Source organism: Miscanthus floridulus, chromosome 18 (genome assembly GCF_019320115.1).
Source record: "Miscanthus floridulus cultivar M001 chromosome 18, ASM1932011v1, whole genome shotgun sequence".
Classification (NCBI taxonomy): Eukaryota; Viridiplantae; Streptophyta; class Magnoliopsida; order Poales; family Poaceae; genus Miscanthus; species Miscanthus floridulus.
The window spans coordinates 99,611,252-99,682,767 of record NC_089597.1 but is presented as its reverse complement, the minus strand read 5'-3'; the positions used below and the strand labels follow the sequence as shown (position 1 = coordinate 99,682,767).

Sequence of the window (71,516 nt, the reverse complement as noted above, 5' to 3'; positions counted from 1 at the left end):
GTGCCTGATACTTTCCCCCATGGTGACAGCTAGGAATTAAGGTTATGTATGCCTTCACATTTTTTTAGTGCATCCAGGTCACAAAGCAGAACGAATACTTTCAAAACTGTAATTAGATTAATTACGAGGCAAAAATATTTTCCTGTGTCCTCAGAACTTGCAAGACTGAACAGACCAGGAGAGTCGGTGGGAGCTAACATTCTTCAACTTCATCTTATTTTGTTCTCATTTTTAGCTTAGATTTTCATGCCCTTTCTCATTAATTTCGCATGGTTCCTATTGCAGCAGGTATGAAACTGAGATTTCCAGCTCATCGCCCTCCAGCTGAATGATCTCACTTCATAAAAACCTCCCCGGACACGACGGAGTTCAAATCACGAGCTACCGCCCCTAGGCAATCGCCAATTCACCATCGGAGCAGACTCAGAGGGAAATTGGGGGAGAGGAGTAACATAACATTCTAGGGCGAGGGCAGTCTGAACCTTACCGAGGTGGGTGTGGGAGGAGGCGGAGAGCCAGAGGAGGAGGGCGCAGGGGAGAAGCACCACGGGGATGCAGTGCACGGCGCGCCCCAGCGCCCGCGTCCGCGCCGCCTCCCGCCTCCCCGCCGCCGACAGCGGGTCGTATGTCGGCAGAGCCGCCTCGCTCCCGCTGACGACGACGACGCCGCTGTCCGACACGCGCGCCCCGCTCGACGATCGCCTCATCCCCGCGCCCGGCGAGACGGACGGTGGCCTCGGCGAGGAGAGAGGTGGTGCGCTAGGCAAAGGGGTGGGTGGGTTGCGGGTGCCGTGGTGGGGGAAGGGGAACGCGCGCGCTTCGCCGCTTTGACGACCCGACGCGGTGCTTTTGGTGCCGCGTCAGCGTTTGGCAGGCGCGCAGCTTCGCGTTGGCTCGACTACTACACGCTCGGGTCCCATTCATTCACTCCGCGTCGCGGCCACGGACCGTGTTTCTTTCAAAATCTTTTACACGTCCATGAACTACATTGACGTGGCATACTTTTTTCCTTTCAAACTTTTTTTTTTCGAACAAAACTTCTCAAACTTTAAAATCAGACGTCTTACAGTTTAACTAAAGCCATTTAAATTACCTTACTATCCGTTTAAAAATGGGTTTCAATCTTTTCTTTTTACTCTAAAAAATTAGGTGAAATACTTGATACCATTTTTAAACCCATAAAACAGTTTTCTAAGATAACCAAAAAAAAATCCTAGATACTAGGACATGATGAACCCAAATATTTAGAGCTAGTGAAAATATCTCTAAAAGCTTAAAAATAGATTCAACTCTAGGAAAATAGAAAAAATCTGAAAAATCACTAAACATTATAATTGATGTCAAAATGCACTTTTAAAACAAAAATATGAGATTCAACCGACAAGAATGCAAGATGCACTCTTGCTAGTTGCATCTTTGTGTGTTTTATTGTCGAAAGTTTCCAAAACAAGTTTAAATATCGATTAGAAATCGCGCCGGCCATGGATGTAAGGTTCAAAATGTAGTCGGTAACAAAACACTAACACCGGGAGCGGCACCCTTGTAATTTGAAACTCTTTTCCTTCTAATATAATGATACGCACACTTGTGCGTATTCGAGAAGAAAAAAAATATCGATTAGAAATGTTTCGAGAATTTTTTATATTTTTATGCATACTTTTCTTATTTTTCTAGACCTAAATGTAATTTTGGGAACTTTTAGATATATTTTCAAGAGTACAAAATGTTTTATTAAGAATTAGCGGTTTTTGATCCCTCTGGATCCAACGTGGAGACAAGGTATGTTTGTCACCCCCTTCATGACTCGCTTAGGAATAACGAATTCGTTGTGTGGTTCAAAATGTTTTATTTGGGTTTGTCTTGTCCTAGTTATGCTAAGATTTTCTCAGAATTTTTATAAGATTAGAGATATTTTTCGTGGTTTAAAAAACTTATCAGATACTTACTATATTTTTTAACTATAAAATGATGAAAAATCGAACCACAACAATTGTTAAGGGGGTAATTTTTTTTCATTTATTATAAAAGGATGAGCCAAAAGTGCTTTCCTTTGCGAAATCATCTGATTGGAGACTTGGAGTTTGACTAGAGGTATTCTTCACAAAGACCAGCTGCACAATGCTCCCACGAGCAAACAAGTAGTCAAGTAGGTTGAAAATGGACGGGAATCCCTTTCTACTTTCTATATTAATCCCGACTATATTTTTATATTTGTAGAAAAATAAAAAAATGGGGCAGAAGGCGAGATGAGGTATATATTGTCCGTTATTGCGTGATCTTGATCTTGTTTTTAGGCTAGGGGCCCGTATTCATCCTTATTCTAGCAACGTTTCCAAAAGAAACAAATAAGTTTTTAGGACAAATATTTGTTTAAGGGCTTTAATTTCCACCCGTTCAAGGCGATTCTACAGATAGGTTCATTCCGAGAAGACGAACAGCCTATTCGCTTGTTGGTTTCAGCCAGCCTAAACCAGCCAGCCTAAACCAACAGTGTTTTTTTTCTTCACAATAAACCAACATTAGCCAGTCCAAACCAGTACAAAAACCAACCAGCGAATAGGCCGGAAGCCATCCTAGTTGCACGGTGGATCAGCTCGAACCAACATGGGCACCTGGCCATGTTGTTTAGTCTACTTGCGTGGACTAGACAAAAGGATGCACTGAACTGAACAAAGATCAATAAGTATCGCCCTGTTCGTTTGGCTTATAAGCTGTACTTTTTCTACCAACGAACAATATTTTTCTCTCACAACAAATCAGCCAACGGTAATTTCAGCCATAACTTATCAGGTGACAGGGCGTATCTCCCTCGCTAAAATATGCGCGGGGATGGCTGGTCCATCGGGTGCACAGCAGTCCAGACTCCCCCATCCGAGGCCTCCACATGCTCCACATGATTTCCTTGCGTGCTAAATCGAGTGTGAAAATATATACGGAGTACATTTCGAAAGTTTGTCACCGTTAGGAATGCAGAAGCGGGGTGGGTATTCCAGAGCATTTGTAGCGCAGGATGGAGGTCATTTCTGTGATCAAGGCGGGTCCACCAAACGCTATATATATATATATATATATATATATATATATATATATATATATATATATATATATATATATATATATATATATATATAAACATGTGTATAATATCTCTAGGATTCTCTACCATCATTCTGAACATGTGGATCTGTACGGTGTACATCTTCCGATACCTCCCAGCAGGAACTTTGACAGCTCTTCCCCCAACAACCGCTACACAGTGGAATGAATTGTTTAGTGACAGAAGAGAGTCTACAAGCAACCTTGTACTGATGACGGTGACCGTACAACACCTAGAAGGGCAAGATCCTGGAGATTGGCTGTCCACAATCATCATCATATTCATATGATCTTGATCTCTCAGTAGATGGTGGCAGATGAGCTACCAAGCTATTGCTGTAGATACTCAGCTTGTTCGCTTGGTCATAAACGATCGTAAATTTTCAGTCAGAATAATATTTTTCTCTCACACCAAACCAGCCAGCAATAATAATCCACAATCGTATACGATCGTTTCAGCCTCAGCCGAACAGGCTGATTGAAACTCTAGCCTTGATGAGGTAATCAGCAGCGCCGCATGAGATACTTCAGCTACGGCTCCCACCTGCACAATTCCAATTAGTGGTTAACAACGGATATTATGGCATCAGATAGTTGACCAGATGGTAGAGCTGGGCACTAAGTAGCAGAAATTAGTTACTCGTGAATCAATTCGCAAGAACTTGCTCGTGATGAAAAGATGCCACATGCTCTGAAATAAGTTGCATACCTTGTATTGCTCACAAAATTAAGTTTTCATTTCCAAAGGAAAATATAAAGGTTCAGTTCTTCGTGTTGAAGTACAAAATATGACTCTTTTCAACAGTTACAGAATACGACTACTCTGACACAGTTTAATGAAGCATATCTCATTTAAGCCTTTTTTTTTTTTGAGGTCAAGCTTCGGGGGGGGGGGGGGGGGGGGGGGGGGGGGGGGGGGGGATCAAAAGCAATCCTCACCTGACCGGTGGGTGGATTGGGCAGAGCCCTCCAGTTTACAGATTACAGCCAATAGTAACAAAGAGGGGATGAGATTACATGTCAACTATGCTACTCCAATTCCTTTTCAAGGCTTCATTCTTGTTTGGTATCCTGCAACTCCATGACCTGGCTGCCTCTTTGCAGGCAGCCACCAGGCGGTCTATGCTCGGCGCCAGATGTCTGAATACGACATCGTTCCGGTGTCTCCAAATTTCCCAACAGTAGAGGAGGATCAGGGGATGCGCCACGCTCTTGTGGACGCGGGGCGGGGTTTGTGAGTTCCATAGCTCAGTGACCGGCGGTATTCCTCCAGGAGCCCAGCCAATTCGGCTCCAGAATGTTTGCACGAAGGTACAGCCCGAGAAGACGTGGTCTGCAGTTTCGTCTTCAGCCCCACATACCTCGCATCGTGCATCATCGAGGATGTTCTTCCGGACGAGCGACGTTCTTGAGTGGATTCTGTTCTGGGTCAGGAGCCACCCAAAGAACTTGACTCGGGGAGGGGCAAAGTTCCGCCACACGAACTCGAAGGAGGGGCTTGCGTGGTCACCACGCGTCGACGATTTGCAGATGAGGCCAGACCTGAGACGGTGGTCGATTCCTTTGAAGAAGCTGGAGCGCTGGTCAGGGTCCTCGCTTAGATTAACTCCGAGAAGAAGGTTTTCCAGCTGCGCAAGCTCCTCGGACGCCTGGGTGGTGAGGCGTCGCTGAAGGAGAGCACGCAGACCTGTGCTCACGACGTCGTGCACCGACACCACACCGCCTGTGTAGTGGCTGTACAGCGCTGGCATCAGCTCTGCTACAGGGCCATCGAGCAGCCAGTTGTCGTGCCAGAATGCCGTCTCCCGGCCATCCCCAACCGACACCGTGGTGATTCGCTGGTAGGCCGGTAGCAGGCTGCGCAGGGCCGTCCAGTGAGCTCCGGCCATGTCACCGCTGAGGTCCGACAGGTCGGCGCACCTGATTATCCAGCCGGCCCAGGCGGATCCTTCTGCGTGGTGGAGGTGGTGTAGAAGTTTCAGAAGCAGGCAGGCATCCTGAACGTCCAAACGCTTGATCCCGAGCCCTCCATCTTCCTTTGCCTGGCAAACGTTCTCCCACGCTACCAGGCACTTCGCCCCGGAGACGCTGTCAGTTCCGGTCCAAAGGAACGCTCGACGCCGCGCATCGATTGCCTCCTTCACACCAGGCGGCAACATCATGGCGCCCATAGCATATGTAGGGAGTCCAGATAGCACTGCGTTGATGAGGACTACCCTGCCGGCAGTGCTGAGCAGCAGTGCTTTCCACCTGGCCAAGTAGCGATCAACCTCTGCTATTAGGGGGGTGAAAGCTGACAAGGGACCTCCAGTCATAATTAGATGACTTTTGGGACAGCAAATCATGAATAATTGTTTTTTGCTGACCAAAAAGTCATCTAATTATAACCAGAGGGAATAATTAGTTTACCTAGGTGATTCTCGTCCTCTGGATGAGCTTCTATACCGTCTGTGATTATGGGAGCTTTGATACTTCGTGTATCTGCAAAATGAAACTTCAATACCTATTCAAAAGTGAAGAAAGAGCACAGAGTATAGATCCACCTGATTACCTGTCACGATTGCTTCTCTCACCATAATGGTCTGACGTAATGGACAAATGATCAGCAGTGGGTGATCTGTATCTTCTTACAAAGTACTCATTCCATTCCAAATTATAAGTAATTCGAACTTTCTTGGAGTGTCAAAGCATTCAAAGTTGACCAAATTATAGAGAGAATTACAAAGATTTGTGACATCAAATAGGTATACTACGAAAACATAATTAATAAAGAATCTAATGATACTTATTTGGTATCATAAATGTTATTATTTATTATATAAATTTGGTCAAACTTGAGATGCTTTCTAAGAAAATAGGAATGCCTTACAATTTGGGACAAAGGGAGTAACAATGTGTAAAACCACGACCCTTTCATATACGCTTTGGAGCTCCATCAGAAGAACCACTCTTCTACCACGATCAGATGAGAGTGATCTTACCCTGCGACTGCAAGTTTGACTACCACCCCTGTTGCTGCTCCTATCAGGTCGATGAAGCGATGTGGGGCTACGGACAGAACTTCTTCCAGATGATCTCCCATGGCTTCGGTTTCGCCTCCTGTTCAAGCACCTTGCAGGGCTCCTGCTAACAGTTCTAGTTAGGCTAGTGCTTCTTCTGCTCACAGGTGGGCTTCTGCTCATTCTTCTCTGCACAGGAGATACTTCTGGGTTTGCATTTTGACTCCTACTGTCCTACATGGCAAGTGACTTCGTGATGTCCGTCTGAAACTTCTTGTTTCAGCATCAGAGAGACTAGTATATTTCCTTCTGCTTCTAGAAAGTGGTGTATCCAGACTTCTGCTATCTCTTCTAGATGAGTTCTTGCTGGGTTTTATCCACGAGGGCCTATGCTCATGCTTTGACTAGTGCTTCTACTGCTTTCTACAGGGTGGATAGATGACCTTTTGATCGGGCCTCTCCTTGGACTAATGCTACTATCTCTACCTTTTGAAGACCTCTTACAATGACTCCTTAGCTTCTGCTCGCTATTTTCTCCGCCAGAAGCTATATAATTGGAGAGATTTGAAATACCAGCTTTCACTTTATCTGTGAAATTACAATCATGCAATAGGAAGTGTTAAATAACTTGAAGCAAGATATTTCTCATCTGTAATCTATATACAGAAATTGTTTAAGAAAAATATATACAGAAATTAAAGTCCAAAATCCTTAATTCTGAAATCTACGATAGCGTATCTATAGTTGTACCACATTGCTAAAGAGTCCTACCATTTTTTCTTGCCACAGATCCATGGTCATTGATCTCCATATGCATACCACAATTCACTATTTTCACACGAACAGGAGGAACAAGAGGTGATGAACCATCAACATTAACACATTCAATCTTCTTCAGGACATCATCTCCAAGAATAAGCTTGCCAAACACAACATTCTTCCTGGAAAATGCGTCATGAGTATCTTATGAAACTGGACACTACTTGAGATATCTTGAGATCTACACTAAAGAAATAGTCTTGACGATTCTCAAGCAAACCTTCACATTTTCTATACTAGCTATAAGTATGTTAAGCTGGTTGCAGTAGCCCTCGTACAAAAGCCAAACTAAATCACACAATGCTCAGGACTAAAGTTAAATGTATTATCCACCATAGACATGTAGAAAAACTAAAACCAAATTGTGGGGGTACGACCCCGGATACCCACGGCAGACTACATGGGTTGCGCCCCCAGGGGCGATCCAGCCCACGAGATGAAGCCTTGCGGGGCACGACTCTGCTCGGCGTCTCCCACAAGATACTGGGAAGATATCCTGAAGATGCTATGGGATCTGTTAGGATACGTATGATCCCATGATTCTTGTAATATGTTATTACTTTCCGGTTATCTCTCAGATCTAACCGATTTGTAACCCTGCCCCCGGACTATATAAGGCGGGCAAGGACTCCTCCAAAATCAGGCAATATCATACGATAGCCAATACAAACCAACAGACCACATAAGTAGGGTATTACGTCATACTTGGTCGGCCAGCTCTGGCCAAGTTCATGGCTGTACCGCACTACGCTTATCTGGTGCTGAAGATGCCTTCGCCTGCAGGCGTCCTGACCCTACGGGCCAACCTCTCCATCGCCTACGCCTGCGAGACAGAGAGTCTCGCCCTCGCCGAAGCCACCGACCTCTCCATCCAGATGGCCAGTATGGTCACCGATGCCAAGACGATGCCCGCCGACGACCTAGAGATCCCATCACTGGAGCATCCTCACGCCTCCGCCAAGTCCAAGGAAACCAAGGAGGTCGGCCTCGGCCTCGACGACCCCTCCAAGACCGTGAAGATTGGGGCTCACCTCGACCACAAATAGGAAAGCGCGCTTGTCTCCTTTCTACGTGGCAACGCCGACGTGTTTGCTTGAAAACCTACAGACATGTCGGGGGTACCACGGGAGAAGATCGAGCACTCCTTGAATGTCTCGCCGACCACCAAACCGACCAAGCAGAAACTCCGTCGATTCGCGCCAGACAAGAAGGAGGCTATTAGGGTAGAAATAAAACGACTCCTAGCTGCCGGATTCATAAAAGAAGTGTATCACCCTGAGTGGTTAGCAAACCCTGTTCTCGTTCAAAAAGGAATAAAGAATGGAGAATGTGCGTTGATTACACTGATCTTAACAAACACTGCCCTAAAGACCCATTCGATTTACCTCGGATAGACGAGGTTGTAGACTCCACCGCCGGCTGCGAACTGCTCTCCTTCCTCGACTGTTACTCTGGCTATCACCAGATCTCCCTCAAGGAAGAAGACCAGATCAAGACGTCGTTTATCACGCCCTTCGGCGCGTACTGCTACACCACCATGTCCTTCGGGCTCAAGAACGCCGGGGCGACCTATCAAAGGGCCTCCAAATGTGCCTCGATCAACAGATCGGCCACAACGTCGAAGCTTACATCGACGATGTGGTCGTCAAGTCTAAGACCGCCGATAATCTTATCATCGACCTCGAAGAAACGTTCGCCAACCTGAAAAGGTACCGATAGAAACTGAACCCTTCAAAGTGCATCTTTGGAGTTCCATCCGGTATACTCCTGGGCTACATCATGAGCACACGCGGCATTGAACCCAACCTCGACAAGCTCTCCGCCATCACTAACATGAAACGACCAACATGCGTCAAGGATATACAGAAGCTTACAGGCTGGATGGCTGCTTTAAGCCGCTTCATATCGCCTCGACGAAAAGGGACTACCGTTCTTCAAACTCCTCAAGGCCTCCGAGCGCTTTTCCTGGTCGGAGGAGGCAGACAGAGCTTTCGAGCAGCTCAAGTTGTTCCTAACAAAGCCTCTGATCATGATGGCGCCATGACCAGACGAAACTCTCCTGATCTACATCGCCGCCACTTCTCCCGTCGTTAGCACAGCTATCGTCGTCGAACGCGAGGTGGCCAGGCACGCCTATAAGGTGCAACGTCTGGTATACTTCATCAGCGAGGTCCTTAACGAGCCCAAGACTCGGTATCCTCAAGTCCAAAAGCTGCTATACGCCATTCTGATTACGTCGCGCAAGCTCTGCCACTACTTCGAGTATTATAAGATCGTCGTGGTCACCGAGTTCCCTCTAGGGGACATTCTCCGCAACAAAGAGGCGAACGGTCACATCATCAAGTGGGCTGTCGAGCTCAACACCTACTCCATCGAATTTCGAAGCAAGCCTACCATCAAGTCTCAGGCGCTCGCTGATTTCGTCGCTGAGTGGATCGAGATTCAAGAGCCCATCGCCGCTACTTGCCCCGAGCACTGGGTGATGTACTTCGACGGTGTCCTTAGCATCAATGGTGCTGGTGTGGGCATTCTGTTCATAACGCCGACCAAGGATAAGGTCTGATACGTTCTCCGGATACATTTTTCGGCCTCCAACAACGCTGTCGAATTTGAAGCATGTCTCCACGGACTCCGTATAGCCATCGAGCTCAGCGTCAAACGCCTCATGGTATATGGGGACTCCGCGCTGGTCATCAACCAGCTCAACAAAGACTGGGCCTGCTTCAGCGAAAAGATGGATGCATATTGCGCTGAAATCAGGAAGCTTGAAGGGAAGTTCTACGGTATCGAGTACCACCACGTGGTACGCGATCAAAATCAGCTCACCGACCACCTATCTAAGTTAGGCTCCTCTCGCGTCGCGATTCCGTCGGGGGTCTTCGTTCAAGATCTTTTGGCGTCATCTATTAAGGAAGAGAAGGAAGTTTAGGAAATTCCCCCCGCCGAGCAGCTGGTACTTACGGTACCTTCGCCGGTCGTCGATTGGAAGGAACAGTTCATCAAGTATCTCACCAGCGCCGAAGTACCCGCCGACAAGATTGAAACTGAACGCCTAATCCGACGAAGTAAGCATTACGTGCTGGTGGACGACAACTTGATGAGGAAAAGTACCAAGGAAGGGATACTATAGAAATGCATCACCCAAGAAGGAGTGAAGCTACTTCTCGAAATTCACTCTGGTTCTTACGGCAATCATGCGGCCTCAAGAAACCTGATCGGCAAAGCTTTCCGAGCTGGTTTTTACTGGCCACGGCCATCTCCGATGCAGAAGACCTCATCCGTTGTTGTGAAGGATGCCAATTTTTCGCCAAGCAAATACACGTGCTGACACAAGAACTGCAGACCATCCCAGCCTCCTGGCCCTTTGCTTGCTGGAGACTAGATATGATCAGGCCTTTCAAGCCAGTGCTAGGTGGTTTTCGGTACGTGTATGTTGCCATTGACAAGTTCTCCAAGTGGATCGAGTATAAACCGCTTGTTCCGGCTACTGTAAATAAAGCAGTCGAGCTCTTTGAAGATATCATCCACAGATTTGGTTTCTCCAACAGCATTATCACCGACCCCGGAACCACGTTCACTGGTCATCATTTTTGGGACTTCTGCAAAGACCGGTGCATCTCCATCAAATACATCTCTGTTGTCCATCCCAGAGCCAATGGCCAGGTCGAAAGGGCTAACGACATGATCCTTGATGCCCTCAAAAAGAGGCTCTATCAGAAAGAAGAAAAGCATCCGGGCAGATGGCTCAAAGAGTTACCAGTTGTGGTCTGGGGACTACGCACTCAAGCTAGTCGCAGCACCGGTGTGTCTCCATATTTCTTGGTCTACGGCTCAGAAGCCATACTACCGGCGGACATTGCCTTCCGAGCACCTAGGGTGAAAAATTATGATGAAGAGCAAGCCGCAACTGTTCGGACAAAGGACATCGATAGGGCCTAGGAGGAACGCATGATCACTTGCGTCCGCACAGCCAAATACCTAGAGGGCTTGCGGAAGTACTACAATCGCAACATCAAAGGTCGTTCATTTGCTGTCGGCGACCACGTTCTCCGCAGAAAACAAAAAACCAAAGGGATGCACCAGCTCTCCTCCCCCTGGGAAGGGCCTTATGTCGTCAAAGAGGTTACCCGACCAGGGTCTTATCACCTACATGACTTAGACGGAATCGATGTCTCCAACTTATGGCACATCGAGCACCTTATACGCTTCTATCCTTGAAATGCTCCAGATATGTATTCTCCACTTCATGATGAATAAAGTTTTGGTCGCTATAATTTGTCTCCATTTTTTCTCCATTATGATTTAATCTCCACTTACAGTCGCCGAGCGCTAAGCTACTCCTTAACGAACTCCAATACAAGATCGCCATAACAGCTCCGCCATGATTCTCCATATCTCCAACGTATTTCGCCGAACGGGTTTCTCCAAATCGCCGACCACGTTTCTCCAAATCTCCAACGTATTTCACCGAACAGTTCTCCAAATTGCCGACCATGTTTCTCCAAATCTCCAACATATTTCGCCGAACAGGTTTCTCCAAATCACCGACCACGTTTCTCCAAATCTCTAAGCTATTTTGCCGAACGCCGAGCAGCACACGTCTTGTTCTACGCTCTATGGAGAAGACCTAGTCTTCGATCTCTCCCTACAAGTGCTATGGGCTCCGCGCTTTGCGTTATGGGTGGTCGCTGTGGTTCCTTGGTCACGCCTGTTCCTACTACACGTGCACAGGCTCCGCGCTCGACGTTATGGACTATGGGCTAGCCAAGGTCAAGAGCACAGTAGAGAACTAACTGCTCGGACGTCACTAATACTACGCATATCTCCAAGTTATTTTGCCAACCGCTGAGCAGCACACGTTTCGCTCTGTTCTCTATGGAGAAGACCCAGTCTCCAATCTCTCCCTACACGTGCTACGGGCTCCGCACTCTGCGTTATGAGTGGTCGACCGCAGTTCCTTGGTCACGCCTGTTCCTCCTACACATGCACGGGCTCCGCGCTCGACGTTATGGACTATGGGCTAGCTAAGACCAAAGATTTCAGTAATGTACTAACTGCTCGGACACTACTTATACTGCGTATAATTGCATTAGGATTAACACTATAACGATTTTTTTCACCGCAATACCAACAAACTGCATAAACATGCACATGTCAACATTTATACATACACATAAATGTCTGTTTGCACCCTTGCGCATTCTAACTACTCTCTCCAGTCCATACAGCATAACTCTCCAAGCAGGTCTCCGAGCTTCGCCATAGCCGTCCGTTTCGCCGAACAGGTCGATGTCGCTGGCCAGCTTCTTCGTCATGTCCTCCACCTCATCCTCCAGCTACGGATGCTTTGCCTCGCCCATCCCTCCGGTGAATACGGCCCCTATCGCTTGAGGGTCAACGACTGGGTAGTGGGACCGGACCACTGCAAGGGCATGAGTAACGGCAGTAACAATGGCGTCGCGGTTGAAGCTCTTGAAGTTCTTCCACGCTGCCCTACACCTTTTGATGACGGTGTCCGGACACGACGGTCTACCGTCGGGCTAAGGAGCCACCTCCAGGTCGACGCAGTCAGCACCGGTTTGACTCCGGCAACTATGGCATCAAACTTGTCCCTCTGGGTCCGGGCATCCTGCTCCAGCACATCGAACTATGCCTTAACCCTCCGACGATAATCTGCACACATTACAAGGTTTCATCAGGCAAGGAAATTACTCCAACAGTAACTCCGACTAAGAAGTACTCACCGTTCAGCTCCTCAGTCAGTTTGTCTGCTCACCCTGACTCCTTCGTCTTCTCCTCTCGGAGTTGCTCGACGGTTTGGCGCAGCTGGCCGAGCTCTGCATCTTGCTCTACAAGCACAACAGTCGTCAGCAACCATACAACTATTCGATAATACAAAGCACATTCGCCGATACGCCATATCTGTTTTCTGCTCAGATACGTTCTTGAGCTGCTCGGACTTCCGCTCCAGCTGCTCGAAAGCACTTGACAGTTGCTCGGAGACAGTGGCTAGTTGCTCAGACTTGCCACGCAGCTGCCCGGACACGGTCGCCAGCTGCGCAGATAGGACGCCCTTCTGGTACTCTAGGTCCCGCGCGTTGGACTCAGCAAGGTCTCGCTCGCGCTGGGCCCTCTGGTTGTTCTTCTCCATGAGCTTCATCGCCTCTTTGAGTTTTTCATTCTCCTCGGCGAGGGGCTCCATCCTCTTGATCAGCTGGCGCCGTTGCTCGGTAGTCCGAGTTATCCCCTAAAAATGCACAATGACTATGAAGAACTCTGATCTCCAACATCAAAGACGAGCATTACAGACACAGTGCTAACCTTGATCTACTTCATAACTCCAGCAAGGGCGAACTCCAGTCTTCTGAGCTCCCTAGTGGTGTCCTCCTACTCAATAACCACCACCTCGTCGCCGCGCTTTCGGAGGATTCGGACAGCTTAGGGTCGAGGTTTATTACGCTTGATTTCCTCCACCTCGTCCTCCTCTGCCATAGCTGGAGGCACCACCTGGGGGCTCGGTGGCCGGATAGCATGTCCGACCACGCCCTTCGACGCCTCAGGGAGCGCCGTCTACTCCTCCGGCACCGCAGGCTTCTCCGCTCTAGATTCCAGCATGACGCCGGCAACTCCAGCCTCTGCTCCTGAGGACCCAGCGGTTTCCGCCGTTGCCTCAGGCGTTGTCGCCGACCCGTCCGCCATCGACGCCAACCGTTCGTCACCGCCAAGTCTAGCTGAAGGGGCGGTCGACTCCTCCGCTGGACATCGAGCACCTGGGGACTCCGGGACGGGAGCCGTCGGCATTGCCTCCACTCTAGAACCAGCCCCCGGCTGCTCATCAGTCTGGACGGGCGGGGTCTATTTCTCTGTACGCCTCGCCCTGCATCAGACTGGCTCGTCAATCGCCAAAAAGAGATTAGCGTATGACAGCAAAATAACTCCGAGGCAAGGATACTTACGTGCTGGCCTACCGGTACAATTTCTTGAACCGGCGTTGTCGGCCCGAGCCCCTAGGCGTGGCATTGGGGTCAACTTGCGTGCCCTGGGGTGGAGGTCCCATAGTCTCCACCGTCGGCCTTTCCTCCGTCTGCCGCTCTAGGATTTCCCTAGCCTATGGCTCTAGGACTCCCTTCGCCCGCTGCTCGGGGACTCCCTCCCCTCCTTTCGGTTGCTCCTCCGCGCGTGTGCTGCGCGGAGGCGTCACCGTGCTCGGAGAAGGAGCTACCGGAGCCCCGTCATCATCCGACCACTCGGACATCACCATACTTCGTGTCCGAGTGGTCTGGTCACCACCAAGCGAGATGTCGCCTAGTTTGCAGGGAACAACACCCGCTGTCTTCTTTTTCTGGGCCGGCTCATCTTCCACTGCCCGCTTCCCCCGGACTTTCTCCGATACTAGGGGGTATTCTTTGTCCGACCAGCGTCTGTGCCTTCGGACTCCGACAAGGCGCTGGCCGAATCTTCTTCATGCCGAGCTGGTGGCCGGGCGTCTACTGCCTAAGGCCAATCACCCCTTGGCACCCTCGAGAAGTACACCGCTCTCTCCTGCGAATGGATCTTTGCATAAGTGAATTAGTTCACTAATCGGCAACAATCGTGGATAAAAAGCATCACAAACAATACAATTGGGATGGTTACCTGAGGAGGCAGATTTGTACAATTGAAGGCCCTCGTCTGCCTTGACACACTGAACGAGACATTTGGAGTGAATAGCTCTGCGGCCCGCTCGAGAAGATCCTTCCTCGTCAGCCTCTCCATTTTTTCTCGGGTGCCGTCGTCGTCCCCTTGAAGTCAAAGCCTGGGTGGGCCCTCTCCTTGTAGGGCTAGATGCGGCGCACTAGAAAGCTCACCGCCACCAGTCCATCGTTAATCTCCATGCCTTTTATCAGGTTGAGGAGCTCCCTCACCTGCTCCATGTCCGCACTGCTCGGTTTCTTCGACCAGCTCTTCTGGCTCTCCGGGACGTGGTCGACGTCGCAGTGGATTGTAGGGTGGCTCTACTTCATGTAGAACCACCTGGTGTTTCACCTCTTTAGAGAAGTGTTCAATAGTACATTGATGTACTCGCTTGCCATCCCGTCCTAGAGATGTAGGTATACGCCGCCAACCACCTTGGAACCGCCACCACCCTTCTTCAACCAGAACAGGTGTCTGAAGAGGTTGAAGTGCGAAAGAATCTCTAGATACGCTTCGCAGAAGTGGATGGAGATCGAGATGTGCAAAATGGTATTTGGGTGGAGATTGCACAGACTAATCACCTAGAACTCCAACAAATCCCTCAGGAAGGCATGAACAGGAAACCCCAACCCGCGCTAGAAATAATCCTCAAACACTACAGCTTCGTCAGTATGAGGCATGGGGAAGGGCTCACTGAGGGTTGGCCGCCATCCGGCGGTGACGCGGTCGGGAAGAACACTTGCCTCCACTAATCTGTTGAGCTCCGCCTCCCCCGTGCGCGACGCCACCCACTCTTCGTCACGACTAGCTTCGGTGTTCGCCTTCTTCGGGCTCGCCTTCTTTGGGTTCGCAGCTCCCCTCTTCGGCGCCATCTCTTAGTTCTGGATGGGGACTGGCGGTGGAAGCGCACGTGGATGTGAATCTAGAAATACGAGGGCTAAGGCAGAAGTTGAAACAGCAAAGTGGCAAATGTGGGAGCGCGGGGTGTGGCGGCGCAGTTATAAAGCACTTCCCCCACCTTTTCGCATTCAAGGGTTTTTGGGAAACCGCTCCCACAATTGGCGCCTCTCCGATTTCTCCACAACAGCAAGGTGGGCCGTTACCTAGGCTTTCGCGCAACCGTGGCCCGTATCGCCCATATATCTCCGTAATTTGTTACGGCTCGCTGAATATTCGCCGACTTCTCCGCCAACCGTTACGGCTCAGTAAATACTATTGTACAGCCATTACTCTAGTATTTTCTCCACGATTTAATTTCTCCAAGATTTTCTCTTGTGGCTCGAGGACTGCATCAGCACTACGTCTCGGGTCCTCACCGCACTGGGGGCTTTCTCCTGTTGACCACTGTTTCTTACCCTGGCACCACATGACTGCGTCATCTACTGTCAGGCTCGGGGACTAAGTGGACACACTCCACCTTGCGGTGAATGTGCTTTTTCTCATTTCAAAGCTACGCTCGGGGACTGGCTGCCTACTCGGCTGGTCTTCTACTATTCTTCTACTTTGGACCCTGGCACCACATGACTACGTCATCTACTGTCAGGCTCGGGACTAAGCGGGCACACTTCATCTTACGGTGAGTGTGTTTGCTTTAATCTAGACGACTCCGCGCCTCTTGAAGCTGAAGAAGACTATCTCCCTTTCTCGTGGTCGGACTCTAAGTGGGCACACTTGGTCCACCGCAAAGAAATTTTTGATTCTGAACTTGAGCTCCTTACACCCTTATGGCAAGCCGTACTTGGGTTACACTGCTCGACGACGGTTCACACTGCTCGGCGACGGTTCACGCTGCTCGGCAACTGCTCGGCAACTCATCACGGTGGTCGGACCATGAGTTTGACTGCTTGGCTTTGTTCGCACCTGTTCGGACAAGCTCAAGACGGCGTTGCACAATGGGTACAAGGCGCTCGGAGACTAGTTGTGGGGGTACGACCCCGGATACCCACGGCAGACCACATGGGCTGCGCCCCCAGGGACGGCCTAGCCCACGAGATGAAGCCTTGCGGGGCACGACTCTGCTCGGCGCCTCCCGTAAGATACTGGAAAAATATCCTGAAGATGCTACGAGATCTGTTAGGATATATATGATACCATGATTTCTGTAATCTGTTATTACTTTCCGGTTATCTCTTAAATCTAACCGATTTGTAACCCTGCCCCCGGACTATATAAGGCGGGTAGGGACCCCCTCCAAAATCTGTCATATCATACGATAGTCAATACAAAATCAACAGATCACGGGAGTAGGGTATTACGTCATACTGACGGCCTGAATCTGTCTAACTCGTGTGTCTCTGTTGCCTTCTTGTTCTTGATTACACGCCTCTCTGTCGATCAATCTACCTTCGTGGGATACCCCTCAGAGGACTGCCGACGATATTCTGTCGACACAAATTCATAGAAATGAACCTGTCAAGATGAGGGGCAGGCTTGTACATGACACTAGTAGAGAAACGACTTTTGATCCACTTCGAAATTTGACTTTAGTCCCGATATTTTTCGCGTCCGGGACTAGATAAACCTTTAGTCCCGGTTGGTAGCTCCAACCGGAACTAAAGGTCCCTGCCCAACGGCTACTGCGGCAGACTTTTGCTGTAGGAGACCTTTTGTCTCGGTTGGAGCTACCAACCGGAACTAAAGGTTAACTTTTACTCCCGGTTGGTCACTCCAACCGGGAGTAAAAGTCCCGGTTGGAGGCTCCGATCGGGACTAGAAAGAGACCTTTAGTCTCAGTTGCTGTCTTCAACCGGGACTAAAGTTCCCCTCCTATATCTTCCTCCCCGAGCCGCGCGAGCTGATTCACTGTCCATAATCTCAGTCCATCGCCTTTTCCAGTGACCCCTGTCCTTATCCCTTTGTTCCTCCCGTGGCTTCTCTCTATTATCTGCTTGCTGTGTGGTAGCCAGGCCCTGAAGTTCGCAAGTGCTGGCAAGCATCCTCGTTCCTCTTTGCTTCTTGACCAAAATCCAAAAACCATGTGAGCCTCTCTCGAATCAGCGGTGGCCCAGTGGTGGCTCGCGCAGAGCGCCCAGCGGCGGCATGCGCAGGGCGGCCGACAACGGCTCGCACACGGCGGCCAGACGGTGGCAGGCTTGCAACTGCTCGCACGCGGCAGCCCGGCGATGGCTCGGCATGGCACCAGGAGTGCTCCGGTCCGACGCGGACGAGGTCCCCGCAGCGTCAAGCAGTTGGCCAAGCTCGACGCCTCCGCGTGCTCGTCTATTAGGGAATCTAGGGATTTGTAATTTGGTCTCCGCTCATATTTGATTTGTGCCCACCTTCATGCTTCCTTGATTTATGACTCAGTATGTTTCTATTCGATTTGGTCTAGTTGTTCATGGTGGTTTCGATTTGGTCTCAATCTAGTTGTCTGTGGTGGTTTGGATTTGTTCAGCTTGATTAGATCTATGCTCTTGTTTTGATCTCGATCTGTTGCAGGGTGTCCTCAATTTGGTTCTCTTGCATCTGGTGGGCGTAGAATGCGTATTCGAAAACCTATTCAAAAACCAAAACGAATCATTAATTGAAAATAGAAACAAAAAAAAATAAAAAAAAACATTTAGTCCCGGTTGGTAATACCAATCGGGACTAAAGGACCGGCTCACGTGGCCAGGCCGGGAGGCCTCTTTAGCCCCGGTTGGTATTACCAACCGGGACTAAAGTTGGACGGGCGAGAAACCGGGACTAAAGGAGGGGCCCTTTAGTCCCGGATTCGTGCTCCCGGTTGGGAAACCGGGACTGAAGGGGTTTCCCAACCGGGAGTACAGCTTGTTTCTGTACTGTACTAGTGTGATGAAGAATTGGGAACCATTTGTGTTTGGTCCAGTATTTGCCATCGATAGTATACCATGATCATCATGGAGTAAGACAAAATTTTCATCTGAAATATGAAAACTAAATCTTTGTCACAGTGAGGTACAAAATAAGGTTGACTACAGAAAATAAACTAACAAAGTTTACGATGCCTTTTAATATGTCATCATTTGATGACGAAAAAAATAATAATATAGCTTACCCTTGTTTCAAAACCATAATACTCCCTCTGGTTCCAACTTCCAAATGCAAGTTATTTAGGACATCGACATGGTCTCCAATGTGATACTTCACTTGTAATTTTTGTAGAAGTATACTGTTTTAAATAGAAAAGTAATATATTGTGAACATATTTTTCATGATGAATCTCCAAACCATGCGGTGGCAATCTATGGAAGTTTTTATGTATTGATGGGTCAAGTTAAAGATGTTTTGACCAACTAGAATCCTAAAACGGCTTATTTGGAATCAGGGGGAGTATGGTTAAAAAAAAACATGCACAATAAGAATAGCAAATGTAACTTGTTGCCATGCTGAAGAAAAAGAAAGCTCAGTGGTACATAAAGAAACAAAATGATGTCTTGATAACACAGTACCACGATATTAAAACTTGAACAACATAACGTCATAACCTCATGCCTGTCACACTATAAGAATTACTGTTTGCTTCTACTAGCCATGAGACTCATAAAACCAAAATAAAATGAGTGTAATAAAAGTTTGCTTTATAAGAATTACATGGAAAGGAAAGAGTTCAATGGGTATTGTTGAATTCCACAGCCCTCCACTATCATAACCACAACAGATTCCTTAGGTTCAAACTTCCAAGAAGATATACAAGAGCATTGTAACCTTAGACCAAACAGAGAAAACGTGCACTGGACAAATTCTACTTATATAATAGATTAAAGCAGAAAAACATGCCAAAACATACAAAGGAACTGCAAACTAGCACATAATTAAATAATTTATCACACGACAATCTCTATCCACAGAACAAAGCAAAGAAAGGCATGGAACCATATCACTCACCATTGTTTTTCGAGAAGTCACCACCATAAATAACATAAAACATGCCAATCAGATGGTCAGGTTAAAGTCAAACCCAAATGGAGCAGAACATATTGTGAAACATCACGTGAAAAGAAACCACTAAACTACTAAAAACTAGAGAGTAAAGACCATTGTAGAAAAAGAAATATGAAACTAAGAGGAATGGAGGAGACAATGGCAGTAAAATGTTTATTTCAAAATACAAGTAAAATGGCATAATACCTGTGCCATGAGTCCCTTTATAATGCTGTGAAATCTTGTGCCCCTGTAATACAGCGGCGATATAGTTGTCTTTCCAACTCCCTTCTCTCCTAATGTACAATACAACAATCAGTACAAGGAATAGTGCAAGAATTACATATAAAAGAAAGAAATAATATGGGAATTTTAAAGCCAAAAAATTGAATGAATTGGCATAAAGAGTAGACAGTTTGTATAAAGGTTTAAAATGCTGCATCTAGATGAGGTTCCAAACAGCTATGCAGGCAGGCCACTTGGAGCATCTTATCTCAGAGGCTCAAAGCTATGTGCAAGACTTTTCATTACGGACATTTGTAAATGGCAAACATATAATCCTTAAGAATGTTTGGCTGCACTTAAAATAAGCCGCAGCAGTAATGAAAAGGAGCAGACAACTGAACAGGTAAGGAAGGTCACCTGTGCATACTGCTCGGAAGTTCTCATTTGTCTTCGGAACAACATCAGCAAACAGCTGCAATGGGAGCAATGGCATTTCTAATTGTTAGCCAGGGGAAAAACCTGACAACAGTGATAACTGAAAAGCATTGAGGCTTCATAACAGAAGAGACCTATGAAAACTAAGGCTAGAGTGGACTCAGTGGATAGTACATATCGCCCAGTGATAACTTAAGTGAATAAGGTCAACAACATCTGAGGCCTCTATGGACAAGAATTGGTAATTGGACACTTATTAAACACTTAGGCACTAGACCGAACATCAATTAAATCCTGAAAAATTCCAGAGGAAAACCATAAGACACCCACTTAGAGGGGACCATACCTCAAAAACCATTTTCCCTGCATGATCATCACCAATCGACACATCTAGGAAAATACAGGGATTTTTCTTTCTTTTCATCTTCTATAGGACTCCCTAGCAGATAATGAAATGGAAGCTATCGAGTAGCTTCACTCTGATTCCAAGAAAGAATAGAGGTAACTTAGTATGCACCAAGAAATTCATCGTACTGGTTGAGGTGGAACCGAAAGAATTTAGTTGAAAGAAGAAAGGCCCTAAGAGCAACTTAAGCAGCTAGCAGTAAATACAAAGCCTTCTTTCACAGACGAAAAGTTTGTAAAACAGTAAAACCCCATACACATTCCAACAGTGCGTTTCAGCAGCACTAATTGCACAAATAACTGTGCTTGGGCTGGAAACCAAACTACCAATTCGATATTTCTATGAATCTAGTACACCTAAAAAATACGTAGGGGTATCATCTGCGTTGTCCCGCCCATAGCCCCGCTCCTGCACGTAGCCCCGCTCCGAGTCGAGAAGTAGAAGGGGTGGGAAAGAAAAGGAGGAAAGACAGGGTTCCAGGTGAGAAAAGCGCAAGAGAGAGATCTGGTGGGAGGGCTTTAAACGGGTATGGAAACAAATTCAGGGTTCTTGATGCAAAACATCATAAATTTGGAACCGGTTCGCAGAAAAAAAAGTGTCGCACAAAAAAAATTGACATAAAAATATTGAAAACTCCTGGAGATGGCATTATTTATTCCTCCCTATACCTTTTTAGGAGTTGCAAAACTTAAAGTTTTCAGAATAAAAATATTGGATACTCTTGGAGATAGCTCTAACACAAGCCGGTGGGAATACGTATGCACTTGCATAATTGAAAGGAATAATACATTAATACGTATGCACTTGCATATTGGAAAGGCAATTCTCTACGTCTTTGTGGCCGGTTGCAACGTATACGTACGAGCACTTGCATATGGAAAAAGGAAAGGCAATTCTGTATCCGTCGCCCCGCTTTAGCGCGTGGCCACGCTCCTGCGGAGTTTGCGTCGTTCGGAGTCCGCATCATGCAGGGCCAGGCACGGGGGACAGCGAGGGTCCGAGCGTGCATGGCGGCGCTGTGCGTTGCGGGCGCACCTCCTTCCACGCGGATCCGAAGGCCCATGGGGAATGCTGCAAGATGGAAGAGGCCATGGCGACAGCGAAACGGAAGCGGAGTCCGTGTCGGGACGAGATCCTTCTGCCACCACCCACGTCTCCAACTCGGCTCTCTACACCTAAAAACCGGGACCACGACAAGGCCGAAACCGCCAGCGTGTGCTCCGTGAAGACGAACTAGCCCTCCGGGTACTTGCACTGGCGCTTGAGCAGGAGGAGCCAGCGCTTGGTGACGCGGCTAACAGCATCGCGAAGGAGCTCCACGAGCACGCAGACAGCACCCACCTCCACGGCCTTGGCACGCTGAGCGCCGCTGGAGCGCGCCATGATGTTGAGGAGCACGACGAGCATCACCCGGACAGGAACTCGGCCTTGGCATGCCGAGCGCCGCCGGAGTATGACGAGACGTCGAGAAGATCGAGCATCATCGCACAGTAGCTTGAGGAGGGACTCGATCAGGTTCCCTTTCCTTTTCTTTTTCCAATACCTTGGTTAACTAATTTGTAGTTACTTGTACATCCACAAATTCCTCCACGGCAGTGTTCAGACTTCGAACTGCATAGATGCATTGTTGATGAATTGATCAAACTCAAATGATAGTTAGCTCTACTAACTTACATACTATCCCATATATTAGGTGTACAGACTATCGGTCCCTTCAAAATCTAATTGAAGAAGCACTCGCAGATTAGTGTGTGTCCTCACCTTTTTAAATTCAAAAGGATCAGAAATGTTATGTTTGTTTCTCTAAATAACGGCTGAGTGCTTAAAAAAACATTTACGAACCTGTTAGTATAGGGGACCACATGTGAGAAATTAGGTTGAACCTTTTCGTTCAACTAAATTATCCAACCATTATTATTTTTTCGTGCAACGCACGGGCATTAATCTAGTAAATAAAAAAAACTGACTAACCTAGAACGAATCTAGGTAGCATTGTAATAAATATGAATAAATAGGCACTCAAATTTGAGTCAAAGAGGGCTGTACCCACCAATTGAGTTAGGCCCAAGTTCAAATTCGATGTTATTCATAATATGCTACAATTCACCAGTGAATAATTCGTTACATGGCTTAATCACTCGATTCCCCAACTTATATGTATCCAAGCAGGCATGAAGCAACTCTGAAAAGTACAACTTTTTTTTTTGCGAGGACTCTGAAAAGTACACGGCAGTTAAACTTATATGAACCCCTAGAACGCTCTCAACCCTAACCCTCACCCCCCGCGGCCTTTAAGGCTTTAACACATCGAATCTAAACCCCCAGAATCAAATGCGCAAACAATTCCGCATGAAGCGCAAGAGGAAGCGCCGCATGATTACACGGACCACATCGAGGTACACGGGCGGGGCGTAAAAGCGGAAGAGGGGCACGGACCGTCACAGGATGGAGGATACGAAGCTGACTCAGCACCGCATTAGCAGCATCCACGCTGCCGCCGCCGCCGCCGCAGCTGCACACAGCGACCTCGCGAGCTGGTGAGGTGAGGGAGCGAGGAGCGAGGTCTCGAGGAGGGAGAGGGGAGGTGTTGTGCTGACGCCACGAAGTACGAGACAGGGACAGGAGTAGTAAGATTGGGGACGGGCCACCAAATGACCAAAAGGCCGGAGTAAATGTACACGGGCCTCTCTGATTCACGGGCTAGGTAATGGGTTCAAAAGCCTTCGAGGGTAGAAGACACGGCCCATCGGCGTGGTGATCCACATGAGGGCTACGCGCACTCGTGCAGCGACACGGCCCATCAGGATTTCGCAAAAGCAACAGAACCCACGTCGAGGGTAGAAGAGGACTGCGAAATATCCGAAGAGCTCGCGGAAATGGCGACGGTGCTGCCGCTCGCCGCCGCCTCGGCCTCGGCCTCGCCGAGGACTTGCATCTCCGGCGGCCTAGTTCCCGTGCCGTTCCTCGGAACTCGCATGCGTATTCCGCATCCACAGCCCGCCGCGGGGCGTTGCCTGCGCCCTCCGACGGAGACCCTCTAAGTACAAGGTAACCAAGCCTCGCGTCGCGGTGCTGCTTAATTACCTCGTCTCATGTCCCCGCTGTCCCTGATTAGTTCGTCTAGGTTTAGTTATTGTTTGGATGAACCATGAATGCCCTTAGAGGCTAAGATTGGGGGAAGTAATAGTTGGGGTAGCAGGTAAGATGTTATGATGCAGTTGTCCTTGGCCATGCACTTATTTGAGGAGTTGTTAGTGTAAAATTAGAGCTAATGCTGTCAGAGTGTCAGTTATTGCAAAATTGCCTTGGAGGATTTAGCTATGTTCTTTTACCCCTTCTGACCTTATCTTCTACCGTAACATACTATCTACAGCTAGGTTTTGATTTTTTTGTTTTCTTTATGTTCCTTTATGTATTGCTGTGAACTGTAATTGGAAGGCTAAAATTTTCTCCTTGTTACAGACTAAAATCCAGAGTGAGGAGGATGTGGTGGCTGCAGAAGATGTCATGGATGATGATGATGACGAGGATGGTGCACTGGAAGCACTTTTCAAGCAGCTGGAAGAAGATCTTGAGAATGATGATTTATCTGTAGATGACGATGATGATGGTATATCAGAAGAAGATATGGCAAGGTTTGAAAAGGAGTTGGCAGAAGCAATTGAAGATGTCAGTGGCGTAGATGAATCAGCAGGTGGTTCGTTGCTGAACTCTGGGGACTATGGTATTGATGAGCAAATAGATGGAAGCGAACTACCAGAGCTGAAAACCTGGCAACTCCGGAGACTGGCTCGTGCACTGAAAATTGGTCGGCGTAAAACTAGTGTAAGCAGCTGTATATGCACTTGAGTTTCCTCTTTTTTGCTTTCCATGTTGGAAATCAGCATGATATACATTATGTTTGGGCACTGTTTCAGGAATAGGCAAAGCTTTAAGATAAACTATTGAACACTGTGCATTTTCTCATCATGTGCTCTTTTATATTGCAGATAAAGAATCTTGCAGGGGAGCTAGGTTTAGATAGGGGTTTGGTCATTGAAATGCTCCGAAATCCACCACCGAAGCTTCTACTCATGTCTGATTCTTTGCCTGATGAAGCCCCTTCTAAATCTGAAGTGAAGGAATTAGAACCCCCTAGTCCAACCACTGTTGACGAGGTTGATACCACTGAAATCAAACCACAGTTGGAGCTTCCAGTGCATGTCATGAGTGCAGAATGGTCTGCACGAAAAAGACTGAAAAAGGTGCAACTTGAGACCTTAGAAAGAGTCTACCTGCGAAGCAAACGGCCCACAGGTAACTAACATTTCCATCAAGATCGTCCAGACTGCTCAATAGCTTATCATTCACTTACTTTATTGCATTTCATGCAGAATACAATGATCAGCAGCATAGTTCAAGTGACAAACCTTCCACGAAAGACCATTGTTAAGTGGTTTGAGGATAGAAGGGAACAAGATGGGGTCCCTGACCATCGTGTTGCATTCAAGAGATCCCTATCTGAGATTGGTGCTAGTTCATAACTTCTTCAGATAAACCTTTGTTATAGTGTTCACTTGGAACCCTTACGAACATGTAAATTTGAGCTTTTAAAGTATGACAAGTTTTGCAAACTCAACATGAAGTATCTTTTAGACTGTAGCAATACTATCAGATCAGCCTACCCCAACTTGCTTGGGACTAAAAGGCTTTGTTGTTGTAATACTATCAGATCAGTACAACTCCTAACTGTCACTTGCATTTCAATTGGCTTCACTCAGGACCACTATTTTGACTATTGGCTTCAGTAAAAGTTACTTTGAGGTCTTTTGACCAGATCTTGAAATGTTGAATGATAAATGCTCATCGATTCTTGCACAGTCTTGTCTTGGATCAACTCTCTGCTGGGGAGCTAGGCATTTCACATGATCTTTGTCGTAGCCTGGTTTCTGTAGGACATGTGCCTGGTATTTTGTTTATTATTTTTATGCAAGGGATGCAAGATATCCCAAGTATTAGTCTTTAGGTGAACCAAAAGTGAAGCTGTGTGACAATCAATATTTTGTTAGGAAGAGTCAGTGACAGCGTAACTGATACCATGCATAAGAAGCATGAAGTAGTGTTATGGCCTAACCAACCAATTATGTGGTCCAACTAGCTAATTATATAGTGACTAGCTGGCAGTTCGCCACCCTTTTTGTTTGTATATGGTCAACTAAACCTGTTTTCAGAGCTGTGATTCGATGTTCATATAATTGCTTGAATCTTGGGCTTTGGGTAGGTCAGTTATAGTCTGTACTTCTGCCTCTGCTACCGCGCAGCACCTAACTTTGATAGAAATATCTGGCTGTTTTCAATAAAAGAGTTCCGGGTCGATGAGTCTGCACTAAGGACTGGTCATTGCATTAACAGGGTCAGATGGTAGGCAATAATTTTCATTGATCAGGTGGTAGGTGCATCCAGAGAGATCTCTTGACACTTATTTAGGACTATATCTCTTCTATCTCTATGGTGGATCTTTTGTTATCGTTATGAAGTCTTTACTATTTAGCAGTATACATGTTGTAGAGGTGTTGGTAGCATATGGGAACATGTACAGCTTTGTAGTGAGGTATGAAGCAACAGAAATGCTTGTGAGGCTCTTGTGATTAGGGTATACCAGAAGTGAGTCTAGCAGAGACGCAAGAGGATCGATATGCAAGAAAAGAACAAGACAATAATAATTGGTACTTTATATGTCAAATCTTTATGAACTACCGTAGTCTTTGTTTTCCTCAGACCTGTATAAAGTTGTTTGGCTGTCAACTGATAGTCTGGTACCAAGAGCTGAGTACAATTGCCATTTGCCTTTGTTTCTTCCCTGGGCCCTCTGGAGTCTGGACTTTTTCTTCACTTGTACTAGTCCATCATTAACCAAATTTTGGTAGAGATGGTCGATATCAGAGGTTTGTAACTAATCTTTGTCAGATATGGTTAACGTTATCATGCTGATGCATCATACACCTTAAATCTTAATGGATTCATGTTCTATCAATTATCATCATATCATTGTCAAACTCTACAGTGGAATGTAAAACTGTTGAAGAATGGATGCATATTTATTTTCTGGTAGCTGATGCATGCATATTTTCTGGTAGCTCTCAGGCAATTATTTACCACTTGTAGTGCGTTTGGTGATGTGTATCTCACTGCTTCTATGCACTTGTCTTCTCTTCCTCCACATGCTCACGGTGTGAAGTAAAACCTGTGGCATGTGCCTAATATTCTAATCTGATGACTTCTTGTTACTGTTCTACATGCAGATTAAATATAATCTCTGCAGAACCCAGTTAGTTACTGGAAAACAAGTCAAGGCCCCAGGCACCTTTCCATTGGCACCGGTTGTTGACTGCTTTGCTGTCTGCACACTAATGGCAGTCTCTGTCCGTTTTACATATATAACACGCAGGGGGCCTGCAGAAGCGGGCAAGGAGGCAATACTCAGCAGAAGCACACCGTCCAGTTCGTCCTCACCCTTTGTTCTCCACACCTGCAGATAAACTGGTCCTTCTCGCAGAGAGGGGAGGTGGATAGGCGGCACGCATGGCTGGGTTGCAAAGATCGGCGACGACGTTCAGAAGGTCCGGCTCCTCGGGCCTGGTCTGGGACGAGCGTTTCCTGACTGAGGCCGACGCCGAGGCGAAGGTCGGCGATGGCGCAAAAAAGGATCCCTAACCGGAGCTCCGACACTCCAGGAGTGTCGGGAGCATCGGCATGCTGCACCGTGGCGGTGGGGACAGCGACAGCAAGAAGGCGAAGGAGAAGAAGCAGAAGCAGGGGCACAAGGAGGAGGCGGGCAACAACCAGCAGCAGGTGTTCCGGATCAAGGACGTGGCCCCAGACATGGACCCGCCCTCGCCGAGGGTGTCCGGATGCTGATAGGATTTATTGCACCTCTACATGCAGATAAGTCGAAAAATTCTTAACTTAGATAAGCAGACTTGGTAATGTACCTCGTCGAGTGTAGTCGCGGCCATAGCGCCCTTCGCCAACAAGGTGGCCGCGACGTGTCGGCGTAGGGGAAGCCGTGCAGGCACCCGTTAGGTTGTCGATGGTAGCAACAACGTAGGCGCAGACCAGTGGCGACGGTGTGGACTTCCCGCCGCTTACAGCGCGTCCTTCTAGATCGGACTAGGGATAGAAACCTCGGTGGGACGTTGGCGGCTATGGTGAACCTCGTACCTGGCGCCCTGGTGTCCCCCCCCACCCACCTTCCTCTTTATAGCGCTGCGCGACGGGGGGCCATCAGTCAGGAGAACGGCTGGGCGCCTCCGATCAGGACGCGGATTAAGGGCCCAATGGGCCGTTGGGCCAACTGGTGGAGATCAATCTAACATTCTCTCCCTTGATCTCACCTTATGACTTAAACTTAACTTACTTTATCTTTTTCGCATTCCATCGCAGACTCTAGCTTTGGGATCTCCATGTCGTATTCCGGCGCGATGCCGGTAACTACAGCTTCTACTCCTGACGACCTGGTGGTGCCCGCCATTACCGAGGATGCTGTCGCCAACTCGTTCGCCGTCGAAGACAACTGTTCGCCACCGCCAAGTCCGCCAACGGCGGCGATTGGCTCCCCCGCGTGCTGCCGAGCACCCGGGGACTCCAGGATGGGGTATACCGGCATCTCCTCCGACCCGGGGCCAGCCTTCGGTTGCTCGTCAGTCTGGACGGGCGGGGCTGGATCCGTCGTACGCCTTGCACTGCATCAAATCAGCTCGTCAGTCACCACAAAAGTTAAGAAACTACATCAAAGTGACTCCAAGACAAGGATACTTACGGTTTGGTCTGCCGATTCAATTTCTTGAACCGACGGTGCTTGCCCGAGCCCCCAGGTGCAGCCGTGGGGTCGCCTCCCGTGCTCTGCGGGGGAGGTCTCGGCTCCTCCACAGTCGACCTCTGTTCTACCTGTCGCTCTGGGGCCCTCTTCGCCTGTTGCTCCGGGTTTGCCTTCGCCTGTTGCTCGGTGACTCCCGTCGCTTGCCCCGCATGGACTCCCGTCGTCTGCTGTGCGGGAACTTCCCTCTGCTCGGGGACTCCCCTCGTCTGCTGCTCAGGGACTTCTTCGCCTCCCCTTGATTGATCCCCCGCGTGCGTGTTGCGCGGAGGCTCCTTCGTGCTCGGTGGAGGAGCCGTCGGAACTTCATCGTCATCAGACCAATCGAACACCATGGTCCTTCGCGTTCGAGTGGTCTGATCATTGCCAAGCGAGATGTTGCCTGGTTTGAAGGGAGCAGCAGCCGCCGTTTTCCTCTTCTTCTAGGCCGGCTCTTCTGCCGCTGCCCTCTTCCCCTGGGCTTTCTCCGCCACCAGGGGAGGACTCTCCGTTCGACCTGCGTCCATACCTCTAGACTCCAAAAAAACGCCGACGGAACTTTCGTTAGGTCGAGCCGGTGGTCGTGCATCCACCGCTGGCGGCCAATCGCCTTTTGGCACACCGAAAAAGTACACCGCCCTATCCTGCGAGTGGATCTTCGCATAAGTGAATCAGTCCACTGCTCGGCAATAACAAAGGATAAAAAGCATCAGGAATGCATAACTGAGATATTTACCTGAGGAGACAGATTTTTACAGTTGAAGGGCTTCGTATATCTTGACATGTTGAATGAGGCAAACAGAGCGAATAGCTCTGCAGCCTGCTCTCCAACAACGTTCCTCGACAGCGTCTCCGGCCTCTCCCAGGTACCGTCGGTCTCCCTCTTGAACTCAAAGGCTGGGTGCGCCCTCTCCTTACAGGGCTGAACACGGCGTACTATAAAGCTCACCGCTACCAATCCGTCGTTGGTCCTCACACCCTTTATTAAGGCAAGAAGCTCCCTCACTTGTTCCATGCCAGCATTGTTCGGCGTCTCCGACCAGCTCCTCTGGCTCTCCAGGATGTGGTCGGCGTCGCAGCGGACGGCTGGGTGGCTCTGTTTCATGTAGAACCACCTGGCGTTCCAACCCCTCAATGATGTGTTCAGCAGCACAGTAAGGTACTCTCCCTCCATCCCATTGCGCAGTTGAAGGTACACCCCACCGACCACCTTGGAACCACCGCCGCCTCTCTTCTTCAGCCAGAACAGGTGACGAAAGAGGTTGAAGTGGGGGAGGATTTCGAGATATACCTCACAGAAATGGATGAAGATTGAGATGTGTAGAATGGTATTGGGATGGAGGTTGCACAGACTAACCACCCAGAGCTCCAATAGATCCCTCAGGAATGGATGAACAGGAAATCCCAACCCGCGCCAGAAATAATCCTCGAATACCATCACTTCATCGGTATGAGGCGTTGGGAAGGACTCACCGAGGGCCGGCCGCCATTCGGCGGTAGCACGGTCAGGAAGTACACCAGCCTCCACCAATCTGGTAAGCTCCGCCTCTCCCGTTCGCGATGGTACCCACTCTTCGTCACGTCGGGCGCCGGTGCTCGCCTTCTTGGGGCTTGTTTTCTTCGATTTGGCAGCTCCCTTCTTCGGCGCCATCTCTTAGATGTGATTGGGGTTTGGCGGCGGAAGCAAATGTGGATGCGAATCTAGATGAGAGGTCGGTGGCTTCGGCGAGAGCGAGACTCTCTGTCTCGCAGGCATAGGCGATGGAGAGGTTGGCCCGTAGGGCCAGAACTTTTGCAGGCGAAGGCATCTTTAGCACCAGATATGTGTAGTGCGGTATAGCCATGAACTTGGCCAGAGCTAGCCGACCAAGTATGGCATGGTAGGCGGTGTTAAAGTCAGCGACATAGAAGTTGATGTGTTCGACGTGGTAGTTGCTTACCATGCCAAACTGTACTGGTAGGGTGATCTCTCCAAGCCGTTTGGAGGCCCTGCCAGGTACCACACCCCAAAAGGAAGAGTCGGAGGGTGTGAGATCTGATAACCCGAGGCCCAGCTCCTTTAAGGCTCCGGCGAAGAGGAGATTCAGAGCGCTCCCACCGTCAACGATCACCTTTCTGAAAAGCACCTTCTGGACTGTTGCATCGAGGACGAGGGGGAAATGCCCTATGTAGGGGATGTCCGCCCACTGGTCGGCCCTGCTGAAGGTGATGGGTACCTCGGACCATGGGCGATAACTGGGGTTGGCGGTGGCGTCTTCCGTAGGGACGGAGAGCATCCTCCGTGTGGCGAGCTTCTGTTCTCTTCTGCTTTCGGTGGAGGCGAGGCCCCCAAAGATGGTGGCGACCATCTTGTCATGGTCCTAGAAGGCATTGTTGTTGCCCCCAGGTGGTCGGCGGCCTTCGGCTCCGTCGTTGGCATCGTCTTCTAGCTTTTTGTCCTGAAACTCCTTAGCCAAGCCGAGGCAGTTCTTCATCTTGTGTTTGGCGTTCTTGTGAAGAGGGCACGGGCCGTTGAGGATCTTTTGGTACTGCTCATCATAGTTGTGCTTAGCGCGAGGTTGACTGACGGTGGCAACGATGTGGTCTGGCCGGCGGTGGTGATTTTGGCCAAATTTGGGTCCTTCTGTTCGATCACTGCCGCTGTCACGATGGTAACTACGGTCATCGAAGCAGCGGTCATTGTGGCGTCGGTCGTCAGGGCGGTCGTCGTAGCGGCGAGGTGGGTGATGAGTGCCCGCATCCTCGTTGAAGCGCACCTTGGCTTCCTCGGTGTCGGCGTACTGGTTGGCAGTAGTGATCATCTCGCCAATGACTGTGGGTGGCTTGCAGTTGAACTTGGAGCGAAGCTCGCGATGGTGGAGTCCTCGGATGAAGGCGGTGATGACCTCAACTTTTGTGATGTTGGGAATATAATTCCTCATCTTAGAAAAGCATCGAATGTAGCTGTGGAGGAGCTCAGACGACTTCTGGTTGATGTGGTTGAGATCATGCTTGGTGCCCGGCTGAGTACACGTAGCCATATAATTGTCGGTGAAGACTTTTTTAGCTCTTCCTAGGATCCGATGGAGTCCGGGGCAAGGCTAGTAAACCAGCTCATGGCGGGTGGCGTGAGCATGACGGGGAGATAGTTCGCCATGACACTGGTGTCTCCTCCGCGTGCGGTGGACAGCGGTGGCGTAAGCCTGTAGCCACTGTGTTGGATTCATCCTTCCCTCGTAGGGCTCGACCCCAGTGATTTTGAAACCATAGCCACTGTGTTGGATTCATCCTTCCCTTCGGCGACGCGGACAGCGGTGGCGTAAGCCTGTAGCCACTGAAGTGTTTGGAGTGCCCTCGTAAACGCTAGGGGCCCTTCAGGGTTGTGGTCGGCATTGGCCGCAGCATTGCCAGCATCGACCGGCTCGAGAGCTAAGTCCAGGTTTTTGTACTCCTGCTCGTACTCCTGGTGGCGGTGTACTTCGTCTTCATGGCGACCAAAGCAACGTTGCTCGATACGTCATCATGCATCTCGAAGGTTGATGAGGTGCACTCGAGCGTCCTATTCGACCTCCTGGTCATGTTGGCGATGATGTTCGGCGTGGTGGCCCCTGGCTCCCCCCTAGAGAGGCAGTGACTGGTCTACGAAACGGCTTTGACTGGGGCAGTGATTGGATCTCGGCGCAGCTGATCGATGAATCATGCTCGTAGAGCACGAAGGGCTCTGATCCTCATGGATCTCATTAACCTGATAGTGTGCCGCTTTAAGCATGGCAGCGACCTTGGTGAGCTCGGGCGTCTACGGGAGGCGGGCGAGCTCGTTGGCAGCCATTGCCAGATTGGCGCTTGGAGTCTTGAAGACGTCATGGCCGTCAACGAGGAGAAATTCTTTGTCGAGGTCACGGTGGAGCGGGAGTGGCCTTTCTTGTGAGTCGAGCCGATTATTTCGAGCAGCCTCGGCCCTCGCAATGGCTGCCTCGTTTTCTCGGCGCTACGTGCGGTTGATGTTCTGGTTCTCATGAGCGACACGTTCTTCCTCGGTTTTGCCATTCTGAGGAGGGCTATCGACGCTGATGTTGAAGATCATGCCACCCCGGAAGGGTGGGAGAAGGAGTTGCTCGGTGAAGGTTTCGGTGAGGGTCTCCATAGAGCCCTAAGACTCGGAGCCTGGATTTTCCTCTGGGATGGTCTGGAGGGACGCCCCGGGGCACCGGCCTATGTGTAGCATGTTGACGCCTGGCGGAGGCTGGACGGTGAACTGGTCGGCGAGTGGATGGGCGTCTCCCACCTAGTTGGCGAATTTTCCCCTCGGGGCGTCTTGGTAAGTAGCGGCGACGTTGGTGAGCCCGAAGGGCATAGCCGCAACTCCTAGAGTTTTCCAAGCAGCCTCCGATAGATTTGGATCAAAGGGTGGTCGGTGCTGAACCAAAGTGTCCAGGGCCGATTCAGTGATGGAGAGGCAATCGACAAGATTCAGACTGACCCAATCGATAGACTCGACCAGATCGTCATTATTGATCTGCCTCCTCTGGTAGCGAGAAAGCGAGCAACGAGTTGCTGATGAAGGCGACCTCAGAGGTGGTTCTGAGATTGGATCTGTAGTCACAGATGCGGGGATGATCGGCGCAGAAATGATCTGCGTCGGCTCGAGGAGCTCTTCGACTCCATTAGCGTTGATGATCTAGGAGATCGATCCGACCGTAAAGATCTGGCCGGGCTACGGGAGAGACGAAGAGCCTGCGGAAAAAACCATCTTGTTCGACAAGGAAATAGCACGCAGTCCCCTACCTGGCGCGCCAACTGTCGATAGAATATCATCGACAGTCCTCCGAGGGGTATCCCATGAAGGTAGATTGATTGGCAGAGAAGCGTGAGATCAAGAACAAGAAGGCAATAAAGACACATGAGTTAGACATGTTCAGGCCGTCAGTATGATGTAATACCCTACTCCTGTGGTCTTTTGGTTTGTATAGCTATCGTATGATATTGTGTGTGTTTGGAGAGGGTCCCTGCCCGTCTTATATAGTCCGGGGGTAGGGTTACAAGTCGGTTAAATCTGAGAGATAACCGAAAAGTAATAACTGATTACAGGAATCTTGGGATCATACATATCTTAATAGATCTCGTAGTATCTTCAGGATATCTTCCAGATATCTTGAGGAAGGCGTCGACCAGAGTCGTGCCCCGCAAGGCTTTGTCTTGTGGGCTGGGCCACCCCTGAGGGCGTAGCCTATGTGGTCTGTCGTGGGTATCCGGGGTCATACCCCCCACAGCATGTCTCATCGTCACAGTCAGTTGCCATTAGATTAAACAGCTACAATGCACATCTCTATTTTAAAACAGATTCTCAACTAGACCCTTAGTATCTAGAAATCATAGGCTTTCCCATAAATCCATGTCGACTGTGTGTTCTCTGAACGCACTGGGTGGTTAGCCTTTGGTAAGCGAATCCGTAAGTACTTGCTTGGTACTTATATATTCAATGCTTTCAAAATGATTCTAGATTTTCTCCTTTACAACATATAACTTAACGTCAATGTGTTTGGCAACACACTTGACCTGTTGTCTTAGGAGTTAACTACTTTAAATGGTTATTGTTGTTGACTACCATTGTTAAATCTGGGTATATATTCCCTTAACCACTTTTGCCTATTCCTGAGGCCTCATGACAAGCTATACTATGGTATGCATCATTGATGACACCACAACTGTTTTATTGGAGCTTTTTCATAATAATACTCCAACTGCGAGTGTTAGCAACTACTATGGATTTCACTACACATCTCGCCAAAACTTAATATTTGTACCCACAACTATTTGAGAGTACTTGTTCTTTCTTACTCAGCATGAGGCCTATGATACTTTGCAAAACTTGCAAGACATTCTTAACTCTATTCCAGTGATCTATATCTGGACTAGACTTCTACCAAAATATCCCGAATATGTAAGCTATGTCAGGGTAAGTTCTTACTTGTACATTCATTAAGCTTCCAACAGCTGAAGCATATGGAACCATGTTCATTTGATCGATCTCATATCGGTTATTGGAACACTAAAAGTTCCCAAATCTATTACCCTTGACTTTAGGAGCAGGCGTAGGTTTACTCGCATGCATACTTTATTTCTTTAGAATCTTTTCTAAGTATGCCTTTGCGATAGTCCTAATATCCCTTTTCATCTATCTCGGTGGATTTTAATTTCTAGAACCAATGAGGCTTCTCCAAGATCATTCACATTGAAACTTGAGGACAAAGACTTTTTCTTCTCCAATGGCAGATTAACATTACTACTAGTGAGTAGGATGCCATCTATACACAGGATGTGAAAAAATAATTTTCCATTCTAGAACTTCGCATAAACGTTATTGTCCTTCTCATTTTCTTTAAACCCAAACTTTCTTATCATTTCATCAACTTTAAATGCTACTGTCTAGAGACTTGTTTTAACCCATAAATGGATTTCTACAGGCGGCATCCCATACGTTCTTTTTCTTTCACGACAAAATCTTTGGGTTGTGCCATGTAAACGTTTTCATACGAATCCCCATTGAGGAATACCGTCTTTACATCTATCTGATGTAACTCTAAATCATAATGTGTCAATAACACCATTATGATTCTAAAAGAATCTTTGCATAAGACTAGAGAGAAAACTCTCATCGTAATCTATTCATTCTCTTTGCGTAAAGCCTTTTGCTATAAGTCATGCTTTATATCTTTTCACATTTCCTTTGGAGTCACATTTGTCTTGTAGACCCTTTTACAGCCTACTGTTTTGGCTCCATTAGGAATTTCTTCTAAGTCCCAAACATCGTTGGTATTCATCAAATTTATTTCAACTTCTATAGCTTCTTGCCATTCAAACGAGTAAACGCTTCTCATGGCTTCTTCAAATGAGGTGGGATCACCCTCCATTTGAATTTCTTCACTAACATAGATTTCATAGTCAACAGAAAACTGGTTTACTAATTCTTTGAGACCTTCTGAAGCCTCAGCTACTGGTACTTTCATGTGGGGCTGTTGTTGCTCTTCATTGCTAAGAGGCAATTGATTCTATAGGCTCCTATATCACAAGATCCTTGTTTACATTATTTATCTTCTTCGAAGAGCCAACAATAGGTGTTGTATAAGTCATACAACATCAGCAGGTATCGAGAAATTTGTTGTTTTGAATTACTGAAGTGGGCACGCAGTCTCGCTTCTCTTCAAATCATAGGTCTCAACATACCGTGCTCCCCCAGATTATCCCATCTTTTATAAAGATAGTGTATCTTCCAATTTCTTATTTGGGTTCAATCTGTTAAAACCTTATATGGCGCTTTAAGCACCGCTTTAATATCTTTGATGGTGACTATGCTATCTTTCTCTTGGAACTTTAAAAAATACAAGAATTTAGCTATTTCTCTGCTTAGGGGTATCATTGTTATGACCGACGGTCACATTCATAAAAATCTTTATCTCACTCAGTTTCTTACAAAATCTGTATCTCACTTTTAATGAAGAGTACACATTCATCAACATCTTTATCTCACTCTTAATGAAGAGTAGTTCACACATTCATCAACATCTTTATCTCACTCTTAATGAAGAGTAGTTTCTTAATTGATCTTAATTCTTACTCTTAATTCATCTCACAATTCTTCCCCTCGAAATATGGCATGAACTATACTGTCATAATTTCTAGAACTATTTAGAAAACTGTGAACAAGGAGACACTTATGACTTACTTCATTTACATGATTATGCCATGCAAATAAAGTTATTTCTTGATCCGTATAGGAGTACACTTTCCTCATTCCACTTCAAGAACTCAATGAGGTCTTTTATTAACTGTACTTTTGCAAGTCAAGTTTACATCTTTTTCTTGTCCTTTGATTAGTATTGACTATGACGGTGCATTTCTATTGTGTCATGGTCAATACTAGGATAGCATAAGAGCTACCCAAACTTCTCTCTCTATGCGGGATATAAAAACATATGAATCATCATAAAACTTCTCTCGCCATGTAGGATTGACTAGCATAAGTACTATGCCAAACTTCTTCCCATGCGGGATAAATCTATATATAAATTACCGTAACGAAAAATTTAGTCATGATGACTAAAACATTCACTTATAATTTATTTTTCAATTAAATCTTTCCGTTGGTTCCAATTTAATCAGAAAATTAGTAAACTAACAAAAAAACTGTCCTGAACTGGATTGACTCAAGCCTTTTCATTCACATACCCCAGCATTGCAGTCCGTTGGCATGCAGCCGAGTGATCTCATTGGTTAAAAAATAAAACTTATAAGATGCATCTGCTTTTGCATCAATTCTACATCACCGTTGGGCAAAAAATAGAAGGCATAAAACTTATAAATTAACTCGAAAGAAATATAACTGCTCTTCAAAATTAAATTCTTCCGTTAGTTCGAATTTAATTAGAACATAATCAACATCATTGCAGCGAAACACGATAATAAAGTATATTATATTAGTTCAGGAGCATTTCTTGGTCTTTATCTACTCTCTAAAAAATTGATCATGTTGGTATAAAAATTATTAGAGATTTAATCTTCAACCTTGAACTCATTATAATATTATTATCATCTACGTTGATCAGAAAATAACAATACCATAATTTAACATAAACAAATCGAACTACTCCTCTAATTTAAATTTTCCCGTTGGTTTCAATTTAATTAGAGGATAAACATAATCATAATTTACTAAAAGTAACTACTCTTCAAATTAAATTCTACCGTTGGTTCGAATTTAATTAGAATATAATTAGCATTAAACTTTGAAGCGGAAACATGAAAAAATAATTTATCTACTTTTCAGAAGCATTTTACTGTGTACATATCTACTCCCTAAACAATTTATCCCGTTGGTTCAAAATTGAATAGAGATGAAAAACTAATCAAAATTCATCAAAATGGTGCTTCTGAAAAAGATAAAACTTAAAATCAGTGTTACTATTCATTTGGCCTGGCCTGGGGAACACAATCCATGGCCCATTCCGTAACAGCAGTGCGCGGGCCAGCGAAACATGGTGGCCCAGCGGCAAATCTCGACCCAACGGCTTGCTTCGCATGACGCGCGCGCGTGCTCCCCCATGCCCAGGCCGCAACCTTGGCCTGGGTAGGGAATCGATTCGCCCACCTGGGCCTAAAGCAGCCCAATCAACGCTGGCCGTCAGATCCAATCGGACGGTTGTCCGTGCATCTCGGTGTAACAAAAAGACCCACCACGGCCATCCCTCCCCTAACCCTAGCTTCATTCTCTCCTCCCCCTTCTCTCTCTACGCTGCGGCGGCCGGCATCCTCTCTCCTTTCTCACCTAGAACCATGGCAGTCGGAGAGAAGATGGCGGCGGCGCCGTCGAGCGGTCTAGCGATGGTGCCCTGAGCGCGTGTGCGCGGCTCAGTGGAGCGCCGGCGAGCCAGTGGCTCGGGTGATCTTCCCATGCTACGGCGGTGCTCGGGGTCTTCATCCCGTACAACGGCGGTGCTGGAAACCCAGGTAGGTTCCTTCCCCTTTCCGTCCTTTCCCCTTCCAGGGTTAGGGTTAGGTTAGACTGTTTCTCCTCGCGCCCGTGGCAGCTCGGGGTGACTTCCCGCGCGGCATTGAGGCGACGGCCGGCGCTGGTGACAGTGTGGGCGGTTCCTAGGTAGGAAAACCCCCTTCCTTTCCTTTCTCTTCTTGTGATCTAGGGGTAGGGTTTGGGAAAACTTGGAAATCTTTCATCTCCTTCTAATTTCTAAAACTTAGACTACCCCAAACTAGATCCTCACACCAACCTTGCTCTGGTACCAATGATAGGATTTATTGCACCTCTAGGTGCAAATCAGTGGGGAAATTCTTAACTTATATAAGCAGACTTGGTAATGTACCTCGTCGAGTGTAGTCACGGACGTGGCGCCCTTCGCTAACAAGATGGCCGCGACGTGTCAGTGTAGGGGAAGCCATGCAGGTGCCCGCTAGGTCATCGATGGTAGCAGCAACGTAGGCGTGGACCAGTGGCGACGGTGAAGGCGGTGTGGACTTCCCGTCGCTTACAACGTGCCCTTCTAGATCGGACTAGGGCTAGGAACCTCGGTGGGGCGCTGGCGGCTACGGTGAACCTCGTACCTGGCACCCTGGTCCCCACCTTCCTCTTTATAGCGCTGCGCGACGGGGGCCCATCAGTTAGGAGAACGGCTGGGCGCCCCGATCAAGGTGTGGATCAAGGGCCCAATTAACCGTTGGGCCAACTAGTGGAGATCAATTTAACAGCTGCATCCTCTGCACCATCTTAGGCGAGGGCTCTGGCGGCGCCAGAAGGCACGCTGCCAGTCCAAAGTCCAAGCCCAGGAAGAAGTGATGGCATAGCAACACGTATGTACGTTGTTGCTGCATCTGTTTTCCACTGTAAAAAAGTTTGGGCCATGGTTGTGAGTGAGTGCACATGTTTATACTGATAGGGTCATATCATATGAGCTTGCTACTCGATATACACCATTTATTTTTTAGGTTAGTTCCTCTTTTTGGGTCGGTTGGTTTCTTGATCCAGATCCATGCTTTGAGGTTTGAGCGACGGTTAGATCTTACTGGTATATGCATGCAGCAGCTATTGAGATCTAGGGCTATTGTTCTTGTGTTCTTAGCTTGGTGCAACTTTCCCTCCTGTTCTGACGCTGGTCCTTCGGGAAGCCTTTGAGTTGAGCTACTCCAATTTTTGATGGTTCGCATGTGGGTGTGTGATCCTGTGAGGTGGTGTTGTGTGCCTTTGCCGGTGCATAAAGAATTGGTGTGATTCGGGCGGGGGCATATGGGCGCACCGCGTGCCCATGTGAAGCTTGGGTCGTCGGCGTCGTGACCGCGAGGTGGTTTTGTTGGGAACTGGGACAGGGCGAACCGATGATTTGGTCCATTTGTTGGGGGTGCCCATGATGGGCGCAGATGCCATGGTCGGCCTGGGCGGCTGAGCTTCACTTCAGGATCACCATTCGATTCCAACCTGATCCAGACACTACGTGAAAACAGTTTGTACCAACGGGCTTTTTTTTAAGGGGCGGCTGACATTAGAGCAGCACCTACAGTGATGTGCTCAGGCTCCAACACAGCAGCCGCCCCTACAAATGGCACAGTAGGGGCGGCTGAATCAGCGATAGAGAAATTAATTTCGACGGTCGGTGAAACCTGAGCCGCGCAGCCAACTTGGGCCTGGGCTGCGCTGGCCTTTCGGCTGGCCCAAAAGCGGGCGCATAAAAGGGCCCGCCCTAACCCTAGCCCTTCTCTCAGCCACCACAAACCTCCCTGGCCCCCCAACGGCGGCGCACCCTGGCCCCCAATCGGCGACGTTCCCTCCCCAGCCCCCAAGCGATGGCGCTCGAGGCTAGGTCGACGGCGGTGGCGCATCAGCCTTCCTCGGCCAGCGACGACAATGGTGGCGGTAGATCAGCCTTCCTCGGCCTGCGACGGCGGCGGCAGATCTGTCTTCCTCGGCCCATGACGGCGCCCCCGGTCACCAAGCAGCGCCCTCCCTCCTGGCCACAAGCAGTGGCGCGTTGAGGCGAGGTCGGCAATGACGGGCGGATCCGTCTCCCTTGCCCCTCGACGGCGCATCCCCCAAGTGGCAGCGCCCCCGTCTCCTTCGGCACCAGCGTGAGGTTAGGTAGGCGACAGCAACGGATCCGGCTTCCTTGCGTCATTTCCACGTCGTTTCGGGCAGCGCGAACCCCATCTCTGTGCTGGTCGGTTCCCCTCTCTTCCTCCCTCCCTAATCCATATGATTTGGCTTCGATTTTGATCACCATGCATCAGATCCATTTATATCTAATCAGTTAAATAGATATATTAACAAAGATTGCATCTGTTGTTTCATTTAATATAATATTATGAAGCAGTGCCTGCGAGTATGAGTGTGTCTGATGTATTCCTAGGTTTACTAAATAAGAGAAGAAAAATGTATGAATGCAGTGGAGTATCGTATATTAGTTTTCGCAAGTTCAGCCCAACACAGCAGTGAAGTTACATAGGTACTTTTTTAGAAATGAAATTTAAATCTGTGCACTATTAATACCTGAGTGGTGTCCATTTGTGATTTTCATACCACTTTATATGATATACAGTGCCACAGGGATGTCATTATATCCAATGAAATCTATTTTAATCTTGCGGATTTCTAATTTATTTTTGGTGTAAATTAGTCCATATTGGATTTGCTGTAATTAAGTACATATAATGAATTTGTCTAGTGAATGGAAATATCTTACTGTAAATTTGTTACTGAATCTGTCAACTGATGAATAATTTGTCAGGTTCCACTTCCACATGTTCTTACTATAAAAGGCAAACTTATTTTTGGCAACAAATTTTTATTTTTTATTATAAAAACCTTGTCGTCCAGTGAATGGTTAGTTAAATTTCTCGCTACACAAGATTCATGCCTAGCTGAGTGTCAGTGCATTTTGTTTGTGCTAAAACCAGTATAAATTGCAAGGCTGCAATAAAAAAGAAGTATAGGATATAATCTGTTTCTTATGAGCTTCTCTGAAGACTATGAATATGCTGTAGTATGCAAGATTTCTGCATACATGCAATTTTCAGGGAGCCTCATGAATCATGTTCTTTGCATGCTTTTGTGTGATTGTTTTTAGATTTGGATTCTTTCAATTTGCAATAGCAACCAAAAAGGTACTAGTGAGATGAGTAAATGATTTGTTGGTATAATGCCAGGAAGCTTGATCCCTTTGAATTGTGAACCTTTTACTGCAGATATACATGGATGCTTACAGAAAACGCCTAGGATGTCTGACTATCTCTGACTATATTCTCATCTACGTAGTAGTCTATCTGGTTGCTTCAGTTCTCTACTAAAGTTCAGATTTGATTGTCTTTGAACAACTCTTTTTCTGGTTCAGTTATGCTTGCAGGTCGATAGCAACACAAAGATTAAGCACATATATTCAGCAAGGTTTCAGCTGTCACTTCGCTGAACCTTCCTTTTATTTGTTTCTATGTCGTCAAGTATCTGTATCCGTATCTCAACAGTTCTCGGAAATGAAAGAACTTGACAGTACTTTGCTCTACAAATGTTGAAGTTTGTAAAATGCCTTCAAATTCTTATTAATTTTTTAGTCATGTGGATTATAAGTTTGACTGTTGTTGTCTCTTTCTATTGCCTAAGTTAATATTTATATTAAATTGGTTGATAATTTGTATGTGTGTTTGACTTTGTTGTCTCTTTCTATTGCCTAAGTTAATATGTATATTAAATTGATTGATAATTTTAATGATGGATTGTATATATTCTTATGAATTGAACTTGTAATGGTAGTCTATATAATGCTTTTGTGCTTATGGTTAGATTTGAATTATATATGTTCTGGTCAGATTTAAATTATATATATATATATATATATATATATATATATATATATATATATATATGTGTGTGTGTGTGTGTGTGTGTGTGTGTTTTCTGGTCTAATTTAATTATAAATTTGATTTTTTTTGTGAAAAATACACTGTAGGGGCGGTTAAACAGGTATTATAGGAGCGGCTGGTGTTACCAGCCGTCCGTACAAATCGATTTGTAGGGGCGGCTGATAACACCAGCCACCTTTATAAATCGATTTGTAAGGACGGTCTGGGAACCACCTCTACAAATACATAATTTATATAGACGGTATGGTAGGGGTGGTTGGTTGAGCCGCCTCTACAAAGCCCCACCAGCCGTCCCTAGAAACCATTCCTGTGGTAGTGGGAAGCGCCGAATCACAGGAATTCGACAGGATTTCCACATGAATTTGGCATGAAATAGTATAGTTCGAATCCGGTGTTTGAAAATTGGAATCAGGACCGAAACATGTGTCCGTTCGTGCGATGAACACACATGCTTTTGGTGGAGGAAGAGGATGCATGGCAGACTGGGGCATCTTCAATGACGAGGAGAAGAAGAATCCGGGGGCAGCGCATCGTACGTGGCGCATGATAGAGACGACGCAGGTGGAGAGGCACGCGCACACCGGCAGGCTGTTGCATTGGTGGCATCTGCTGCAGTGTTAACAAAGTTGGTGAGATGAGATGAGTGACGATAATTCATCAGAGTGTTAACAAAGTTGGTGAGCGACATGATTGCGTTGCGGAGGTCGAGAGGGACGGCCATCCGTCCGCGCCATCCCGTCGACGTGAATGCTAATCAGTGAATGTATATCCCAATTCAGTCCTGCGTTCACACGGCCGGCCGACGCTCGTCTCGTCTCGTGCCGTCGACCGGTCGACGATATGTCAGCGGCGGCGTCACGTCTCTGTGTATATGGACTGGTGTGGTGGCCGTCTCTTTCTCCGGCACCTTCGATCTGCTGCGTTGGCCAACCGCCCAACCCTGATTACAATTACGGGCTTGTTTGGCACGGCTCCTCCCGAGGGGCTCCTCCGGAGGAGCCGGAGCCGTTTTGGAGGAGCCACAAATTGTGGCTCCTCCAAAACGGCTCCGGCTCCTCTGTTTTTTACTGAAAAACGGCTTCTCCAAGAAAACGTCTGGCAGGCTCCTCTGGAGGAGCCGGAGCCGGAGCCGAAGAGGAGCCCTGCCAAACAAGCCCTACGTCTCTGTTGGACCACAGACGACTCCTCGATCGATCGGTAACATCTGACGAACGGTCTCCGGCTACTATTATTATGCAGAAAAAAAAGGTTAGAGGTTACCCTGCTCCCATATAATGAACTGTTTCTTAACGTTCAGTTCAATCGCGTCCTCGTGCAGAATTGGTGGTCTGCACCGCACTGGTCTGTGGTCTCGGCATGTGTGGTTGACGGCCACGCTAGCTTTTACCTTTCGACAATGGCTCGGTACTAGTCCAAAATCGTGGCTACACTCCACGTTTCTAAGACATTAAGCGTCATATATATCCTCCGACCGAATGATCTGTTTTCACACTGATTCTGTGCTCCGTCTCACGATGGTACGAATAAATCCGGTAAAACACGAGCACCCACGTCAAGCCACCACAAGGAACCTATGCTCAGTTCGCACAGGAGGTTACATTTTGGATATACTCCATAAAGCACTTGTACAAAAGTTTAAATGATTAGGTGTGTAACCATAACATATCACCACGAATTCTAAATCTGTTCTTTTCCAAACCACTCATGTGAGCGCACTTGCCTAATGGTGAACATACCACTTTGTCCAAACTCCAAACCTGACCTTCCCATAGCTCAGTCCATGGATGATAATGCATTGCAACCTGAATCCTATGCGCATATCCCACCATTTTAAGATAACCCTGATTCTGCGCCTGCTTCTCCTGATCAACATTCATCTGATTCCACGCAATTGATCATTAATAGCTGCAGCATCTACCATGAATGAGAGCTTAGCCAGTCTTCTCCTCCTCACGTTGATTCATCTGCTTTCGCTTGTCTCAGCCTATGATTTCCTGTCAGCGGGTTCGTCTCTCTCCGTAGAGCACAGCTCTGATGTGCTCCACTCGCCAGATGGCACTTTCACCTGCGGCTTCTACAGCATCTCTCCCAATGCCTCCACCTTCTCCATCTGGTTCTCCAGATCATCCAAAAGAACCATCATCTGGAGCGCGAATCCTCTCCACCCTGTGTACACCTGGGGATCCAGAGTCGAGTTAGATGTCGACGGGAGCATGGTTCTAAAAGATTACAATGGCCAGATTGTGTGGACCAACAATGTGAGCGCTTCGGATGCTGGGCATGTTCAAGCTCGGCTATTGGGCACCGGGAACCTCGTTGTGAAGGGCAAAGATAGTGCCATCCTGTGGCAAAGCTTTGATTCTCCTACTGATACCTTGTTACCCACTCAGAGAATTACTGCTCCTACAAAGCTGGTCTCTACTAACAGGTTACTTGTTCCTGGCCACTACAGCTTCCATTTTGACGATCAGTACCTTCTTTCTCTGTTTGATGATGAGAAAAATATTTCTTTTATCTATTGGCCAAATCCAAGTAGGACTATCTGGGAGAAGCTTAGAGTGCCATTCAATAGCAGTACATCTGGGGCTCTTGATACCTGGGGACATTTCCTTGGAAGTGACAATGCAACCTTCACAGCTGCTGATTGGGGTCCTGGGATCACGAGGCGGCTAACACTGGATTATGATGGTAACCTCAGATTATACAGTCTGAATATGGAAGACAGAACATGGTCGGTCACATGGATGGCCTTTCCTCAGCTTTGCAAAGTACGCGGTCTGTGTGGCGAAAACGGAATATGTGTGTATACTCCTGTGCCAGCTTGTGCGTGTGCCCCTGGTTTTGAAGTCATCGACCCAAGTGAGCAGAGCAAAGGCTGCAGACCAAAGACCAACATCAGTTGTGATGCACAGATGGTGAAATTTGCTAAGCTACCCCACACTGATTTCTTTGGGTATGATATGGCTGCCCTTCGTTTTGTTTCTCTTGACTTTTGCATGAACAAATGCTTGCATGACTGCAATTGTAAGGGTTTTGCATACTGGGAAGGAATCGGCGACTGCTATCCAAAGCTTGCTCTTGTTGGTGGTGTAACCCTGCATCACATTGGTACTACTGGCACCATGTACATCAAGCTTCCCAAGGGAGTAGAAGTGTTGGAGGCCTCAATTCCGCAATCACAACCCTTTGGTCCCAAGTATGGTCCTGACTGTACTACAACAGATAAGTACTTCATAGCAGATTTTCTGGATATGCTTAAGAGACAGCAGAGTGAATCAAAGTTTCTGTACTTCTATGGATTCTTATCAGCAATATTTCTGGCAGAGATAATGTTTGTTGCATTAGGATGGTTTATTTTGAGGAGGGAACGCATGGTACTGGGAGGAGTATGGCCAGCTGAGCCTGGATATGAAATGGTAACTAATCATTTTCGCAGGTACACCTACAGAGAGTTGGTGTCGGCGACCAGAAAGTTCAAGGATGAACTTGGGAGGGGAGCATCAGGCATTGTATACAAAGGGGTCTTGCAAGACAACAGGGCAGTAGCTGTGAAAAAATTGGCAGAAATAAACCAAAGTGAAGAAGAATTCCAGCATGAACTGACTGTGATTAGCAGGATTTATCATATGAACCTAGTGAGAGTTTGGGGATTTTGTTCCGATGGTCCACACAGGATATTGGTTTCTGAATACTTTGAGAATGGTTCATTGGATAAATTCTTATCTGACAGAAAGAGTTCGGAAATCTTACTTGGATGGAAGCAAAGATTTGATATTGCGCTAGGGGTGGCTAGAGGATTGGTGTATCTTCACCACGAGTGTTCAGAGTGGGTCATCCATTGTGATGTGAAACCTGAAAATATACTGCTGGATGAGAACTTGATGCCAAAGATCACCGACTTTGGCCTTGCAAAGCTCCTGAGCAGAGGTGGATCCAACATAAATGTTTCAAAGATCCAAGGGACTAGAGGTTATCTAGCACCAGAATGGGTTTCTAGTCTCCCAATTACGGCAAAGGTTGATGTCTACAGCTTTGGAGTGGTGCTACTGGAACTACTAAAGGGAGCCCGTGTCTCAGACATGGAAAATAATGAGGATGCGGAAGTGGAGATGGTCCTTGGAAGGATAGTCAGGATGCTTAATGAGAATCTGCAGTTGGATGGCACTGAACAATTATGGTTCCCTGACTTCATTGACGCTAGACTGAATGGCGATTTCAACTATCTGCAAGCAAGAATAATGATGATGCTGGTTGTTTCATGCCTGGAGGAAGATAGAAGCAGACGACCTACCATGGAAGATGTAGCGCAGATGCTTGTTTCTGTTGATGAAGTTACTAACGCAACCAGAGCGGAAGGAGCTGTTTAAAGGCCTGCATCCATACGATTAGTAGTACTAAGGGGCATACAGATATCCTGCTGTTTAAAATCCTGCATCCATACGACTATTGTAACGATAAAATGCTAGCAGTATAATTGTTGCAGTATCCATGCTGTATTTGTTGCCATGTCGTGTAATATAGCCGAAAAAAAAACTTCTCCAGCATTATCATGAACTCATTTTATTATTACCCAGATGTAATCGTGTGCAGATCAGGTCAGTGTAGTGCCATGCTTATTTCAGGGAGAGGACATACCCGATCTCTGTTTTTTTTCGCGTGCGCGTGCGCGGGCGCGCGCGCGCGTGTGTGTGTGAAGGATTGAGAGGGTAATGAATTAATCTTCTGAAAACATTCACCACAGAGCATGAAACCTCGGAGGAGCACTAATGCATAGACACTGAAGTCGCAGATAAGATACTAAAGAGCTGCACAACGAGAGCTAAACCTACGGCAGGCATATCAAAGTCCCAATAGGCCAATACAACTTTGTTCTGTTTTATAATGGTGTCATAACAAGTATGACATGTGCACACGGCAGGTGAGGAGCCTTGATGCATCGAAACAACGAGCAGTCATGTAGCACCAGAGATGCAGGGAGGCTGCAAGCAAATCTCAGCTAACTGCTCACCCCTTGGGCTCATCTTCGTGTGTCTTGAGAGCGGGCATTGGTTCATACTCATCCGGTGAAATGGGATTGCAAGCTAGAGGTTTGGAGATCCAGGGCATATAGGCTCCCTCATGGCATAAGTTCTGAAGAAAAGAATGAGAATAAATTTAACTTTAGTCCAAAGGCATGGAGAACATCACATTTTCTTTCACATAGTACTGCTACTGTCCAGGCATTCATGGGTCAGTCACCAGAAATCTGAAAGAATGAGGCACTGGCCACTATTGAGATGCACGAAACAAATGAAGAACCAAATATCCTCCTTGTGTTTGCAGAAAAATTGAGGTGAATTTGAAATGGATTACTACTAATACTGAAGTCCCCCCTCCGGCCCTCCCTTACAAAGCACCATGAAGCAGGCAAACCACTAAACGAACATATTATGGACGTTTTGTTTTCAAACCACTGTAGCTGTCAGCAAGAAACAGGTTTTTTTCACTAATTGGGTGAAATCTCTTCACAACATTTTGCTATCTCGAAAAGAAAGGCACATGTGAATAATTTCAGATTCACTAATTTTCAACTCCACCAGCAGAGACCTTAAGCACTGGGAAGTTTAAAAAAAAGGGTGGTAAACTTAGATCACCTCCAACCAAAAGAAGAACTTTCGTAGTAGGCTCAGTCTCTTATCACAGTCAGCTGAGTTTATTTGTACGGCTAGATCTGCATGATTAACTAAAGATGAGTCAAGCTCGAGAAGTACTAAAATGAAATCTATCAATCGATTTCATTGGTAAATAGAAACTTGCATAATCTTCAATTGATATCATGCCTGATATCAATTCATAAAATACAAGTTCTGCATCACAACATTGAAAGCATGGCCTTCAATACTGCTATAGAATCATGAGATGATGCATTACAAAATGCATGAGTCATATAGGCATCACATATATAAAAATCTAGATCTCAGTTTCGAGAAAAAGCCCACTGGTATCTCCATTACATGTATATAACATAAAAAAAACTGTGGTAAATAAAACCAGGACGAAGCTAAAGCTACCTAAAAGTTCAAGGTCTTATTCTCTGTGGTTGCTATATATCATGTTATTGTGGTTATGAAACTATACAACAAAAAAAACTTAGTTCATTTCCAAATGGACGCAAATGATTCATATGATGGAGGAAAGACTGAGGCCTCCAGAGTTTCCTTATGTGGTAAGAGTTATATGATGAAAGCATATGTTACTTGGCTAATGCAGCTCAATTGGAAAATGAACAATTGGCTACTAAATGCTTGTCAACCACCTGATCAAATCACAGGAATCTGCCTTTTCCTTTTGTAAACCAAGAGTACTTATTACAACCCATACGGATAGCAGGATATAGTGGCTGGAGATGGATAGAAAGGTGCTCAATTAACACGTCAGGACAAACAAGTTCCCCTACCAAGCTTTGTAATTATACCTGGGTAATAATCGAGATATGACAGCCCGATTGCCTCTGTAACATAGCGCTTTGATGCACTTCGCAAGTGTCTTTGTCTGCTCACAGGCTTCCGGTCAGTGGCTTTTCTCCAAAGCTCTTCGTATTCGTTTTGATCATATGGTTGACTTAAAATAGCATTGAGTTTTTCATCAAATGTAGATGAACCACCGTAACTGATAGCAAGAGGTGTTGCTTGTTCATCTTCACATGCCTGGGCTAAAAGGCAGCTATAGAACAGGCAGCATCATTTGAAGAGAACCAGAAATTATGCAAAAGAATCTTACATTTAAATCAGATGGTTCAGCATAAAGTACGAGGCCACGCTCATCTGTGCAAATAATATCCTGACCATCAATGTTCTCTGAAGAAGGTGCAGCCATTTCATGTTCAGAAGCAATTTCGTTAGCGGGTGCAAGCCCATAATCATATCTTTGCATGGTGTAGTCTTCCTCCATGTTTTCAAGTGGAGACACCAAAGGCAGTTCATTTGTGGAACTGCCAGTTCTCCATTCATCATATCCAGCTGGCATATCTTCTTCTCGCTCATATACAATGGTGACACCAGGTTCTGGCTCAATAACCATGAAACCATCCTTGAACTTCACAAGGCTCAGAAATACTCCCTCCATCCTAAATTGTAAGTCATTCCAAGAATCTTGGAGAGTCAAAGCATCTCAAGTTTGACCAAGTTTATATAATAAGATAATAACATTTATGATACCAACTAAGTACTAATAGATTCTTTGTTAATTATATTTTTATAGTATACCTATTTGATGTCATAAATCTTTGTAATTTTTTTTATAATTTTGGTCAAACTTGAGAAGCTTTGACTCTCCAAGATTCTTGGAATGACTTACAATTTGGGATGGAGGGAGTAACTCATAAGATTCATCTACCGATGAGGTCGTGGTCTTCTTCTTCACATATGATCTCTTTGGTGAAAAGGAGCAACTCACATTTCTGCTGGCAGCCTTGACCGCTTTCACATCAGGCCGTTTGCCATCTGGAATGCCCGAACTTGTGCGCCGTGAATTGGGCGCTAGGCACCAAACCGACCAACCTGACGCTGTTCCCTGGGTTCATGGCGTGTGGTGCTTTTGAGCTGTCTCGGAAGAAGAAAAAAAAAACCTGCTCCGGTAGGTCACCAGACTGGGGGAGTAATCGCAGGAGATGCAAGGGGAGAATTATTTTTATTTTTTAACACTTTTTTAACACTGTTTAATTTTTTTTCTTCAAAACTAACATTTTTGGCCGCGCCATGGAATTCAAGCTGTTGCGCCATGCAGGGGGGCGCGGCAGGGGCGATGACCTGGCAGCGACTAGGGCCGCTGAACGCTGACGTGGTCGGGGCTGCTGCGCCGTGGATCTGGGCGCGGCACTGACGCGCCATGGAGAATGGTGCGGCAATGCTCCCGCTGACCTAGCTACGTACGGTGTATTGGCCAAGAGGCATTGTGGTTACTACGCGGAAATCGGTGCGCTCGCGTATTGGCCCGATGCCTGACCGTGTAGGAGGAGATCTGTCGGGTTCATAAACCTGGGGTCCCTCGGGGACCAGCTTCCACGCCAGGGCTCGGCCCAAGAAAACAGCATGTAGTTCATGGGCCGGCCCAAGAGCATAAACACGACGGGCCGGAAGGACATTCCGGTCCCCCGACCGGAAGGTCTACCCGAAAGAACAAACACCCGCTCGTCAACTTCTTCGGCTCACCTCTCCGACCGGAGCACTCGCTTCGGGCACCAGCCGCTTATGGGCGGTCTCTCCGATTGGAAGGCCTGGCCCAAAACACTGCTTCCTACTCCAACCCCGCGTTTCTGACCGAGGGCCCGTAGGAAGCCTGCTTACCGCTCTTCTCCGACTGGCGCGACAGGGACCGACTGGGGCCATCCGACCGGGGACGCCCACTCGGAAGGAACCAGGGGTGAACGAAAAAGGCAGCGCACAAGTCAAACCACGATACCAGGGACCATACCCTGTACGCCTGCGGGAACAGTGCTCCACAACCGCCCTAACACAAACAGTATTGTAGGCGCCGACATTTGTGTCTACAGTATTGTAGACGCCGTTGGACTCCCATACGGCAAAAAGCTCCCCACATGCCTCTGGGCATCGATAGTGGGCGCCAGGATTCACCATACCTGGTACACGTGGTAGGGCTCCTCACATACCAACAGTATTTTGCAGGTACCGACATCCACCCTTCCTGAAGAAGCCAACACAACCTCCCCTGTGCACCTAACGTTCTACAGTGACATCAACAGTATTGTGGGCGCCTACCATCATCACTGTCCTCGACAGCGTGGGCAACAAGACTTAGTAACATCTGTACTCTCTCCCTCTCACCTGTAAAGCCATCCCCTTCATCTATAAAAGGGGATGCGCTCCCTCCAACGAAGGAGGTCGACTTCTTCAAGTTGAGATTCACTAGATCGATAGTTCACAACCCCTCTAGCACACGCTAAAACACCTAGCTTGTGGCGGAGCTCCGGTCGCTCTCGGCCCTTCCGGTCGGACCCGACCGGGCCTCTCGTACACCCCACCTTTTTCCTTCTTGTTTGTAACCCCACTACAGACTTCGAGCACCTGGGCTCAGGAATAAAGTCACCGACCGACCCAACTGGACGTAGGGCACGTTGCCTGAACCAGTATAAATCCTATGTCATTGAGTGCTAGGCCACCTCCGATCACAACGTACAGGAAAACTACAAATATTCATTAGTTGGTCACTTTCTGTACCGACAGTTGGCGCCGTCCATGGGGAAGACGCTGTACGTTCAACACATTTTGGTCATCGGATGGCCTATTTTTTCACCACCCCCGCCGTGGCGGGCTCGGGCAATACGATTCGCTTCGGCTCGCTGGAATATCTCGCACTCCCGCCTGCGGGGATGCGGGTTCCACCCGTCTTCGAGCCATCCCAGGCCTTCCTCTTCGAAAGCCTGGACTTCGTCGCTGGCCGGCTCGGCGTACTCCACCTCCGCGAGAGACGTCCTCCATCGACTCTGGGACGCGCGACCTCAACGGTGCGGCATCTGTGCTTCATTCTGAGCAAACTCTCTGCTCAAACCCCACCGTAAGTAATACGCGTACTTTTATTCACCCTTTATTTACTATCTCCCACCGATCACCCGAAGGGACTGCACCACCTAGACCACAAACACCGTACGGTCGGTTCCCTTACGACCTCACGTCCTCCTCGGATGCTTACGCTTGGGGGCTCCGAAGGGCGCCGGCACCATCCCCGCTCAGGTCCGAATTCGTAGGAATGGCAGGCTTCGCTCCTGTCGTTTCCCACGAACTCCCGGATAACGAGGGCGAGAGTGACGGTTCCAACATCGGTGATGTGGCGCCCCGCCACCATCCGTCCTGGGAGTGCGCTATGGCGGACGGTCGAGGATAGCCACCAGTGGTTGCAGAGTCTGCGCAAACTCACACCCCACCGGACACGCGTGCGGAGGCCCTCGCATCTGCGCAAGCACACGCCGAGGAATTACGACAACGATGGCAGAACCAGCCACCGCCTGCGCCGGCATGGTCGGTGTGGCACGTTGTGCCCCATGCGCATGGCCCGGCGGGCGGTGCCTAGGGTCGCGCTCATTAGGTCTAGCACGACATTGTGAACGAGGGGAATGATGTCCCACAATTCGCCCGGGCCAGCCAGAATATTGCTGCTGCAGCAATGCTTCTGCGTGGTGTTCTTGAACCCGTGGACCCTTAGGAACGGGCAGTCTACCGGAACCTCCGAGTTCTAGTAGAGGCCGCCACCGTCCAACAGGCGGAAAGCTCCACATCGCGACTCCGACCCGCACCCTCTCTCCCCACCGGGGGGACGGGGACGCGCCGACCTGATCGCTCCATTCGCTCGCCGCTGCAGCCGTCAGACTCAGCTCAGGGTGCGATAGCTGTGCCATGGTCCGACCGGGCGCCTGCTCCACACCTACTGCCAGTACGCGAGCAGCGCAATTCACACCAGGATGCTCGTAGCGTCATCAGCGACCGGCATTGGGCCCGACACGATAACAACGTCCACCGTACGGTAGCAGGCGAAACAGATCCCAGCCAAACCATCGAGGGAAGCGGTAAAACATGCCCCAGGCGCGGTCACCGACCGGACGACCGGAGCCCCAGCCCTGAGGGTCTGGGGCCACGGGCCTTCAGCCGGCGCATCCAGAGGGCACCGTTCCCACAGCATTTCTGGCCTCCCTCCAACATCACCAAATACATTGGGGAGACAAACCCAGGCATTTGGCTCGAAGACTTCCGGCTCGCCTATCCAGCCAGAGGAGTGGATGATGATTATTTCATCATCCAATATCTTCCCATTTGCATGGGGGAACATGTTCAGGCATGGCTTGAATTCCTTCCACACGACAGCATCCACGACTGGGAGGACCTCAAGAGGGTCTTCGTTGGGAATTTCTAGGGGACATACGCCCGCCTGGGAAACTCCTGGGACCTCAAGAGCTGTCAGCAGGAGCCCAGCGAGTCCCTACGGGATTACATCCGTAGGTTTTCTCAACGATGCAACTCCCTCCCTGATGTTTTCGACGCAGACATCATCAGTGCATTCCTCTCCGGGATAAACTAAGAGTCCCTGATCCACAAGCTTGGCTGCCTAAAACCTCGTACCACCCACGATCTACTCGACATTGCCACCAACCTCGCCTCTAGCGAGGAGGCAGTCGGAGCGGTCTTCAGCGGAGGCTGGGGCAAAGGCAAGCCCAAGCGCGCGGATCTAGACGAAGGCCCCTCCACTCAAAGGGGCAAGAAGAACAAGAAGGATCGGCGCCGGTCGGACAACACCGCATTGGTCGCCGTGGCTGATCGCACACCCAGGCAACCCCAACAGGGACTGCCTGACCACTTCAACAAACTCATGGATGGTCCATGCCCCAACCACGCCTACCCCATCAAACACCTCTACAAGGAGTGCGAGCTCCTCAAACGTTTCCTCCGATAGGCCGGTGGGTCAAAGGAGGGAGACGGCAAGGAGCTGGCAGCCAAGAGGGGGGTGCGGCAGGCAAGGACGGAGATGGTTTCCCCAAACTCAAGGAGTTTATCATGATCTTCGGCGGGTCCAACGCCATCTGGACTAAACGCTAGCATAATGTACGCTACAGGGAGGCATGCGCCGCCGAGACACCGTCCCCTCCTTCCTCAGCTAGTCGGAGTCCCCGATCATCTTTGATTAGAGGGACCATCCCTCCTACGTCGCAAGACCAGAATGCTACCCGCTCGTCGTTGACCCCATCGTCCGCAAGAAGCGCCTCACCAAGGTGCTAATGGACGGGGGCAGCGGCCTCAACATCTTGTACATCAACACCCTCGATGCCATGCGCATCCCCTGGTCAGAGCTCCACCTGGCAGGCCCCCCCTTCCACGGAGTGATCCTGGGAGCGCAGGCATACCTGCTCGAACAGATCGATCTGCCCATCACGTTCGACAACCGGGCCAACTTCCGCTCGGAGGTCCTCACCTTCGAGGTGGTGGACTTTCTAGGGTCCTACCTTGCCATCTTGGGGCGACCATGCTACGCAAGATTCATGGCCATCCCCAACTACACCTACCTCAAGCTGAAGATGCTAGGGCCAAACGACATCATCACCGTGAGTAGTGCCTTCTCGCACGCCTTCGCGTGCGACCGCGAGCACTACGAGCTCGCCACCACGATCGTCAACTCTTCCGAGCTCCCATGGCTTGGGGAGTCATCAACCCCAGCAGTCCCAGACTGCAACAAACTGACCTCCTCGACGGCCTTCCGCCCACTCGAGGAAACCAAGACGGTGGGTGTCGACCCCGCTGACCCAGCCAAAACGGTGCGAATCAGGACCCAGCTCCCGGCCAAATAGGAATGCGAGCTCGTCGACTTCCTGCATGACAATCGTGATGTCTTCGCGTGGCAACCTTCTGACATGCCGGGGATACCACGGGAGGTCATCGAGCATGCACTATGCCTTATCCCGGCCTCAAAGCCCACCAAGCAATGCCTACGTCGTTTCGATGATGAGAGGCGTAGGGCCATTGGCGAAGAGATCACCAAGCTCCTAGCGGCCAGATTCATTAGGGAGGTTTTCCACTTCGACTGGCTCGCCAATCCCGTCCTTGTCAGAAAAAAGACTAGGAAGTGGAGAATGTGCGTCGATTATACTGGACTCAACAAGGCGTGTCCTAAGGATCACTTTCCCTTGCCGTGCATAGACTAGATAATCGACTCCACCTCGGATTGCGAGATCCTCTCCTTTCTGGATGCCTACTTAGGCTATCACTAGATCGCGATGAAAGAGTCCGATCAGCTCGTGACCTCCTTCATCACCCTGTATGGTTCATACTTCTACATGACCATGCCTTTCAGCTTGAAGAACACCGGCGCCACCTACCAAAGGTGCATGCAGCAATGCTTCGCCGACCAAATCGACCAGCCCGATCAGCCTGATTAGGCCGAATGGCCAAGACCAACAATCGCCGTCTATGTTGATGACATAGTGGTCAAAACAGCCCGAGCGTGTGACCTGATCGCAAACTTGGCCGCGACATTCGCGAACCTCCAAAGGTTCAACATCAAGTTGAATCCCAAAAAATGTGTTTTTGGGGTTCCGAAGGGGAAGCTACTCAGGTACATCATGTTCGAGTGTGACATCGAAGCCAACCCTGAAAAGATCGCAACCATCTCCAACATATGTCCCATACGCAATGTCAAGGGCATGTAGAGACTCACCGGTTGCCTAGCTGCCCTAAGCCGCTTCATCTCCTGGCTCGGCGAACGGGGGATGCCACTCTACAAGCTCCTCAAAAAGACAGACGCCTTCATCTGGACTGAGGAAGCCCAGTAGGCTCTCGAAAGCCTCAAAACGTCCCTAACGTCGGCCCCAATCCTCGTCACTCCCGAACAGGGAGAACCCCTCCTCCTTTACGTCATGGCAAGTAACCATATGGTGAGCCCCGCCCTGGTCGTCGAGAGGGAGGAACCAAGACACCAGCTCAAGGTACAGCGACCCATATACTTCGTCGGAGAAGTACTTACTAACCCTAAGGTTTGGTACCCCCAGGTGCAGAAACTCCTATACGCCGTACTAATGATGACCAGGAAGCTCCTACACTACTTCACCGATCACGAAGTCACAGTCGTCACTTCATACTCGCTCGGAGACATCATCCGCAACCGTGACACCACAGGACAAATCTCTAAGTGGGCACTTGAACTCATGGGCCACGACATCAGATATACCCCCCACACCACTATTAAGTCTTAGGCTCTCACAGATTTCATCGCCGAATGGACAGAGGTTTAGCTACCGACCCCGGACGTCACCCACGAGTACTGGACAATGTACTTCGACGGGTTCATAATGGCGCCCGGCTCGGGGGTTGGAGTGGTTCTGATCTCCCCGGACAGGAGTAGGCTCCGCTACACCATCCGCCTCCACTTCTCAGCTTCAAACAATGCTGTGGAATACAAGGCCCTTATCAATGGACTCCGCATCGCCATCGAGCTCGGTCCCACGTGACTCTACATCCGCGGCGACTCGGAACTAGTCACTGATCAGGTCATGAAGGAGTCCTGCAAGAGCCCCCTCATGACAGCATACTACCAAGAGGTGCGCAAGCTCGAGGACAAATTCCAGGGGATCGAACTACATCACGTCCCTCAAAGGGACAACGATGCCATCGATTTCCTCACGAAACTGGCCGCCAGGCGGGATCCATCCCCAAGCAGCGTCTTCATCAACGACATCCACGAGCCGTCCGCCCACATCCTAGAAGGGCCAGCCCATACACACCTCGACACCCAGCCGACGTTCGGGGGCTCTGACCCCGACGCCCAGCCAGCGCCTAGGGGCTCCGACCCTAGTACCTCTACGTCACCTACGAACACCGCCGTACTGGCACTCAATGAAACCGACTAGCGGGTACCGCTACTCACCTACCTCCTCAAGGAGGTTCTCCCACCTGAAAGGACTAAAGCCCGATGAATCGCTCGACGCACCAAGACCTTCGTCGTGCTCGGCGACAAACTCTACAAATGGAGTCCGTCAGGGGTACTCATGAAGTGCGTCCTCGCCAGCCGGGGGAAGCAGATCCTTCTCGAGGTCCATGCCGGGATCTGCAGACATCACGTGGCCCCAAGGTCTCTGGTCAGAAAAACCTTTTGCCAAGGTTTTTACTGGCCTACCACGCTACAAGACGTAGAGGAGGTCATTCATAGGTGCAAGGGATGCCAGTTCTACGCTTGACAAACCCATTTACCGACGCAGGAGCTCCAAACCATCCCAATCACCTAGCCATTTGTGGTCTGGGGTCTCGACATGGTGGGACCCCTCAAGAAGGGCCCGAGCGGCTTCACTCACCTACTTGTAGCAGTCGACAAGTTTACCAAGTGGATAGAGGCCAAGCCCATCACCAACATCCGCTCGGAAGAAGAGGTCAAATTCTTCCTCGACATCATCTACCGGTTCGGCGTTCCCAACTACATCATCACTGACTACGGGACTAACTTTACTAGGAAGAAGTTCCTGGACTTCAGTGATGGGTATGGCATCAGAATCGACTGGGCCTCAGTCAGACACCCACGCACCAACGGTTAGGTCGAGCATGCCAATGGCATGGTCCTCCAAGGACTCAAGTCACGCATCTTCGACTGACTCAACAAGTACGTCGGACAATGGGTTGCAGAGGTCCCAGCAATCCTTTGGAGCCTGAGGATGACCCCAAATTGATCCACGGGATTCACACCTTTCTTCCTGGCTTACAGAGCTGAGGCAGTATTGCCCTCCGACCTCGACCACGGCGCACCAAGAGCGAAGGCTTTTGACCGTGACCGAGCCATGGAGGCTCAACAAGACGCAGTCGACCTGCTCGAAGAAGCCCATGAGATGACCATCATCCGCTCGAAGAAGACGTAGTCGACCAACAAACCCTCCGTAGATACCATGAAAGGAAGATCAGAGGAAGGATACTCGAAGTCAGCGATCTCGTACGCCAGAGGACCCAATCAACGAAGGAAAAACACAAGCTCTCTCCACCATGGGAAGGACCCTATATGATAGCCGAAGTAATCCGACCAGGCACCTACCAACTGGAGGACGACAACGGCAATGTTCTCAACAATACCTAGAACATTGAACAGCTACGTTGTTTTTCCCCTAAATTTCGGTCTAAACCACTTCTTAGTTAAAACATGCTCTCGTAAAAGCACCCCTACTCAAAACACTTTCAGCCCGGGTCGCTCGGGGGCTCCACAAGGGTACAATATTGAATATTACCTCTCTTTCTTTTTTTACTATCGCATGATAAAACAACTTTGTCCCCAAACGGAAGCACATTCCATTCCTTTGATTACCTTACATAACTCTGTTCTTACTCCCAACCAGACGCACCCCGCCTTTCCCTATGGATACGAACAGCCAAGCATCGCAGGCCACGCCCCGGGTTCCCAAGGTCGCACCCTATGGGACAAATGGGCAGGTACGAGAAAGAAAGGATAAAAAACAAAAGTTATGCTAAGATAAACACAAGGAACGAATATTGTGGTTCTGTCACAAGGGCAGCATGGATGTAATCACTGATACAGAAAACTGTTCACACAAGGACTCACCCACAAACTTAATCATTACATTCTCTACTACTACAAATACTACTGCGGCCGCTCAACGACATCGCCTGGAAGCCAAAGAAGAAACCGAATGCAACCACCAGAGACCCGCTCGGCTCCGCTCCTTTGAGTTCGGCAAACGCAATAGATACCTCTAGGGCACCGCACCTATAGATGCTCAGCAGAAGAACATGGAGCTCCTAACCTTCTCATGTAGTTGAGGCAGCTCCTGGGTGGGGGCGCCGCTACCAAGGTATGGTCGCCATAGCTGGAAGAAATCTTATCAAACTTTATGAACTGGCCGACTTGAGCAGCTGTAGGCACAGAACCCTCCACCAGCACAATCATGAGTAACCTCCCCTCCGACGAAGCTCACCCGGTAAAGATCCACCAGAGAAAATCTACACATGGCTCCATTCCGAAGAAGGCCTCGTAGATCAGATCCAGCGTCACCTCCAATCCGACATCACGCTCTAGGTTCACAAAAGGATCTGTAAGTCCTCCCCCTCGCTCACTCTCTCTCTCACTTAGGAACCGCCGCAGCATACAAGCACTCTCGGTGAGAAGGAAGAAGGAAGAGAGACAATAGTTGGAGAACAGGCAAAGGACTATGACAGAGAACCCTCTCCCTCCCCCTATTTAAAGAAGAAAAGTAGACGATCAGAGCACGAAACTCTGCCCCCATTCAATGTGGATGGGAAACGATGGGACACGCCCTGGCCGAGGGGACGCACACTAACTGACGGAGCAACGTCGGGTTAGATGAAACGTCGCCTAGCAAGGCGAAACGTGGCCTGGGTATGGCCCTCCACTATCGCACGATTGGGCGCGAAAACCAAAGCGTCACCACACACGGGCGGCTCCCCACTTCCCCAGGACAGACCTGGGGAGACCAAAAATGAAATCTCCGCCAGGAGGCGAACCAGCCCCCTGAGTTGATCGAGTCGCTCAGTATCCGCACCGATACATAGGTAGGAAGCGAAGGGATGCCCCATGTAGGCCATGCTGACTCCATCACGAACGACGAGCACGGGTCCTGGTCGGACGTTTCTGACTGAAGCTCTCCTAGCCCCACCACTCCGGTCGTCAAGGTAAACACTATCAAAACCCCCTCTATTTCTTTATATCATTCATACATCCATACGCGCATTTCATTCCATATGCCCGCGCCTCCCGGATGATTCAGGCCCTGAACCGCTCGGGGGCTCTGGAACTAAGCATCGCATGTGCAGCGAAATGCACCAGAACACTCCATATTGTGTCATGAAGCGGCGGTTACTTCTTTCGACATGGACAACCAACAGAGCCAGGGGAGAAAACCATAGATGAGCACCATGTGGCCCTAGCCTAGTCCGGTAGACCGGGTCATCTCAACCTTCTCGTTCGATCCTAAACCTCTCGCCAGGCCCACAGAATCTCCATCGAGGGGAGGCCGTCAGGCCACCTGGGTCGGTCTCCGGAATGACCTAGGCATATGTTGGGTTGCAGGTAAAGGAGTAGTGGAATGTCACAAGAGGGCTATGCCGACCCCATCACGAACGATGGACCCTGATTTCACTCGATCACACCCATTAATGAACTCACTGAGCTAGTCTTCGAGCCCGAGCGATCGGGACAGGCGACAAAACTCAGCCCCTTTGGTTTGTGAGGAACCGAGGATGGGGTAGCGCACACAAACTCACATCGACCCCCACGAAGGCCCGATAGGGCTCGGGGGCTCAAGACAAATGCTAAGGACGGCGACCTCGAACTCGCCAGATCCACGACTCCGACTCACGTGGTCCCACGGCGCGCACCGACGCCAGGATCCGCGAGCATCGCCTCGTTCGATCTTTAACCAAACTAACTACGCTTCGGCTTTAAATGACTTCACTTCCGACTGCGCACCAATAAACCTGTGACCACGACTCCTAAACTCACGTAACGGCTTCACTTCCGACTACGCTCTAATAAACCTAGGACCACGACTCCTAAACTCACGTAACAGCTTCACTTCGTAACGGCTTCACTTCCGACCGCACTCCAATAAACCTAGGACTGCGACTCCTAAACCTGCATAAACGGCTTCACTTCCGATTGCGCTCCCATAAATCCTGGGGCCGTGACCCCGGACTCGCATCATATGACTACGGAGCTCTGGCTCGACTGATTCCTAGACTAACTAAACTGACTTTTGATCCATGGCGCGCACCGACACCTAGGTCCGCTCGCGACTCCGCCTCGACTGATCCCATGGTGCGCATCGATGCCAAACATCGGTGAGCTCTGTCGCATCCGAACCAAGCTATCTACATCCATGGCATGCACCAACGCCATGGTTTATCCCGAACTAACCTTCTCACCCGATCCGCGGCGCGCACCGACGCTGCGATCAGCAAAGTTCAGTCTCATCTCCGCACCTAGAAACCGCCTCGGCTGTGCAATGATGCTGTGGTTAACAAAATTCTATCTCAAACTAAAAGCATGCACACACGCCCACTGAAACAACACCCCCTGACGGTTCTGCCTGAACCGCCCAGGGGCTCGGGGGCTACACTCGCGGGTGCGCTCGCGCGCACCCACCGACACAACAGAAAAACCTCCCCCACTGATAAACGCAGAAAACCCCTAGCCAGTTCTGCCCGAACCGCTTGGGGGCTAGGGGCTACACCCGTGGGTGCGCTCACACGCACCCGCCATCAAGACAAAAAATCCCCCGGACGATTCAGCTCAAATCGCCCGGGGGCTCGGGGGCTCCTGTCGGGTTCATAAACCCAGGGTCCCTTGGGGATCGGCTTCCACGCCAGGGCTCGGCCCAGAAAAATAGCATGTAGTTCATGGGCCGGCCCAAGAGTCTAAAACACGACGGGCCAGAAGGACATTCCGGTCCCCCGACCGGAAGGTCTACCCGAAAGAACAAACACCTGCTCGTCAACTTCTTCGGCCCACCTCTCTGACCGGAGCACTCGCTTCGGGCACCAGCCGCCTATGGGTGGTCTCTCCGATCGGAAGGCCTGGCCCAAAACACTGCTTCCTACTCCAACCCCACGTTTTCGACCGGGGGCCCATAGGAAGCCTGCTTACCGCTCTTCTTCGACTGGCGCGACCAGGACCGACTGGGGCCATCCGACCGGGGACGCCAGCTCGGAAGGAACCAGGGGTGAATGGAAAAGGCAGCACACAAGTCAAACCACGATACCACGGACCATACCCTGTACGCCTACAGGAATAGTGCTCCACAACCGCCCTGACACAAATAGTATTATACACGCCGACATTTGTGTCTACAGTATTGTAGGCGCCGTTGGACTTCCGTATGGCAAAAAGCCCCCACATGCCTCTGGGCATCGATAGTGGGCGCCAGGATTCACCATACCTGGTACACGTGGTAGGGCTCCTCACATACCAACAGTATTTTGCAGGTACCCACATCCACCCTTCCTGAAGAAGCCAACACAATCTCCCCTGTGCACCTAACGTTCTACAGTGACATCAATAGTATTGTGGGCACCTACCATCATCATTGTCCTCGTCGGCGTGGGCAACAAGACTTAGTAATATCCGTACTATCTCCCTCTCACCTATAAAGCCATCCCCTTCATCTATAAAAGGGGATGCGCTCCCTCCAATGAAGGAGGTCGACTTCTTCAAGTTGAGATTCACTAGATCGATAGTTCACAACCCCTCTAGCACACGCTAAAACACCTAGCTCGTGGCAGAGCTCCGGTCGCTCTCGGCCCTTCCGATCGGACCCGACCGGGCCTCTCGTACACCCTACCTTTCTCATTCTCATTTGTAACCCTACTACAGACTTTGAGCACCTGGGCTCAGGAATAAAGTCACCGACCGACCCACACTGGACGTAGGGCATGTTGCCTGAACCAGTATAAATCCTATGTCATTGAGTGCTAGGCCACCTCCAATCACAACGTATAGCAAAACTACAAATATTCACTAGTTGGTCACTTTCTGTACCGACAAGATCACTGTGCTGCGCCGCTGGCCTCAGTTGCCAGAAAGCACTCTGAACCCGCTATGACCCTGTCAGGCTCAAAGTCTCTGTGCCACTCTTCCCGCCAAGCCACACTACTGTACGTATCAAACAGTTTTTTTTACAACAACAATTTTAAATATATTATGTTAAAGCACCGTACACCAGTAGGGTGTGTGCATAGTCATAAGCATGCATGTGACGAATGGATGTCTCTAGCTTAGTAGTAGCTATAGAGACATCCATTCGTCACATGCATGCTTATGACTATGCACATGCCCTACTGGTGTACGGTGCTTTAACGTAATATATTTAAAATTGTTGTAAAAAACCCTGTTTGATACGTACAGTAGTGTGGCTTGGTAGGAAGAGTGGCACAGAGACTTTGAGCCCAACAGGGTCGCAGCGGTTTAGAGTGCTTTCTGGCGATGGATTTGACAACTGAGGCCTGCGGCGTAGCACAGTGATCTCCTCCTACACGGTCAGGCATCGGGCCAATACGCGAGCGCACTAATTTCCGCGCAGTAACCACAGTGCCCCTCGACCAATACGTTGTACGTAGCTAGGCCGGCGGGAGCATTGCCGCGCCATTCTCCATGGCGCGTCAGTGCCATGCCCAGATCCGCGGTGCGGCAGGCCCGGCCACGTCAGCGTTCAGCAGCCTTAGTCGCTGCCACGTCATCGTCCCTGTCGCGCCCTATGCATGGCGCGGCAGCTTGAATTCGCCGCGCCATGCGAATAGGCATGACCAAAAGTGTTAGATTTGAAAAAAAAACATTGTTAGATTTAAAAATAGTTTTTAAAAAGTGTTAAAAATAAAAAAAAATCCAAGGGGAAACCTCAAGTACGGTAGGTGCACGTCTCTGACGCACGGAGGCATCGGTCTGTTATGCGGTTTTTTTTAGAGAGAGAGGGTGTTATTATGCATTAATTGTGTGATGGCGAATTGTGAGTTGCAGGGCTTCTGGGCTTGGGACGGTAGCTGCTAGTCTGTGCAGACTAGGTGGCGTTGCGTCTTGCGTACATGTACTGGACCTCGGCCTGCATGTAGCCAATTTGAGCGTTGCCATCTTTAAAATGACACTCCCCTAAAAAAAATCTTTACAATGACACGATCCTGCATCGTGCCGCGAAAAGAAGTTTTCTATTTCTATACAATTCATTCATTCATCTTTATAAATTTTATTAATTATTATCCATATCTAAAAATGCAGAAATATACTGATCTTGCCAGTTTAATTGATAAATTTTAAATCTCATAGTTCTAAAGGTGAGATTTGAAAATGGTCATCGAGATATTTCCTTTGTGTGTAGTATATTTGAAAAAAAAGAAACCATCAATATGATTACTTTTTTATATATTTGAGGTCATTTCCTTACCGAAATGATCAATATGATTAGTTTATTCATTGTTTTAGAGTTGTATGAGCAACACGATATGACAGGGTATCCTTGCATGGAATATAAAACACAAAAACAGTTTACATACATAGATGTAACACCCCTTTTGGATGTCTGCATTGAGGCCATGGCATTGGAATTGGAAATGACAGACCCGAATTCCATGTGTTTGGATGGTCATGGCATTGGAGTCCGGAAATTGGGCTTGTTTCCTCGTGGTATTCGCTTCACCTGGCGTGACCCCGAAGAAATACCGAGCCGAGACCCTCCGTAATCGCTAGAATCGCATCCCCTCTAGCTCCGCTCAGTCCCCTCGCAGTCGGCCCCTCCGTGCTCCTCGTGGAGCTCCTCCACCCCCTAGCACGCCCCCTCTGCCCCACTCGTCGGAGCCGGCCCCTCCGCCCCACTCGTCTCCAACTCCAGCTCCAAATCCCCTATAGCTCCGCTCCACCCCACTCATCTGAGCTGGCCCCTCTGCCCCCTTGTCTCCAACTCCGACTCCACATCCCCTCCTATTGTGCTCGCTCCCCTCGCTGGAGGCCGTCGAAGGTTCCCCGCCAGCCGCCATCGGTGTCCATTGAGTTTCCTTCTCAGATCCATCGAGACCTGTGGCGAGGCAGCTCCCTCCTCAGCGCCGATGTCAAGTTTCCTTCTCCCCCATTACTGCTTCTCCCCCGTCGAGCTCCCTTCTCCCCGTCATTACTTGTCGCGATGGGCGTCCCTCCTCAGATCCACAAGGGCTTACAGCGAGGGAGCTTCTTCCTCAGCTCCACCAGGGTCTATTGTGGTAGAACCGCCTAATCTATTGCCTCCCAGGAGTAATTGTCTTCCATTAGACACTAAGTACTCAAGAGATGACACTAAACTACGCAGTTCCGTCGAGCACACCCAAGGGAGAACTAAAAAATCCACATTTTTCCATCAAGATCATAAATGAGAGAATACAACTTACAACATTCTTAAGTTATTTCTTACATCACTTTATTACAGTAGTCGAATATTACCTCAATTGATTATAATAGCGGAATATAACAATGCTATCAGAGTTATAGAGGAAGCAAGATTAATTTAATGATATGGTGGAGCATTCACATAGTGAACATTTTATACAAGAGATGCTAGCAGATTTTACATTTTTTCTTATAAAAACCTTTAGTGAGGGTTATAGATAAACACTACGATCGTAGCGGGAAAAGAATCCTCTCGGAGCCCACCAGGAGGTTTCCACACACAAGAGTCAGCTCTACATATCCTCCGGTTACCTACAATAGGAGGAATAAAAACCCTGAGTACTCGATTGTACTCAGCAAGACTTACCCGACAGGAGAAAAACAAAAGACTCTAAGGATATGCAAGGCTTATTTGGCTTGTGGGTTATTGCATCTGCGGAAGCATTACTAAACGTGCGTCCTTATAGTCAATTTTATTAGCAATCATCATTAGTTCATTAACTAACCATTCTATGTAAGCACCTATGCTACTTTCAAGCTGGTGGTGAGTAATCAGAACTATTTTACCATCTTTCATATTCCATTTCTTACTATGATGCTAGACCGTAGCCAAGTCAGTACCGTCTCACAGAAATGGTGATTCGCAAACCAATGTATCCTAGCTGGGTACCATGAAACATATGCCCCATTTATACCCTAGGCACAAACAAGAACAACACATTCCACTCCTATCACGAGGTTTAGGTCTCCGTCCAAACTTGGACTCCAAGCCCCCACACTTGAGACCCGGTCTTAGTCTGGTGTTTAGACCTCCGTCTTTCCCCGCCTCCAATCAGTCGGTCCGGAAAGAGCCGAAACCCACGACAAGAGTGTAACGAGCCTTTTCGCTCCCATAAGCAAGTATGTGCTCAGGATAATAAGTCTGTGACCTGACTACCATCCACAGCAACGGACGGTCCTCAATCAACACAGGCGGAACAAGTGCAATCTGAGCCTCGCTCGGATGCCTAACTAAGTCCAGATCCAAAGTACCATTCCGCTCGGTCTCCAATTATCATTTATATATATTCCATGTGATAGTACTATAGTAACAACAATAATATCTTTCCTATCTCTTGCGAGTGACAGATAATCACTCGACTTCTACCGGGCCCGATAGCATAGCAATCTACATGATCTTGACATACTAGTAGGACTCATAGGATAAGGATATATATATATATATATATATATATATATATATATATATATATATATATATATATATATATATATGCAAGTGGGTTTTTATTCAACTCTTAAAACTTAATGCACAAGCATAAAATAAAGTGTAGAATAATAGGGGTTATGCACCGAGGCTTGCCTGGGTAAGATATAACCAAAAGTTAGCATCCCATCATAATGACACAGTCATCAAGGCACCATCCATTCCGCTACTCCGATCATTTCCATGATCCATCGTTGTTCCTATTATGGTATACGTGGATACAATGCAGAGACGTAAATAATCAACGGCAACCGAACTCTTAGAAATACGATTACGCCTCGCAAGCTAATGAGATAGCTCTAATAACTAACGTGCTAAGCAATGTATCCATGTTGTCGAATAAGGCATTGTTTCCTAGAAAATGTTCTAGTTTTAAAATCCCAAGGTGTTTCGGTATTTTATTGATTAAATATATATTTTCGAACTAGGGCTTATTTAGCTACCTTAGCAAACTAATTATTATGGAGCTACAAATTACCGTGAGCACCTAATAATGTTAGGAATTTACTGTGAAAGTTTTAGAGCCAACACTATCACCAATTTATCACAGAAATTCCTATGAGTTTATATCTTACAATATTAAGCATCTCAAATTAATTAGATAACTCCTGAAAATATTATAAAACTATGTGAACAAAATATACTAGCAGATAGATCATGATTTTAGGAACCTAAGAAAATTGGTTTCATAATTTTTGGCTAACTACACAATTTTATATTGAATTTATAAGTTTGCCTTAGAAACTAAATTAGAAAATACTTTAGAAAAAGGAAAGGGCTGGCAGTGACCCTTTCAGGCACGGCAGCCCAGCGCGTCGCGACTGCGCGCACGTCGCGGTGGCCCAGTACGACCCAAGGCCAGGGGTGCCTGTGCGTGTGGCTATTTTGCAGAAAGGCCCCCAAGCTTTCAGAGATTAATATGACTACTATGCGTGCTATTCCTACCATCATTAATTTTGCAACCAAACCCTCAGATATTTTCGCCTTCACCACGGGGAGATCCGTGGAAACCACGCGTACGGCGGCCGACGACATAAGGTAGCTACGCCGGGCAACCTAGGCTCGCTTCGATGGGAGTAAGGAGCCGACCACCATCGACAACTAAACGTGCAAGGATGGGTGGCGGTTAGGAACTCGGAGGTGCACTGTCGCGGGCTGCAACGGTGAACGGCTATCCATGGCGGCAGTGCGACTATTCCGGCGGCCTAAGATTCTATCAAGGTGGTAGAGATAGCGGATAAGCACCAGTAGCTCACCCGGATTCGTGCTGCGGTGGCAGTTGAGGTGGAGGAGTGCCGAGGTGGCCTGGCCACGTGCGCGTAGTGATATTGGCGGCGCTCCAAGGTTGACACCGACATGTCAGGTTGAAAGGTCCTAATGGCTAGAGGGGGGGTGAATAGCCTAATAAAAATTTCTACAACAACACTTAACCAAATGGTTAGACAATATGAGGCGAAGCGAGTGTTGCGCTAGCCTACTCAAAAATGCAAGCCACCTACCACAATTCTAGTTTAGATAGTGTCAATTCACACAAGAGCAATGACTCTACCCTATGTTAGTGTGCTCTCAAAGGCTAACTAAAGAGCCACACCAACCAAGCATGCAAGCTCTCACAACTAGCTACACTAAATAGCTTGTCAACTAGTTTGCGGTAAAGTAAAGAGAGTGATCAAGAGGGTTATACCGCCGTGTAGATGAATGAACCAATCAATCACGAAGATGAATAACAATGATGACCAATCACCTCGGAATCAAATGATGAACACAATGATTTTTACCGAGGTTCACTTGCTTGCCGGCAAGCTAGTCCTCGTTGTGGCGATTCACTCACTTGGAGGTTCACGCGCTGATTGGCATCACTCGCCAAACCCTCAATAGGGTGCCGCACAACCAACACAAGATGAGGATCACACAAGCCACAAGCAATTTACTAGAGTACCTTTTGGCGCTCCGCCGGGGAAAGGTCAAGAACCCCTCACAATCACCACGATCGGAGTCGGAGACAATCACCTCCTCCACTCAACGATCCTTGCTGCTCCAAGCCGTCTAGGTGGCGGCAACCACCAAGAGTAACAAGCGAAATCCGTAGTAAAACACGAACACCAAGTGCCTCTAGATGCAATCACTAAAGCAATGCACTTGGATCTCTCCCAATCTCACTATGATGATGAATCAATGATGTAGATGAGTGGGAGGGCTTTGGCTCAGCTCACAAGGTTGCTATGTCAATGAAAATGTGCAAGAGTTACAGCGTGAGCCGGCCATGGGGCTATATATAGAGCCCCAATCAAATAGAGCCGTTATACCCCTTCACTGGGCAAAACGCGTTCTGACCGGACGCTCTGGTCAGACTGACCGGACGCTGGCCCTCAGCGTCCGGTCGCTCGATGTCAGCCACGTGTCCAGACTCAACGGTCATCAGCCTCGACCGGACGCTGCTCCTTTGAACTGACCGGACGCTGAAGCCCCTGCGTCCGGTCGTTTACAGTAAGCTCCCGAGCATGACCGGACACGTCCGATAAAACTGACCGGACGCTGAAGCCCCAGCGTCCGGTCGTTTCCAGTAAGCTCCCCGAGGCATGTATTTTTGACCGGACGCGTCCGGTCCACCTTGACCGGACGCAGACCAGCGTCCGGTGCTCAACCCTATCCACTGTGCCGTCTGACAGCTCGACCGGACGCAGCCTTTCAGCGTCCGGTCGCTGAGTGACCCAGCGTCCGGTCAGTAGACCGACGCCAGCATCATTTCGATCAACTCCATTTCAACTCTAACTTCTTCACCCTTGCTCAAGTGTGCCAACCACCAAGAATTTTGCATCCGGCGCAATAGAAAATAGACATTTCATTTTTCCAAAAGCGCCGAATGCATATGCAATGAGTTAGCATGTGTTAGCATATTTTCACAAATATTTTCAAGGGTGTTAGCACTCTACTAGATCCTAAATGCATATGCAATGAGTTAGAGCATCTAGTGGCACTTTGATAACCGCATTCCAATACGAGTTTCACCCCTCTTAATAGTACGGCTATCAAACCTAAATGTGATCACACTCTCTAAGTGTCTTGATCACCAAAACAAAATAGCTCCTACAAGTTATACCTTTGCCTTGAGCTTTTTGTTTTTCTCTTTCTTCTCTTCAAGTTTAAGCCCTTGATCATCTCCATGCTATCACCATTGTCATGTTATGATCTTCATTTGCTTCTCTACTTGAAATGTGCTACCTATCTCATGATCACTTGATGAACTAGGTTAGCACTTAGGGTTTCATCAATTCACCAAAACCAAACTAGAGCTTTCACAGGTCCTCACTTGCGTCATTCTTGGTCAAACAAAGATGAGCAATAGTACGAGGGGACCAAGGTGAGCCCATAGGAACAACTAGTTGAACCCCTACCGAGGGGTAGGGCCTTACCCCCAAGTCATGCTCTATTTTGGAGGCATGTTGACCGGCAGTCGTGGAAACACTAAATTCACATACATCGAGGCGCAGCCAAGCCTCGATAAGGGTCGCCTGGCTAGTCGACTCCCTAGTCCACTTGCTAGTGTAAGGAATTGAACTACGAGGCTCCGAGCTAAGCAAATCGAGAGGTAGAGCACACGATGCACCCACTGTGGTCATGTCATGGAGAAAAGCATGCGGATGAGCTCGAGTGGTAGGGCGTGTTAAAGCGGAGCTTCGATCAACGGTGGCAGAGGGAGCTCGTGCACACAGGTGATGAGACCGAGCGGCTTGGCGTGACGCGCTTGAATTAGAGCGGCCAGACCCGAGCAGGTCTCACCGGCGTCGGCTAGCGGGGGCAACTGAGGTAGGATGAGCAGAGAGGCGTCGCCGTCACCCTGTGACTAGGGTCGGTTGACTTAGATGTGGCGAGCAACGGCATGGGCTCGTGGTAGGTGGGATGTAGGGCAGGGCGACTGCCACGTCGACACGGCGATAATGGCCACGACCTTGGCTCGACCCCGCGCGCGGCTCAGTAGACACGATGGCGTAGGCATGCAGCGACTGCGGGGGCACACAGCAATCGTATTGCGACGACGCCGCGCCATGCGACCGCGCAACGGCTGCACCAGCATAGCGCTCGTGTGCACACGAGGCTAGGGCATAGCTCGGCCGGACCGACACGCAGGACGTGTGGCGACGAGACCGCCATCGGCAAGGTCACGTGCGGTGCACGCGTGCGATGGCACGAGCACCCACACGCGACACCGCACACCTAAACACGGTGTCCGCGCACAGTCTGAATGGCTGCCCTAGGTGACGTGCACGTATTTTAAAGCGCGTCTAAAAACTAACCAAACACAGTTGAAGCTAAACTACCTCGACCATACTAACGAGGGTACATCAGTCTACCATAAGGAGCAAAAACACCGCATTGACCTTTAGCTAGATTTTTCAGAATTAATTCACCAACATGGTATTGTCACACTGTTTTCAAACTTAGAATTTCTTCTGAGTCCTGAGCTGAATTTGACTTCAAGTTCCATTTCCAAGCCATTAGAAATACTAGCTACTCATATTATTTTTCTACAGTAAGAGTTGCATTGTCATTTACAAAGTTTGTACTTCAAACTTTATTTAAGTATCACACACATGTTCTATAGTATTTTTGCTTAATAAAAATTGATTTTTAACCCTACTTGATATACATGAGCTGTTGAATCAACATTGATTTAACATTTTTATTGGTTATTTTAGGATACAAGAAATTTATTAACACCTTCTATCACGTGCATTATTACATAAACACAATGCTCATGACATGATTTAGTAGTTGGTTTATGGTGTAACACCGAGGGTGTTACATCTATGATGATGGGAGAGCTCCTTCTTAGCTCCATCGTGCTGTGGTCGGCACAGCTACCGCCGGCGATGGGAGGAGGAGCGGCGTGAGGGCTGGATTACAGGTATGGTGGAAAAACGATGTGTATTTGCCAATTCCATTGTATGAACCATCCAAACATGAATCGGTATTTGCCATGTCATTAGATTCCAACTAGCAATATCAGTTGCATCCAAACAACAGAATTGGTTTTGTAATCGATTTCCAATGCTAGTCTGATTTGGTATTGGAACCCAATCACTACTGGAGACGTCCTCTTTGCCGAGGGCTTCTGGGTTTGCCAAGGGCTAGATCTTGGGCACTCGGCAAAGGGGGTCTTTGCCGAGGGCCAGCCCTAGGAGCCCTCGGCAAAGCTAGGCCCTCAGCAAAGAAGCTGTTGCTGAGGGTCTAGCCCTCGGCAATCAAACGGCCCTCGGCAAAATAAATCTTTGCCGAAGGCCTAGCCCTCGGTAAATTGGCCCTCGACAAATATGGCCAGATGGGTCACGGCGGCCACTGGCGTCAGTCTTTGCCGAGTGCCCGCCATCAGGCACTCGGCAAAGATTTTTTTAAATATTCTTTGCCGAGGGCCATTGGCCAGGACCTCGGCAAAGACCCCCTTTGCCGAGGGTTAGGCTAGGCCCTCGGCAAAGATTTTTTTTGTCCATGGGTGGGGAATTTGGGCTACTGGCCGATTTAGGGTTGGGTCCTTTGCCGAGGGCCCAGATCCAGGGCCCTCGATAAAGATTTTTTTAATATTCTTTGCCGAGGGCCATTGTCCAGGCCCTCGACAAAGACCCCTTTGCTGAGGGCCAGGCTAGACCCTCGGCAAAAAGTTTTTTTTTGTTTTTTGAACCCAGTTTTTTTGTGGTGCTATAATACATTATTTAAATCTCAATTTTAAAATTTGGGCCAAATTTGACTTTTTTGATATATTTCCCTAATTTATTTCTTTTCGTTGATTTTTTTTCGAATATTTCAAATTTGAACTACAGGTGGATGAAATAATGCAATTTAGTGATTTGGACAATGTTATTCATGGTATTTGGTGTATGTTGAGTCCCTATCCACGAACTCGCATCAAATTTCAGGCATCTTCTTCACGTAACATGACGAGGAACTTATCGGAAAAGTGTTTTTAAATTATATAAAATCCATACGAAGTCCGAAAATCATGAAACTTATCGAGGTGTCATATTATCGCATGTGTAGGCTGTGGTAAAAATTTGAGAAGGTTTCAAGCAAGTTGTGACGTCGGATGCCTAAAACTGGGTTGCT

The 71,516-nt window shown here is 48.4% G+C and overlaps 5 protein-coding genes across 6 annotated transcripts in view; 2 read left to right on the top strand and 3 right to left on the bottom strand.

Annotated features, from left to right (window-relative positions):
- The window catches only part of LOC136521453 (uncharacterized), a 1,870-nt gene extending 1,049 nt beyond the window's left edge, over window positions 1-821 (bottom strand). Inside the window, exon 1 of the mRNA XM_066515196.1 lies at window positions 488-821. Within this exon, the coding sequence (XP_066371293.1) occupies window positions 488-707 (220 nt within the window). The 5' untranslated portion in view covers window positions 708-821. The remainder of the gene's footprint in view (window positions 1-487) is intronic.
- Window positions 822-23,347: 22,526 nt separating this feature from the next.
- LOC136520389 (protein OVEREXPRESSOR OF CATIONIC PEROXIDASE 3-like) lies at window positions 23,348-25,176 on the top strand. The gene is given in 5 exon segments (XM_066513889.1): window positions 23,348-23,519; window positions 23,521-23,583; window positions 23,998-24,360; window positions 24,525-24,829; window positions 24,908-25,176. Coding segments are annotated over 5 exon segments (990 nt in total). The 5' UTR covers window positions 23,348-23,411; the 3' UTR covers window positions 25,059-25,176.
- A 2,054-nt stretch (window positions 25,177-27,230) lies between these two features.
- Window positions 27,231-40,667, bottom strand: LOC136520388 (uncharacterized). The gene is made up of 2 exons (XM_066513888.1): window positions 31,614-40,667; window positions 27,231-31,551 (listed from the first exon to the last, which is right to left on the bottom strand). Exon 2 carries the CDS (start codon window positions 30,018-30,020, stop codon window positions 29,079-29,081), a length of 942 nt encoding a protein of 313 aa, XP_066369985.1. The 5' UTR covers window positions 30,021-31,551; window positions 31,614-40,667; the 3' UTR covers window positions 27,231-29,078.
- A 2,770-nt stretch (window positions 40,668-43,437) lies between these two features.
- On the top strand, window positions 43,438-46,320 carry LOC136521801 (putative receptor protein kinase ZmPK1). Of its 2 annotated transcripts, XM_066515569.1 has the most exons (2): window positions 43,438-44,189; window positions 44,298-46,320. In XM_066515569.1, the coding sequence occupies exons 1-2, from the start codon at window positions 43,681-43,683 to the stop codon at window positions 46,126-46,128; spliced, it is 2,340 nt and encodes a 779-aa protein (XP_066371666.1). In that variant the 5' UTR covers window positions 43,438-43,680; the 3' UTR covers window positions 46,129-46,320. The 2 variants fall into 2 exon arrangements, with proteins under 2 accessions (XP_066371666.1, XP_066371665.1); XM_066515568.1 differs by having other exon boundaries at window positions 43,438-46,320.
- A 445-nt stretch (window positions 46,321-46,765) lies between these two features.
- Window positions 46,766-49,629, bottom strand: LOC136524258 (uncharacterized). Its single transcript, XM_066517695.1, has 6 exons — window positions 49,483-49,629; window positions 49,119-49,312; window positions 48,521-48,866; window positions 48,216-48,447; window positions 47,395-47,471; window positions 46,766-46,891 (listed from the first exon to the last, which is right to left on the bottom strand). The coding sequence occupies exons 1-6, from the start codon at window positions 49,627-49,629 to the stop codon at window positions 46,766-46,768; spliced, it is 1,122 nt and encodes a 373-aa protein (XP_066373792.1).
- Between the last annotated feature and the right edge of the window lie 21,887 nt (window positions 49,630-71,516).

Bases quoted from the DNA above. Each gene is read 5' to 3' on its own strand.
- LOC136521801 (XM_066515568.1), top strand. From the start codon at position 43,681: ATGAATGAGAGCTTAGCCAGTCTTCTCCTCCTCACGTTGATTCATCTG.
- LOC136520388 (XM_066513888.1), bottom strand. From the start codon at position 30,020: ATGGCGCCGAAGAAGGGAGCTGCCAAATCGAAGAAAACAAGCCCCAAG.
- LOC136524258 (XM_066517695.1), bottom strand. From the start codon at position 49,629: ATGGCGCGTCAGTGCCGCGCCCAGATCCACGGCGCAGCAGCCCCGACC. The intron at 49,313-49,482 runs GTTAGTTTTGAA...CCATGAACCCAG, and splicing joins TCCATGGCGCGGCCAAAAAT to GGAACAGCGTCAGGTTGGTC. The intron at 47,472-48,215 runs GTATAATTACAA...TTAATCATGCAG, and splicing joins ATATCTCGATTATTACCCAG to ATCTAGCCGTACAAATAAAC.